General features: G+C 42.8%; 1 protein-coding gene across 2 annotated transcripts; it reads right to left on the reverse strand.

Annotated features, from left to right (window-relative positions):
- Positions 1 to 4,520: 4,520 nt before the first annotated feature.
- WASL (WASP like actin nucleation promoting factor) lies at positions 4,521 to 57,285 on the reverse strand. Of its 2 annotated transcripts, XM_084810845.1 has the most exons (12): positions 56,824 to 57,285; positions 26,249 to 26,383; positions 25,402 to 25,488; positions 24,902 to 24,998; positions 21,585 to 21,608; positions 18,977 to 19,145; positions 16,916 to 16,958; positions 15,961 to 16,114; positions 15,314 to 15,331; positions 12,898 to 13,418; positions 11,139 to 11,247; positions 4,521 to 7,445 (listed from the first exon to the last, which is right to left on the reverse strand). In XM_084810845.1, exons 1-12 carry the CDS (start codon positions 56,938 to 56,940, stop codon positions 7,384 to 7,386), a joined length of 1,536 nt encoding a protein of 511 aa, XP_084666971.1. In that variant the 5' UTR covers positions 56,941 to 57,285; the 3' UTR covers positions 4,521 to 7,383. The 2 variants fall into 2 exon arrangements, with proteins under 2 accessions (XP_084666971.1, XP_084666972.1); XM_084810846.1 differs by lacking the exon at positions 15,314 to 15,331.
- Between the last annotated feature and the right edge of the window lie 14,804 nt (positions 57,286 to 72,089).

The following is a 72,089-nucleotide window of genomic DNA, read 5'->3' on the forward strand; positions in this document are numbered from 1 at the left end:
AAATAGCAGCTGCTAAGACACGCTGGCTACATTTCAAGAACACACTGGCAGAATTTTCAGTTTGATCAGCGGTGTAATATAAATTATATTGGTGGGGGTGGGGGTGTGAAGAACAGAATCTTCTTTCAAATTTTCTTCTTGTTATTTTAATAATGACCAAAGTGCTAATTCCTAGAGACCTTTTTGAAAAGTCCTTTCACAGCTATAAGATGTCGGGGTTCTTTGGAAATATCTAGCAGTTCTTGAACTGTGGTCCACAAACCACGATAAAAAGGCCAGAGGAAAATGCTGAAAGCAGGATACCCCTGAATACAACTTACTGAAGGCATATGACAGGAGAGGCCTTATGTGTTTTCCAAAAGGATCTAGGTGGCCTCAGAAACAGGATACTAGACTACATTTACCCTTGGTCTGTTCCAGCTCTTATGCTCTTGTGCCTTTTCCAGAGCAGTGATTAATGGCAGTTAACAATAACTAACCAAACTAACATCTAAGGGCCAAACTGCAAATCATGTGGAAGATCTGTGAACCTCCCGTTTTTTCAAAACACATTTTTAAAAAGTAGGTGTGTGTGTGTACTTGGAACAGGGGGTGCAGTACTGGCAAGGGTTTTAACTATGCCATTTCAACAGTTAAAATCCTTCCTGTCAAAGCTGTGCATCTGCAGGGCAAAATAAAACAATATTCAGTTATCTATACGTTTTACCCTATGTAGTTTCAGCTGCGGGGTGTGTGTGGTAAGCTAGCCCTCACCATAACGTGGAAAGTCAGTCCTGCTGTATTTGAGCCCCCCCCCTTCTGTTGCATGAGGCCCTAGACTTTTGCCCCAGAGTCCTGCCCTAACAGGACCACTGGAAGCAGGAAAGCTAAGGGGTGGGGAGCCCAGAATGGTTGAAATGGAGCATGCTAGGCAATGGTCCCCAGAGGAGAATGGCCCCCTCTGCATACAGGGCAGGCAACTGCTGGTTGCCACTACAGATTGTCCACCTGAGTCATCTGGCAGGCAGTGGTGGTGGCTTGTAGGAACTGCCAAGAGGAAGAGAAGCCAGCGGTCCTCACTTATTGAAGGGATGGCTATTGTGCCCATAGTAGGCCCCACTAAACACAATGAGCGGGAGGGGACTCAAATGCAGCAGGGCTGTTTTACCATGTTTCGAAGTGAAGCAATACAAATTACTATCTAAATGGGAGCAGGGGAGGACATTAATACAATTAAGTCCATAGTCTAAAATTACCTCCTCGTACCATTTCTGTCTCCTGGCTGGGACCCCTTCCCTATCCTCAGCCTTCCACAAGCTGCTACACACTGAGTGGGGTGAAAAGTATAGAGGTTCACTGGATGGCATGTTTTCAGGAGCCCCCAACACTTAGGGTCAGCCTCCTATAACAGAGGAGTTTTGATGAAGCTTGAACAAGTTTGGTGCATATCCATTGAAAGCTGACCTAAGTGTAAAAGATTCACTCTTGCAGTTAGCTGGGCTTTACTGAATTGCAAATGGCACTGTGCAGTTATGGTCCTAGAAAACACTACTCTGGACTTATTAGAACACAATAGTATTTTAGTGCACAGCTCTAATGCAGTCAATGGGCCTCCTCGTTCAAATGAAGAACAAACATGTAACTGACAATAAGGAGAAACCAGCAGGAGCCAGCTTACATGTTGCTGTACTAAACCCATCCCATAAACAAAATGCTTCCTGAACTTGCAAAGTTCAAAAGCCCCAAGACTAACTAGTGAGAGCCTACAGCAAAGTGTATTTTTGGCCTTGCAGAAGATCCAGGGTATCAAACTCTTTGAACTGGTTCCACAGAAATGTGGAGCTCCGAAACTTAATGTCAATCTTTTGGCAATGGAAAACCCTAAACATCACTTGAGCTGGCAGTGAAGACAACATATTATGTACTTATCGGGCTCTTATTAGATAAGGGAAGAGAATGCACATTACAGTGACAATCAGAACTGGAGCTGGAAGTGCCAGCCTCATCAGGGACATCATGTTCCTTACAGGTTTAAAACTGAACTTCTGACAGAAGTTGCTAAAGCACAGGGCTTTGAGTTGTGATCTTTTAGAGAAGCCAGAGAATGGCAATTTCAAGACAAAAGTAGCAAAGAAGGTGAGTTGGTTGTTTTGTTCAGTAGAAGCTCAAAAGTGTTTCTTAAACGGAGAGCAAATGTGTGATTTAGAAGCTAGAATTTAATTCCAACCATTCAGTAAGCATTACTCATATACCATTCCATTTCCCCTGCTCCCATATTAGGGAATTCCAAGCTAGTTTCACTTAATTTGTGTGTGCGCGCACATGTGTTGTGCATGTGTGTTTTACCAGCCCTGTATTGTATAAAACTAAAACCAAGCCACCCAGCATAAAATAGAAGGAAAAACCACTTCACAAAGCTGGAAGAATATATTGTCCCAACTCTACAATTAAGTTTGATGCAAATACCAAATAAAATACATCCAAATTTTCCAATATGATGGCTACACTTTCCCAAATTAAGGTATACTAGTTTATTCACTACATAACAAGAGTAGCTAGTATAAAACCCATGTGAAACATGTCCTTGTTTTAGTTTCTACCTTATTAAGGGTGCAATTTTATACAGAAAAAGGTCATACAATTCCCAGCATTTTCCAGCCAGCCATGCTGGCTGGGGGATACTAGAAATTTTAAGACTTTGTCTAAACATGTGTAGGATTGCACCCTGAAGCATTTTTTACCCCTCTCAGCCGGAAAGGCTCCCAGAATGGCTTACAGATCAATCAGGAAATAAAGTCCCTGCCTACAGGCTTACAATCTGAAAAAGACATTACATAAAAGGAAAAGGGATGGGAAGGGAAGAGGAAAAATGGCAAACCCAGGCACCAAAAAGTTACTAACATGCTACCTTATTCTGAAAATCCTATTTCTGTTCAGACAACCTGCAGTAACAAAGCAGACAACAACCTTACTTTAAAAAACCCACCAAATGTTATTTTGTTACTTTAAGCACAGGCTTCCAAAGCTGATATCAAGCAGCAGATAGACTATTCGTCTAAGGTCAGTAGTTCCCCAAACTGTATGCCAGGGCACACAAATGTGCCACACTAAATACATGAAGTCTCCTGTGACTCGTGAGTCACGTACCCACTGCACTATTTTAGCTTTGACTGCTTCTGATCAGCCTTTGATGTAGAAAGGTAATTCTGGAGTATCTCTTTCAGGTGTGACTAGATCATTCACTCCATGGGATTTACTGACTCTGAGAGGCAACATAACTATTAAATGATCTGGGCAGAAATGCAGAGCACCTTCAAGGTCTGATATTTTTGTTAGGCTGAAGACAGACAGAAAAGAGAGGTCACATGGAACATCCCTCTACTGCATGGTGAGTCCTTTTGCCAACTTTGCAATGTAAAAGCCAGATGTTTAGATTAGCGAATCAAACTCTAGCTCAACAAGTCTTGTCCCTTCCCTTGATCCTTTGGAGAGCTGTCTACCTTTTTTACAGTATCACATGAACATTCGTGTTTTTATCTGTTCATTTGCTGCCTTATTCTAAAGACATTTTTGAGAAGTACAAAACTGCTCCCAAGATGTGGGGAGATTTCTTAATGAGTCCCCAACCACCTTCTGTTCCAAACTTTTAGAACTGTTTACATATGTCTCTGCTATTCAAACTTGGAAAAAGCTTGGTATAATTTATATGGCTTCTATTGATAGAAACACTCTGTTGTTAATAAGAAGAAGCAAGGCTATTACCAGTAGTGTGTTAGCAAGTTAAAATGCTGACAATGAAAAAAGAAAAATGTGAAGCCTGCTAATTTGCCCAGTAAATAATACTGGAATCATGATTGCAATCTTGTGGTGCTGTAAAAGTCATCACTGCTTTTCTGAGACCAAAGGTCTAGAAAATCTTTCAAGCCTCTTATAGGTTTAGTGGAAGAAATAAGACAGCCAGTACAATACATGTAAATCTGTAACTTGCAAGAACCATCAGGAATTCCTCTATGATTAGTTAATGACCTATGACGACAGCAGACACGCTTGACTCTTTAAAACCTATTATATTATGGATAGTGAGTCGGTTTATTGAAGTTTCTACAATTTGGCATTCAAAGTATTTGCAATGTTGCAAGGTTTTATGCAAGAGAGAGAGCAGGTAGTGTGCATGTGCACATGCACCCCTCCCCCCTCAAACATTTGGTTTTGTTCTGGAATGCTGCATAATCCTTTAACCATTGCTTGACCTTGCAATATTAACACAATATGCAATTTACTGGCTTGTAGGAACAGTTGTTTCCATGGGTGCCGAAGGCAGGGCATTCATTATATTTGCCCATGGGCCAGGTAGGGTGCTATATTGTCTACTAATACTTATTTAGAGAGACTTGAGGTAATGAAACATGAAAAGTATTTGCTGAGGCAAATGCTGATTTTTGTGGTCCTAGCCCTTGACTGCCGACGTCGTTTTCAAACAGCACAATCAACATTCAAACCTGAGCTCAAGTTAGTACATAAAAGTCACACCACACTGTAATACCGAGTCAAATTAATTTTATTATGCTCCGTGATGAATTGCCACCAGTGCAACATCCTATCCACTGTACATTTCAAAAAGGAAGGAAGGAAAGAAGGAAGGAAGGCCGGCCAAAATGAAAATTCACGTATCAAGAATTTCAATTTGATGAAATGGAAAACTGAACGACTGAGATGTTTTCAGAGTACAAGTGGCTAGCTGATATTGTCTAAGCATAGTGTTGAGATATAGTCCTCATGCTCATTTGCTAATTGCCAAGGCTACTTGGACACTCAGTTTAACAGGTGCATGAGGCTGCCTTGTTACAACAGTTAGCAGCAGTGATTCAATGACATGAAACACCACCTCCTGCCTACAGTGGAAGCAGGAGAATGCAAAACATGCAGCTGTGACTTTTTAGCCTTATTGTAACTGCAGTCATGCCTTAAATTAAAACCATACAATAGGCTATTGAAAGCAAAACATTTGAACTCTTGTGCAATTACGTGGATACATTTTCTATAGGAAAAAACAAACAAAAGCCTGTTGGGTAAGTGATTAATGGATTATGCAAGTATCCCCAAAATATTAAATCTTCCCAAACACTCTCAACTCCAGAAGTATGTGCTTAATTTATGCTTATAAAGAAACATCTTTGGAGGCCACCTGAGCAGTATCCACTTTAAAAATGCCCTTATGGTATCAGAACTACAGAGACAACACTAAAAACTGTTATGAAGGCCCTTAATACCCCCTCTCATGTGCACACATTCTTAATCCCACTATATAGCACTTAATCAGGCTTCCGCCACACTGCTCACGGTCCTCAAGCCATACCAGCAGCAATGCTAGTTGAAAGTCTTTCTAGCAGTAGGCCATGCTGTGAATATGATTGCAAAGGAGAAAGATACTTTGAAAATTTCCCATCCCATGTCATCTGCTTAAAAGGAAAAAAAAAAGAAAAAAGATCCACCTCTGAATAATTTAGCTTCTGCTTTACCACACTCTCTTTCATCAACACAACCTTTTAAATCCTGTTCTCCTTATGCAATTAAAATGCTTGACATACATTATAACTGCATTAGATATCCAAGCCATATCATGCAGGTCCCGCCTGTCAAGATCAGGCCAACACTGGATTTCAGTAAATACAATTTTATCCAATATACCATGAATAGAGTAAGAAAAAAAAAGAAAGGAAGCATGTGTTAATTGTACTCCAAATATGCCTCACTTGAAACATTTTGCATCAGTGCAACAAGTGATAGTTCTAATGTTTTCTAGCTTAATGTTTTCTTACTGCAAGTACAGTATTAGCACTGACAATGCCTATCTTAAATGCAATACTGCATGAAAAATAGACAGATACTCCAAATATTTAGTGTTAGTAAAGATGAAAATTAAGATGAGAACTCATTTTCCCATCATGTACTGGAATGCAATTCCAAGCATAGGACCTTCCATCTTTTAAGATCATATCCTTTGATATTATTTCTAAACATAAGAGAAATCAAATATTGCAATATGCAAGTTCAGTACATATAAAAAAGCAGTGGTTTACAAACTCTGTAGAAGTGAGCCTCTCCCAAAAGGTAAAAGGCAGTTCAATTAACTCTATCCATTCTCATTTCATGGTCTAGAGATTTAGAGTCCAGAGGAAACAGGGCAACACTGACCTATAAAGCTTGAAGAGCCATAGGGAAGCCTGTGATGAATATTGAACTGGACCTCAGCACCATCAACACTAACAGGCTAATGGGCAGAGAAGCCACCCAGTCTCAACTATCTGGCCAAAAGAAATACAAAGACTAGGATGAGGGAAGAGGAAATACCAGTGAGGAACTAAATGCTTTTGCCACTTCTCTCTCCCAGTAACTGCTCCCATCACCTTCGGGAAGTCTATCACAGTTAGAAGAAGCATATACTTAAGGCACCCATCCCTGATTAAATGCTTTTGATTTCTAAATGTAGGATCTGGTGCTTAATTGTGTAGATTTGTACCATAATCCATAGAGACTGCAGAGTTACACCACTTAAATTCATTTATTAGTATACCAATGCCCTACACATTTTAAAATTAATTGATCAGAACAAGCATTAACCACAGCCCTTCAGTAAAAAAATTATATAAAAATAAATAAATGACTGCAGCAGTGGCCATAAACGTATATTCCTCTTCATTGTGAAAGGTAGCTGGCAAAAATCAGTAAGGTAGTTTACATAAAATATGACCAACTGGGATGTTTCTAGATTCTGTATTCAGGCGTCAAAGCTCTCTGAACAGCAGGCAACACTGCTCTAGAATCAGGGGAAATTTTCCTAACCACTTAATTTTTGTAGTGGGTGTTTTACATATAGCTTAAATGCTAAATTTGATCTGCAGTGTCATGAAGTGAAATTACTCTTCGTTTTATCAGCCTCATCCATATAGCATAGTTTCCAAGATGAAGGGACTAAAACTAGGAACTGCATTGCTTAAAGAACGTAGTGTCATACTAGGTTTTAATAAGAAAATTTAGATACAGAAAAAGTAGGGTATGAAAATAGTGTTTTCCTTCTTGCATTATAACTAAATACATTTAAGGTGTTTGTCAATTTCGCATACTACATTAAAACTCCCTTATTGATGGAATGGAAAGTATTCACATGTACATTGAGCAACCTGATGTAAACTTGTACACATTAAGTAGGGAGTAGCTTTGTATAGGATTATGACAAACATTTACAGATTAAATGAGGTATTGCACAGATTAATAAAAAAGCAAAAGGCAACAAAAATATACAGCAAATAGGTAGAACATTTACATGATAATTTTACAGAATCCATAGACAGAAAGTAGTTTAGTATTTCACCTTAAAAATATATATATGATGTAATATATTGATCAGTCATCCCATTCATCATCATCTTCAAAGTCTTCTTCATCTTCTTCATCCTCATCTTCATCTAATGGTAGGAAATAAACAAGAAGAATGAACATAAGACAAATCTCAGCAAAAACTAGTTTTGGTATTATTTCTTTTAGTGGGTTTCTAGAAACTGGCATTTGCATAATAAAATATAAGCATATACAGAAAAGGGAGGAAAACATTAGGATCTAGGCTTTAGATGAAACATTCTCACAACTATTTCACAAGAAGCACAAACTCAGCCCCAGTCCAACTGATCCACATAACCTAAGTACAGGAACTTGTAAATCAGTAAATAAGTTCTTTTCTAAACTTGCCATCTAAATTTTCTCCTAAAATGAACAAACCTTTCTTATACAGAAGACATTCTACCCCCTTGATTTTACTCAGTTCACACATGAATATTAATTAAGTTGATTGGGTTTCATTATTTCCTCATGTGAGCTGAATGTACACCCTAGAATAGATTCACTTTCCTGTGATTGTGCATTGTGGGGGATGACCTGTAGTCTGATATTCTCCTCAAGTAATCCTTTCTGACCTGGGAAGCTCAGGGTTCTCCCAGAAGATGGTAATGAAAGCCACTGCATTACGCTAGGAGTACAAAAGCTATTCTAGTTATCTCTAGAATTTGGTCTTGCTGGCAGCAGTTACATAACAAGCTGATGTTTTCACGTAGCTATCCACAGCAAATCTTGATATTCCAGTTCTAGAACAGCTCTGTTTAGCTGTTGGTACGTTTCTGAGCACAATTCAAAGTGCTAGTGCTTACTGTTATGGCCTATACAGCACACACAAAAATTACAGAACAAAAACAGCACCCAACCCAACAGACCACCTTACGTGCTGAAGGCCTGCTTGAACAGAAATATCTTTGCCTGCTGGCAGAAAGACAACAGAGAAGAGCCAATCTAGCCTCCTTCAGCAGGGAGTTCCAAAACTTGGGAGCAGAAATTGAAACAGCCTTCTCTTGTGTCGCCACCAAACGTGCCTTTTGAAGGTGGTGGTACCAAGAGAAGGGCCTCCCCTGAAGAACTTAAAACCTGGGTGGGCTTGTATGGGAGAAGGCAGCCTTTCAGGTAGACCAGTTACAAGCAATATAGGGCTTTAAAGGTCATAACCAGGACACTGAATTGTGTCCCGAAACAGACTGGTAGCCAGTGAAGCTGTTGAAACAAGATAATCCCATGCTCCCTGTAACTGTCCCCGGTTAACAGTCTGGCTGCAGCATTCTGGACCAACTGAAGCAGCCCTAAGTACAGCACATTACAGTAATCCAAATGGGATGTGACTAAGGCATGCATGACTATGGCCAAGTCGACATCTCTAGGAATGGTTGCAGTTGGTGCACTAGCCTAAGCTGTGCGAATGCACTCCTTGCCACTGAGAAAACCTGGCATCCAGGATCAGGGCCAAGTCCAAGAGTACAGCCAGGCTGTGAGCCTGAGACTTCAGGGGGAGTGTAGCCCCATCCAGTGCAAGTTGAATCCCTATTCCCTGACCTGCCTTTTTGATTAACCAGGAGCATCTTTGTCTTGCCTGGATTAAGCTTCAAGTTGTTCGCCATCATCCAGTCCATTACCAACATGAGACACTGACTTAGAACTAGAACAGCTTCCTTGTATTTTAGTGGGAGAGACAGAGTTGGGTGTCATCAGCATACTGGTGGCACTGAAACTCAAAACTTGTCTCACAGGAGTTTCATGTATATGTTGAATAGCATGGGGAATAAGACAGAACCCTGAGGGACACCACAGGCCAACGGCCACAGCATCGAACAGAAATTCCTCAGCATCACCTTCTGAAACTGTCCCTCCAAGAAGGACCAGAGCCACCATATAACAGTGCCTCGCAGTCCCATCTCAGATAGACGTCTCAGAAAGATACTATGTTTGATGGTACTGAAAGCCCCAAAGGACCAGCAATACCAACAGGGACACACTCTCTTTGTCCAGTTCCTGTCATAGATCATTCACCAACGTGACCAAAGCAGCCCTTGTCCCATAACCAGGCCTGAGGCCACATTGAAATGCATCTAGATAATCTGCCTCATCTAGAAATGCCTGGAACCGAGAAGCCACCACACGCTTCAGCCCCTTGTCCAATAATGAGTATTGGAGACCAGCCAGAAATTATCGAGTGTCGGGGGATTCAGGGACGTTTTTTTAAAAAAGAAAAAGACAGAGGTTTTACCATGGTGTCATTTAAGCAATATGGAATCATGCCTTGCCATAAGGAGGCTTTCATCACTACCATTATCCACTTAGCCTGGCCACTTTGATAAGCCAGAAAGGACAAGGGTTCAATACACAACTAGTAGGCCTCACCTCTCCAAGGACCTATCCACATCCTTGGGCTGTACAAATTGAAAAGCATCCATTAAAAGCAGGCGCCAAAGTTACAAACAGTGGACCTGAGAACTGCTACGGCATCCAAGCTGGCCCAGATACGATCAATTTTATCTGCAAAGTGTCAGGCAAACTGGTCACAAGGGGCCAATTATGCACTCTGGTCATAATCTGAGGGCCTTTTCTAGGTGCCACCACTTTCAAAACTTAAGCAGATGGTAACTGATGACAGGCATTTCTCAGCAGTGATGTTCCATTTTTGGTGTGCTCTCCCCAAGGAGGCTCATCTGGTGGCTACTCTCTTTCAGCACTAAGCAAAGATCATTTTATTTTCCCAGACATTTTGAAAAATCACCTGAACTTTGAATCTGTTTTATTGTTCTCTGGATCTAATTATTATTATTCCTGCTGTTCTAAACTATGTTATACTTTGCTTTTGTTTTACCTGTTTGTATTGTTACCCACCAAGAGAGCACCTTTGAGTGGCATTAACTTAATGCAGTACCCAACATTAGCAAAGTATAATTAGTGGGTCTCTCCAGTGTATCACTTTTCATGTACAACTAATACAATCTTCACAGTGCCGCCCATCACTCTTGTTTGAAAATTCCTTTCATCTCTTTAGCATCTTACAAAGATGAATGCCTTCTGCTATTGCTGTTTACATCCCTTTCCAAAGTTTAAAGAAGTGGTCCAAATATACCCTTTTTCTTCATAACCGAGTGCCTACCCATTATAGAGTGCCTATATTTGTGCATACCCATGCTTTTCCATCTTTCAGCCAGATGTGATCACTAAAACAGTTTTTTTCTTGAGAGTGTTAAAACCCTCTCATGCGATATCAAGATGTTTGCAATGTCCCTACTATCATCTATACGATTCTTGCAAATAAGCAAGCTATTCACTTCAGAGGTACAACAGATGAGCTCTTCTTCCCAAATAAAGGATGCTTATGGAAATGGAAACAAGATTCTATAAATGACATCCCTTGTGTCTGTTGTTTAGAGCAGAGCTTTAGAGTTTTATGCATTAGTAAACTTTTGTTTAATGGAACTTTAGTAGTTGTTACAGGCCTACTTTCAATAAAATATTTCCTAAAAAATGATATGTGGGCATTTCCAGAGAAAGGATGTTCATCAATGTCATACTGCAGACATGAAATATAAAATGGGATTCTATATTAGCCTTTTCTCTTAGATATTATATTAGTACATAAAACACATCAAACATGGACATTAATTAAAAAAGTTGACTTAGATTCCTGCAGGGGGTTGGACTTGATGGTCTTATAGGCCCCTTCCAAACCTACTATTCTGTGATTCTATGAGTTCATTCACACTTAGTGAAGATTGACTGAACCAAATACAGATTTAATAGGCTACCTGAAGAATGAATGGCTTTGCTCCTTTTCTGCATAACTTCCATTAGTGCTCCCACAATACCCGAGGTGGGTGCAGCTGTAGGTGGTGCAGTCTCTTGGCCATCAGACACCTTGGGAGAAGAATTGAATACATAAAAGCGTACACAACAATACATCTGACAGACAACTTTTTGAGAAGCCTAAAAGATGAGCAGAAGATAACTGAAGAAAGCAGACTGGTAAAGTAAAACATCAAGTAGCAGAAACAATAATAAGATTATATGCTTCATATTCTTAGTCAGTCACTAAAAACACTACTTAGGAGGAAGAAAGCACCAAATGTTTAAAATCAATGGCAATTTAGAAGTGTAAGTTGTGTCCTAGAACTGTAATCCATGTTAATAATTGCTGAAATAGAATCTAGTACTTTTGTTATGCTTTTTGGTGAGGTCCTTGTACACTCAGATACCAGCGTCAATTTCTTATTTTAAACTGACCCTGTAAGGAAAGAAAGGATATATTATGGAGACAAAAAATAAATCAGCAGAGAATAGTCTGGAGGATGTGCAAGATGAAAGCAGCAAATAATGAAGGAAACAGGTAAGAGAAAATAAGAACATGCAATCATTACAATATAATGATGAGATTAAGTCGCTTCAAGAAGTTGTATGTAACTTAAGGAGAAACATTGCCAAACACACATAAAACTGAATTTACAGAGATAATATGGAATATGTGAGCAGGGCACTTACAGGAGAGGATCTGAGGTAGGGAGAGCACTTAACCCCTCCTGGCCCTGATGATTCTGTCCTGCAAATTCCCCCCCCCCCCCCCCAACATCTCTTTCAGCACTGGACTTATTTCTGGCATTGCACTCTGACAGATAATAAAGAACAGACTGAGGGGAGCAAGCATATGATAGAAAAAGCATCCCCTTCCCCGTGTTTCACTTGTACCTTCTAGTTTTATCTTCAGAAGGTTGCAGCAAAGCTGACCCAACAACATGATTTCCTTTGAAACACAGCTGCCTGTTTCTGTTCCGACATTTCAGTCATTCTTGCACAGAAGCAAGAGATACATATGTAAGAACATATTCAAGGTTAGGTGTGCACACACTGAGTGCAACGAATAATGGAGAAGGAAACAGTTGAACAAGAGTATGAGAATTCTACTATAGGACAGAAGCTAATAGGAAAAACATGAACCTCCCCAAAGTTTAAGATCTGACAATGCCCTGCTTCGAGGTCCATCTCACATGGAGGCTAGATTGGAATGGTAACAAATAAACTCTTGTTTCTTTTGAAAACCAGAGTTTCTCTTTAGCAATCTCATTCAGCCACCCCTCTCACTGCATTGCAGAGCTCATAAAGACTATTTCATTTCATTCTAGTTTTGGAAATTAGCCCTCCCATGTGTTTTACCATTTAAAAAAAAAAAAATACAGACTAAAAATTAATATTAAGACATTTGAGTTTTGAACACCACTTTGGGAATAGCAGCTGAAATTCAGTTTAGAAATCTTGAAAACCACCACGGAAAACTCCTTCCCCATACTGAAACATAAAGGGTGAATACACTTTTATCCAGTTTTAGCATTAAAAATCATATTCACTTCAAATCACATTCATGTCCTTTTCTCCTTCATGCTAATTCAGAACTTAAGGAAAATGTATTTCTGAAAACCTTTGTTAATAACAACATATATTTTGGCTCACCAATTGTTTTTTTGCTAGAGACTTAGAAATACGTAAGTAGAACTAAAATAAACCAATGATACTTACAGACTTCAACTGTATACCCTGTCGTATCTGATCAAGTAGTGCATCTCTTCCCGAGCAGGAGACTGGGCGACTGTTTTGTTCTACTTTTTTTAACTGGGCACCTTCTCTGATTTGATCTAAGAGAGCTGCTTTATTTCCTGAAGGAGCTGGAAGTTGATGGTCAACCTCTATTGGAAGACCAGGTGGGGGAGGAGGACCAGGAGGGGGAGGGGGAGGAGGAGGGGGTGGAGGCACAGAAGAACCACCTGATGGCGGAGGAGGAGGTGGAGGTGGGCCTGAAGGTGCAGAGGAAGAATGAACTGGAGGAGGAGGAGGATACATCCTGTTTGGTGGAGGAGGGGGTGCTGCAGCACCAGGTCTGGAAGGTGGAGGAGGAGGTGGTGCTGCTGTTGGTGCTCTTGAAGGAGGTGGAGGAGGAGCTCCTCTTCCCCTAGCAGGAGGAGGAGGTGGCCCTGAGCTATGTGGCGGTGGTGGAGGAGGGGGAGGGGGACCGCCCCGAGATGGTGGAGGTGGTGGAGGAGCTGAAACCAAACACAAACCAAACACATGGAACAATATTTAGTCACTTACAAGGCAGAGCTTTCCCACAAAAGCTTAAGAGTATCTAAATACACTCTAGTTATTTTACAAGAGCTTCATTCTGACTTTGCCTTTTCCCTGCAAAATCTCTCACTCAGTCTGGAGTTTGACTTCCCTCTGCCACACATTGTATAGAATATGCAAATCTAGCTATCACATCAAGAACAGATTATAATACTAATTCTGCAATGTCAGTTCTGCTATTTTACCAGTTCAACTTTAAGCCATTTTCTGAGATTTATATTGGTTTTCATTTGAGCTTACAGTATTTAATTAACTTATTAATTTATGAGTCACCTTTGGGCCTGAATAGGGCCCCAAGGCAACTTATTCATTCTGTTACCATCATCACTTAAACAAAGCATTTGTTGCACACAGAGTAACAAAATAGGTATTTATTCTCACATTCCTGCATGGGACAATGTCCTTATTTAAAAGTGATGTGCTATTTGTAAAGCTATTATCTAAACAGAAGTTTTACACTCTCAGGGTTGGATCCAGACTTAGTCATACTAGATACTTGAAAGCAATAGCACTTAAGTTAGTCAAAGGGTCTATGCTATGTTTGATTAAGTCTAGATCCTCAGCATTTAGGAGCATTTAATACAGTAGTAGCACATATCTAAAGGAGCCAACTTTACATATAGTAAGGCTTAATACTTTGCATTTAAGCCCACTGAAATGTGAAATTCAGTGTCTTGTATAAAACTCTTTCTGCTAATTTACTGGGTTACCCAACAGTTACCCAAAATGGTTTACATTTTCATATACTAGAAGAATGGGAGATCTTTTGTCCAAATATACTTCCCAAGAGTACTAATTTGTCATTATGAAACAAACCTTGTTGATTTAACGCACATCTTTAACTGCAACATGGAATCTTATACAGATGGCAGAGTACAGGTGTCTAATCTCCACACCATATAAAGACCAACTAAAACATCTGAATACAACTGTAGTTCCAAGTCAAATCCAGTGAATTAGCTCAATATGGACACTACCAAGGCACAGGTACATATGGGCAAGGCATGCATTAGTGAAGAACTATTAAGTAGTCAAAAGAACTTTGGTTTAACTCATCATGATCTTTTAAACATGGCAATACTGAAGTTAAAGTTGATATATACATTTATGTCATCAGTCTCCATTTAAGTTTCAAGTACCAGGTTGACTCATCCAGCCCTACTTGAGGAGGGGGGAAGGCACAGAGGAAAGATGCAATACAGATGGTAATACATATATGAAGTGAAGCCTAACATTATTTCTTGGTACTTTCCGTTACCATTTCAGAGACTACCTCACTAATGAAAGGCCTCAGCATGTCTCACATCAAGATTTGTTTTTTCCCCTGTACACACTCTCCAGTGGTGAGCATCACCTTTATGTCCAGAGTAATTGCTGAGCAGTTCATTCACAAAGCCTATTAACGAGCCAGTTATTAGCAAATGCATTCCATTTAGCAGACTAATAACACCAGTAGTAAGTATAGAGGCTCTTGCTATTAGAACACACTAAAATAAACCTCAAGAGGAAAAAGCCATTTTTTCAAGATAAGCCAATCAAAATCATAAGAGACATGCACACTTCAAACAGTGATATAGTCTTATTGTGTATGTCCTACTCTACAGAGTATAGGTAGAAGCACTGAGATGAGTAAGTTAGGTGACCTTAGGAAAGATTAACTGCAGGATTTGTTTTGCCAATAAAACTTACCAAACCATATACAATATAAATGCCAATATGTCAATTTGTAAATCTGATGTAAAGTTGCCCAAACGTTTATGTGTCACACACCACCGCAATGTGAAGAACTTTAAAGTTTAGAGTTCATACATACCACTCCAGCGTGGTGGACCTAGATCATAAATGTGACATACATTAACTTTCTCTGAAGCATCCTAGCCTTACTTACTTCCTATGCTAATTTTCCTGAAACTGTCAGTCTCTGCCCAATACTGCCTGCCCAATACAGGTTAAGGGATTGGGGCACAGCTAGTTCTGTGTGGTATTGGTATGTAAAGTATTGAATCATAATAACCATTATTTGCCCTCTAATTATACTTGGGCATTAGAGTTACTTGCCAAAAAACTACAGGAGCCAAGATCTACAGAAGTAACACATTCCTAGGGAAGACTTATACATACACAGCACCCAAGATTCAATTTCTTATTTTTGGCTCAGTAGCCCCCAGAGATAAGCTGTTTTTTTAAACAGCAGCATGTGTTGTGGGCTGTGGAGTTTGCTACTAGGTAAGTTTAAGTAAAGCATGTTATATTCTATTTCAAATTTAGTGGGACTTACTCCCAAATAAATGTGCCCAAGATTATAGTGGTTATGTATTTAACAAACATGCAAATGTAAATATTGTTTTTAGCTAGAGAAATGTTTCTCAACCTGCTGTAAAGTATTTTAAAATTTTCTAAATATTTAAGAGTCATTAAAGAGCATGATTAATGGACTGCATGGAGTAAAGGAGGACTCACCTTGTCTACGTAACTCATTTTTAACGGCTTCAACTCCTCCTGTTTTTTCAATAAAATCATATATAACCTTGGACGTTTCTTTGTCTTTCAGCTGAGCCTCTGAAATTCCACACATATCAAAAAGGTTTTTCAGCTCTGGATCCAAATTGTTAACCTACAGGAAATAGTTATTAGAGCTATTTGCAGCTACTTTTTTTTCCAGCTGACAATGACATACAGATGCTTGTATTAGAAAAGAGTTTCTCCATTAAAAAAAAAAAAGACCTCTGTGGCAACTTGCCATAGTTAGCCAAAAGTAGATGGTTTTTGGAGACATTTCTATTTTCAAACATTAAACATAAAAGCAATTTTGGCTTTGGTTTGTAACACAATTGCAAAACTGTCTTGACCAAAATGCACATTAAGGGTGCAATCCTATGGCCGCTAGATAGCGGCTGCAGTTTCTGAGAACTGACCTTGGAGCTTGCACCCCAAGGTCAGTTTCCGGACAACTGCATCTCCACCCCCTCCGCCTCGTAGGCAGCGTGGATCATCTCCGTGCTTCTAAGAGCAGCACAAAGCAGGGGGAAACGGGGCCCTCCTGGGGGTGCGGAGTTCGTACATGCCAGTACGACACTTCCTATGTATTGTCCAGCCTCTCCGCCCTGTGCTCCAATGTCCCGTGGATAGACAGCTGAAATTGGCCATCTAGCTGCGAATGTAGGGCAGCTAGAGCACGGAGGAAAGGATTCCCTCCGTGCTCCTCCTGTTGTGCATTGGATAAGCAGTCGCCTCTGAGTCTGGAGGCAGCCGTCTATCCGCATAGGATTGCTGCCGAAAACGAAAACTGCCCTTCTTCTAATTTTTGTTCCATGTGAACAAAGATCACCCACGCACATAAACAGTGAGGAGTCAAAGAATGTAAGTCTCACATGCTAAAATGCTTGAACAGTTAGTCACCATTGTGCTTACTTACATCAAAACCTGTGTTTGGATCCCAGCCAACATGTCCAATGTGTCTGGGGGGAGGAAAGCAAAACAAAAAACTACATTAGAAATATGGGGATAAAGCAGCTGAACTCTAATATGAAATCTTAAAAGTCAAGAATTGTCAACTTAGAATTATTCAACCGATACAAAGAGAATCTATGGAAAAGGATAGGAGGAGACAGAGTTAGATGATTCCAAAGATTACGCACATACTGTTTGGACTAGCCAATGTCAAGAGATCTATTGATAGCATTTTATCTTAAATGTTTCTTAACTGAGGTCAATGCTTTTTAACACTTTTCAAAAGCAGACTGTCTGAAAAGCATATTTTATTGGTTAAACCCATTTTTAATTTTCAGTAGTTTGATCATCATGGAGACAGTCTTTGTGAAATAAGAAGCTGCGGTTTTGACCAAACAGCACTTTTGTTGTATGCCGCACAAAGCTATTTATTTCATTTTTGCATTCTATAGTGCAGTTTCTATAAAGTTCCAAGCACAAGAAATTCTGACCATCGTTAGAAATCATGGTTGCCATTGGATGCTCTTATCACTTTACTGGGTGAACTAACAGTGGTTTTCAAACTGCCGATCTTCCCTTTCCCACCCTGATTGGTCTACCGAAGAACACATGTCATCTATCCTAAAAGCATGGCATGCTGCAAAAAGACTGTGTAGTACATTACTTGGTGTACATGCAAGGCACCCACCAGATCTCACTGACATCTCATGAAAGACAAGTGAGTGTCCTGGAATGTGCCTAATGCCCCTGTGCAACATACAGCAGCAGAATAAAATATGTAACAGTAGACAAGCTGCCTTTCATGGAAGCTGGTACACCATTATTAGTGATCATCTCATCAAGGTATCCAAATAAGCTTCTAAGGAATGTCAGAATTCCTAAGAACGCAGCTGAAACCTTCGTTTCTAAAATAATTACTTAGTATAATCAGTCTGCTTGCATATAATTGGAAAGAAATCCAAGAGTTTGTGCAGAAATAGTGGAATTATAAAGTAAAGAAATTCAGTTATTAGTACTATTGGTTATACTCCTGAATTTAACTTACTATGTATTTATTGGGCTATTTGAAGTATTCTGTGTGTATGGAGCATGATCTGGTATTTATTAATGGCAGCAAAAATATTAATAACCACTAAATGGGGCGACTAACCCTGCCATGCTTAAAAGAATGGCCAAAAGAATACTCAAATCTGGAATTTTCCAAAACACCCGAAACATAGACTTGATGTCAAAAGTTATCCATGCCCAGTAGCCTCCAGCATTAGCTGCTGCAATATATTGTATATGGCCTTTGAAGATTTTGCAGAAACTTCAATTAGTGCAAAATACACCTGCTAGCCTACTAACTAAAAGGGAATGTTTTGCTAGTTCCTGAACAACTAGTGGTTGCTGGTCCATTTCTGAGCACAATTCAGCCCTAAATGGCTTGGGACCCATGCACTGCCTTCTACCACATGAGTACCTAACATCGGAGGCCTCCTCAGAGTATCTTAGGTGGGCGGTGATTGGAGAGGTTCTCTCAGCTGTGAGGGACCATATATGGAACATCCTCCCTGGGGAGGTGTAGAATATGATATCTTTTTGGTACCAGGCCAAGACCTATTTTCCCAGGCTTTCCTACATGTCACTAAAGCTGGTTTTAATTGGTTTTGCTGGATTTCACTGCTCTAACTTGCTTCTGTTGCTTTCTGTGGATTTTAATATTGACTTTTATTGCACTGATTTTCATTTTTACTGTTTATCTGTGTAAGCCACCCTGGGAGTTCGCTTTTTTTAAGCGAAAGGGTCATAAATCTTAAAATAAACTGACCAAATATGGTCATTTCCAAAATAGCAAATAACTATGGGACTTGGACCTGTTTATTACCTATATTGGTGATTATTAGACTTCAAACAGGAAATTCTTCCTGCCCACATAAAATTATGGAAATGTGACTAACGTTCTACATAAATGTATGTACCTGTATTTGTGCATATTTGTTACAAAATTTAAAATAAAGAATAAATAAAAAGTAGGCACTCTTACTGGAAGTTGCTTGGAGTTCCAATGTCTGCCTTTGTCAATCTCTTCTTTTTTGCTTTTCCTTTTTTCTTTTCTTTGGTATATGAGATATTGTTGACTTGTGAACCATAAAATCTATTAGTGGTGATCTCTGGATTTTTGATGTCAACAGTTGCCATTGGCAGACTTGGACCTGTAAGAGTACAAATAGACTTTATACTTAACTTGCATTAATTTGGCCAGCTTTCTTATGTCCCTTGGACTTAAACCAAGTATGACAGAATCAGGGCAAAGTTATATTCAGTAAAAAAAATTGGCTGGGTATTGCATAATTCATACCAATACAAAGAAAGGTCAGAGGATTTCCATACACATCTTTTTTTGATTCTTCACAAGAACTTCAAAAGATGTACTTGTACCTCATCGCCATATTTCATTAAAGTGTAAAACTTGTAAAGAGATGTAATAATGTGTTTTTAACTCAATGAAATATACAACACTGAATGCCCCCTCCCATTTCATTTACCAAACCATTTAACAGATTTTCTATGGGCAGTTCCAGTTTAAGTGCCAAGGGGTGTGTGTGTGTGTGTGTGTGTGTGTATATGTATGAAGAAAAACTAATTATTTTTAAGACTGCAATCCTATATCCACATACTTGAAAGTAAGCCCCACTGAAGGATAAGACAACATAATTATTAGCATTAAGTGGAAAAAATAATAAAACTCAAAGGTTTTCAATTCTAAGTCATCAATACATACATGCATTTTTATCCATGTCTAATTTATGTTGCTCTCCTCTGGACCATTTATTGTGCAAACCTGGTCATTATTATATACTATGCTAACCTACCTCACAGAGTTACAGTTTAAGATAAAAAATGGGGGAAAATGTCAGGTTTATTACAATGAGCTCCTTAAAAAAGTGTGATAAACAGGTATTAATTTCAACCCATTTTTATATGCATACATGTACATAATAACATTTTGTTCCAATAGCCTTGTCTTATCAAGCATCCTCTTCAAAAATAGAAACACCAGTACAAGAACAATATGAACACCAAACCCTCAAATTAAATTTCTGGCTACTACAAAAAAGTGAGCCTTAGACTGCCTGCCTAAAGATGTTCTCAAGGGCCAAAGATCTGGGAGATGCCCATTTTTATATTATACTATTGGCCAACCACAACAAATATGAATATCAATGATGATTAATGAATTACAGTTAATAATGGGTATTGACAATTACTAACAAAAATTATTAATTAATAATTAACAAGCCATATTCATTTAGTTTGTGGCACTATAGTAATCAACCCACTAGAACATTTTTAATTGAAATACTTCATTGGTTTAGATTTTGTGTCCTGTTGAGCCTATAGCGAAGCTACTACAGTAATTTATTATTTATGTGCAATTTTACTAGGTATTTTTACAGTGCAATCCTAAACACATTAGTCTCACCATATTCCATGGAACATACTCCCAGGAAGGTATGTACAACAAGCATCAAAGCTTTGTTAACAAGCATCACACCTACAGCTACGTAATCTATATATGAAAAACAACTTTAAGCTGATGTAAAACCATGCTTACCACTCTCATTAGACTTTGGTTGTCCATGAGGAACACATGAGTCTAAGGAACTTCTATTTTCTTCTAACACTGCCATATTTATATCCAACAAACATTTCCCCATCATAACACAGGCACCTTCTCCATCAGCTGTAGACAGCTTGATTAGTGAAGATGAAAGAGGCCTGTAAAGTTCATCATTAGGAACTGCTGCCTACTGGAGGCAGTCTGCTGCAGACTAAATGAGATTCCAGCTCACGTGTTAAAATGAACGAGGGCCATGTGATTCCTGGCAAGTCTTTTTAAAACTAATTCTGATAAATCCCCATCTTCATCCCAACCATTAGATGGAGCGTCAGTAAACCACAGCTAACTGCTTCACACTGAAGAGACCTTTCCATTACCAACAAGAATAAAAACACAAATCCCAGGAAATTACAGGCTAAAGTATTTTACATAACTGTTAATGCCAATTGGTTTAATCTTACAATGTTTACTATGCATTAACCAAGCATTTCAACAAAAGAAACAGCTAAAGACATCTATTGTGTCTTTACGGTTAACATTAAACTGTTGAGGTGTGTCCAGATAAAAATGTAGAATGTGTGCAGATAAAGGCAGAATGCTATTTCTAACTTCCCAAAAGGACAGACATTTGATTTCAGCTTGTGAATTAGGGGCTGAAGCATCTCAGTGAATTCTTCAGATAACAACCTAATGTCAGTATGCCAGAGTTTAAAGCTGATTACCTAAGCCATTCCCACGTAATCAGCATATGCCAAGAACAGTAGCTACTACTACACCAACATTTGCTAGCTACTTTTTACTTTCAGTCCTTTATACCATTGCCTTTGTGGCCTTCCACTGTTCCATTTATATTACAGTTTTAAAGTATCATTGAGCGATCCTACAGCTAAACATCATAAGCAGCAATTTGCATTGCATATTTAGATACAGATGTCAGGTAGACAATTACATTTATGAGTGATGAGTTATGAATGATGAGTTGAGAGTGAAAGTTGTTTAAATAGGAAGTTACCTCAAGCAAAAATCTTACCATTTGGTAGATCTCTCCTTTTCTCTGTTAAGGGAAAAAACACAAAACACTATAATTCCATTCATGCATGAAGTTAAAACATATTTCTTTTTCTTCAGAGACATTATATGTGAATTTTAGTTTGCCTTGTTAATATTTCAAACTCTGCTTTAGAAGTTTCATGCATTTTAGTAACTGGTTTAAGCCTCCTCTAACGGCTTGTGGATGACCTCAGATCTTCCAAATAATCTCTCAGCAGGACTGCTATTTCTCCAGCTTGAAGACTAGCTTAGAAAATGTGGCTCCTAGTGTAAATCACTTCAAAGTGCAGTTCCAAAAGAGTAGGATGGTTTCTTCAAATTTCTCTCAAAATCTCAGTGATTGATGACACTTCGTTTATTCACTTTTTCCTGTCTTAGATATGCTTTTAGTATTTCAAGATGATAAAAATAAAGCTGATCTTATGCAACTCTGACAAAGTAAATAAAACACATCGAACTGGCAGTGACAAAAATCCTAACTGCCATGTTTTGGGAGAAAGAAGCCATTCCTACAATTAGTTTATCTTCTAAGATCTAGGAATTTCTAGAACATATTTTCTCTATGTTTAAGGAAGGAGGGGTGATGTCTGGGAGTAATAGAAAAGTTTGTATTATATTCTACAGACCTAAGAACAATGATACTAACATACTAACATTTTATAATAAAAAGGTGTTTAGAGTGTGCAGGTATTGGGTCTAAAAGAAAGATTGAAGTGTATAGTTCAAGTAGAAAAGACATGTGCAAATACATGGAAAGGTTCCTCCTGTGCAAGCACTGAGTCACTGCTGACTCCTAGAGGGACGCCGCTTTCGCGGCGTTTTCATGGCAGACTATAGCGGGGTGGTTTACCATTGCCTTCCCTAGTTGTGACTACCTTTCCCCCAGCAAGCTGGGTCCTCACTTTACCGACCTCGGAAGGATGGAAGGCTGAGTCGACCTGAGCCGGCTACCCGAGACCCGGCTTCCGCTAGGATCGAACTCAGGTTGTGGGGAGAGTTTTGGCTGCAATATTGCCACCTACCACTCTGCACCACACAAGGCTCTGAAAATACATGACACACGTCTAATATGCAGTGAGTAAGTACACTTTGTGATTTGTTTATTTGACACAAATGATGTATATATGGAACATTCTATGGGTGCACATTTTAAACAAAAAATGAAGACACTAAAGACTGCAATCCTATACATGACTACGCAGAAGTCCCATTGAGTTCAATGTGGTTTACTCCCAGGTAAGTGTGTATAGGATTGTAGTCTAAATCTGAAATCCTAATTTAAACAAACTGAACTTTAAGATAATGTTTTACTCTTGTCTGAAAACTCTCCTCTGTCGAAAATAAACTGGGTTAATTTAAAGTGAAGCAAAACATACCTATACAGAGGGGGGGCGGGGTTGTATGGAAAAGCATTATATCATGCAAGTCCCTGTAACTGCATTCCGAAGCAGTTACAGCTCAGATACAGGTTGACTTCCTTATCTGCCTTAGAACCATACAGCACATTGGAACACTGGATATGCTGTTCCAGCTGCTCAGATTTAACCCTAAGGGTCCTAGAATTGTCTGCCAGAAAACCTTGAACATTTTATTAGGAGCTGTATTACACACCACAGTGAAAATGAAATTATGCAGTCCTGACTGCCTTATGGGAACAGAAGAGTTACAGCAACAATTCTATAACAAGAGTTACGTGACATCCAGCAGTGTAATACAGACTTAGGACTCCATCTAGTGGCTTAAGAGAGAAACATTGTCTATCCAAGAAAAGAAGATCCAAGTTTGCCCTTCTATGTATAAAAACTGCCAGTAAAAAGTCAACGTTAACATATTATTCATTTAAAAATAACATATGGAAGGCATAGAGGAAGTAGGGAATGGATCTATCCATTCCCTATGGATATATGAATGGATGAATGGATCTAACCATTCATACAAGGATCTATCCTTGTGCTGATATTCAATCAAAAGGCTATTAGGTCACTGCTCTGGTCACATAATTCACAGCAAAAAAGAGTTTGAGAACAAGGGAGTAACACACAAAAGGATTTCTGTACATGTACCAAAGCAGTGGGTCTGAACACAGGTCTCTGAACAATGCCCACATATGTGCAGAAAACTAATTAACTTTCCAAGCCAGAGACAATCTGTGTGTGAGGGAGCCCAGACAGAGGAATGGCACTTGAGTCATATGCAGCCAAACGTTACAAAAGCTGGACAAATTCATGTATCCAGCTAGGTCAGAGATGAGGAACCTCCAGCCCACGGAGCCTCTTAAATTCCTCTAGGGGTGGGACACGGCCTACTCCCTCAAACCTTGGCGTTCCCAGAACCATGGCAGTACCTCCATCTTGTTTCTCAGTGGACCTGATTTGGCTCCAGTTTTGTTGGTGTTCACCACCTAAGCTCACTGTTATAAGGAACAATAGTATTTAGGAATTCTATCTTGTATGTCATTACCATCTACCACTAATTATTTGTACAAAAACCATTAGTTTTACTTGCATGGGACAGATCGGCCCAATTTGCACATATTTGTTGGTAATTACTGTGTATGCATGTACAATCAGTATTTGATATATTTCTTGAATCTAAGTACATTTTTTACTAAGTAGTTTACTAAAGTGTTTTATGTCATTCCATCTCTATTACATTAATAACTGAATTATCCCTAAGAAGCTGAATACTAAAGGGCTTCTCCTTCTGATGTGTATCTAAAGACTTTTTTTTCAGTATTAGGAAGTAAACCTTTTTTGTCTCCAGTTTTCAATACCTCAAGAGTGTGGATCACTCTGGATCGTTTCTGCTAAATCATAAGTGTGGAACCTTTGTTTTGGGGCCCAAGGGCTGAATTCCCTTGTGGCTTACGTTCCAGGCTCCTGAAAAACATAGGCTGGGCCAAAAAAAAAGTGGGTGGCGCAACCCCTGCCCCCCATGCACTCATGCATATCACATATCCATTCTCACACATAAAACACACATAGATACTTCAACTCCCCACACCCACGCAGCAACCAGCAACTAATGGCAGCATGGGGGAAATTTCTGTGGTATGTGTATCTGCAGCACATGGGGTGGAGAGGGTTAACCCTTCCCTCCACAGCTGTGATCCCTCCACCCACCCAATCACACCCTGTCCTGCAATAGGCTTGAACAAAGGCTGCCATTGGTTGAATAGAAGGCTTTTTCAAGCTGAATTCCTGCATGGTGAAAGGCTGCAAGCCCACAAGCCATAGTTTCCCCATCCATTCTCAATTATACTCAAAGCAGTGAAGTGTTGGAAAACTGTATATCTACCAGATTTTCGTTGCCGTCTTCCAAGTAAGTCTGTTAATGCCTTTTGGAATTTTTTAGCTTCTTCTTCATTAGCAAAATTAAGACCCACCTGACATGCCTGAAAAACAAAAAAGTATAACTTTTCAAAGAAGTTGAATAAATACCTACACATCTTCTCCAACCTCAACGAAGTCAGATGTACTTAAGTCCCACAGAAATCAAGGAGACTTCAGTCTTTGACCTCAATATGAATTAGGTGTGTAAGTTTTTAATTATATTGTACACATTAAGTTACAAGCCAACTGAAAACAAGACTGTAAAATAATGGAGTAAGCTGTCAAGTATGAATTTTCAGGAAATAATTTAAAATTGCATAGTTCTTTTATTATTTGGTTAGACAATAAAATATCCAAATATAAACAACCCCGTCAAAAAAATCACTTGATATTTTATGAAACATTTCAAGAGAAAACAAACTTTTTTAAAGGAGGTAAGTATTAAAATAACAGTGAAATACTTACGTCTCCAGCAAAGGTATGAAAATATGTTCTAGGACTATTATATACAAAGTTATTATACAGTTCTTGTTCCCACAATTGTTTTCCATCCTGAAAGGGAAGGGGAAAAAAGATACAGACAATGAGACTGTCAGGTGATTATAACCATATTCTGATGTGATTTCTGCAAGTTAGCAAAAACAGATTTTCTGCATCCTGTCAGATAACTATACCTCAAGTGATTCTTAGGAGAAAAGTCAATGCTATCTTCTTGGAAAGCAAAGTGGTAATACTATGCCACAGAGCCACAAACTTGCATAGTTTCTTGGTAACCTGCACTTTGCAATTATTTCTATATCACTGCTTTGAAAATGTACTACAACTGGAAAACTGCATGTGTTCCATATGCCCAAATATTAACAGAAAAATTCTTCAGGTGGCATGGACAGGCACAGAGCTTGTTAAAAGGAGTTTGGGCAAGATCCAGAGACAGGACATGTACATGTCAAAATAAGCTTGATTCATAATTGGACCTTTTATTCAGCAGTTCTTACTGCCAAAAGGATAAGTGACAAGGCAGCTTGTTTATTCAGTAAAAAGAACTTGTGCAACAAGATCAGGAAGCAAAGCTCTGGCTGTATACATGTATGTACACATCTATCTTTGGGTTCATGAGCATTTTTTTAAGCATGACACCATGCACCAGAGAGCAAAAACACACATTTATTCTGTTTCTACAGAGTTTAACAATTCCTTAATACACAAAGGAGCTGCTTGTAAGGATATGCAACTCATGCATATACACTTTGACAAATTAAGATATGATCAACACAAACGTATATTAGAGATGGCAAAAGGAAGAGATCCTCACCTTGATATCATATATTCTAATAAAATAAGACCTTTGTGGATTGTCCTTTACAAGGCAAGCTACACCACAGCATTTCTTTGACCACATGGCATTCCGATCTGCTGCATAAATCTGAACAACTGCAGAACACATTGTCTGAAAAGGAAAAGAAAAGCCTAACTGTTAAGACTTAGAACTCATCATCTTGCTACCACCTTCGGTAAAAGCAAATAAACTCATTCATAAAGTCAGGCACAGCTAGTCTCCTCCATTAGTTATAAGCAGGTTTGCTTTTGTTAACAATAGAATTCTAACCAGACATCACCTCAAACAAATATAAAGGCAGCAGTTGCTGCATTTATCGAGTTAAAACTGAGTGACGATTTTAGACAGATCTAGTGCCATCAATAATGGCATAGCGCCCTTGGTTAAAACATGCTATAAAATCCTGCCTCAGCTTGCTATTACTGGGGAGCAAGGCTTCATAGAGACCTAGCATGCACAGGATTTAATGCAGTAAGAATGAATAGTCAAGCTGATCAAGGATATTCAACAGAAGAAACCCTTGTTTAAATAAGTTACCTAGCTTCTCTACAGTCCATAGGTAAACAAAGCATTGGGCTAGTTCGCATGACATGGCAGCTCAGCAAAGGGTTAATTTACCTGTGAGGAGCTATGGTGCATGCTAGCCACCATTATGGATATGCAAGCCCCGACTGGGGGTTGCCATGGCTTGTGTTGTGCGAACCCAGGCAGCAATGATTGAGGGTTAAGCAACCCTCTCATAACCCTAAAACAGACCATAGGTTACATGAATACCTCTGCCGCCTCAAATAACCCCGGGTGCCTGGGTTTGCACGGCCCAACAAACTATGGCAACCCCTGGCTGGAGCTTGCATATTCATAATGGCAGATGGCAACATGCCATGGTGCCTCAAGGGTTAATTAGCCTATGGTGAGCTGTCATGTTGTCCAAATCAGGTCACTGTGTAGTTGACTTACAATAACTTGAGGACAATGGCTCAGACTCCCACTATGCAGCAATGCATTTTAACTGGCAGCTGTATGATCTGCAAACTTCACAGGCTTGGAGAAGGTGAAAAATATTTATTTTAAAAACATCTAATTTGTCATTAAGTGGCGACAGGGATAAGAGGAATACAAATCATACAGAAGTGGCTTTTCTTAAGTGCTTCAGGAAACCATTCTCCCACACTTCATGACATTGAACAAATGCACACTGCAGTACTTTTATCTGTACACTGTCTGAGGTACCAGTTAACTAATATAAAATAAATTTTATGAAATTCTCAGCGAAACAGCATATGTCTTTTTTTCAGAGGCTGCCCATGACAACAATATCTAAAATCTGAATCCACCATGACAAAGAACTAAAGGCCTATCTTGTTTTTGTGATGTTTTTCTTATTACCATAAATAACTTAGGAGCCAGCTTGGAAGGAGGAGACAGACGTAAGAGCAACAGTTGGAAGAAATGTCTTGCTAATAGCTGTGCAGGTCACCATGACAGAATGTCACCATAAAATATCTCAAAGGTGGGCCTTCTTGGTGGTGGGTGGCCACCCTCTGGAACCCTGTGCAGTTCAGGAGGCAGAAAATATGGTATGTTTTACACGCCTCTTGAAAACACACTTGCTCATCCAGGCATTCTCTGGCTTGTAATTAATTAATTTACTACCTCACCTAACAGTTCCTTGTATTGCTTTTATTGTTACTGAAGTTGAAGATGTTTTTAACAGTGTATTTTAAATGTGATTTATTTATATGTAAACTGCTTAGAGATTTTCTTATATCAAACAGTAAATAAGTATTAATAAATAATAAATAATTATTTATTTGTCGCAGACAAGCTGGAGAGGGTTCAGAGGAGGGCAACAAAGATGATCAGGGGACTGGAAACAAAGCCCTATGAAGAGAGACTGAAAGGACTGGGCATGTTTAGCCTTGAGAAGAGAAGACTGAGGGGAGATATGAGAGCGCTCTTCAAGTACTTGAAAGGTTGTCATAGAGAGGAAGGCCAGGAACTCTTCTCGATCATCCCAGAGTGCAGGACACGGAATAATGGGCTCAAGTTACAGGAAGCCAGATTCCAGCTGAACATCAGGAAAATCTTCCTGACTGTTAGAGCAATACGACAATAGAACCAATTACCTAGGGAGGTGGTGGGCTCTCCCACACTGGAGGCATTCAAGACGAGCCTGGACAGCCATCTGTCAGGGATGCTCTGACTTGGATTCCTGCATTGAGCAGGGGGTTGGACTTGATGGCCTTGTAGGCCCCTTCCAACCCTACTATTCTATGATTCTAATTAATAAACAACTTATATTCCAATTGCTTTTCTCCTCCTTCTCCTCTCACCACCGAAATTAACACTTTGACCCCAAAAATGCTTATAATAGCAGCACACATGGGTGGCGAAATCCAATTCCTGCTCCTGGAAGCAGGGACAAAGTTCTTAGGTGCCGGTGCTAGATTTTTGCAAACCTGCTTTTTATGTTTGCTTCTGTTCTACAAAATCAAACATTAACTGCTTCTGGAAGCAGGCAACTGTACACTGTAATTTATAGACTTCATTGCAACTCTTGTTCTGCAAGAATGGATAACATAAGCTATTTGTACTTATTTTAGGGTTCATGGAAGTCTGGATAGTACCAGCAGAAACTGCAATTTATTCAGAATCAAGAACTAGAGCTGCTAAGATGAATCCTTGACAGCATTTAAAAACATATATTGCAATTCTGACGATCAAATATGTTAGTTATTGCTAACATTTTAAACTAAATTTCCTTATATTGACACGATCTTCATGGTGATATGAAAGATAAATTTCTTAAGGGCCGGATTCTTGTATGGCATTCCAAATAGCCAGCAATTTCTTTTGAAATAAAGTTCTTGAGTTTATCTTCTAGAGGTGCTTTAAAAAAACAAAACAAAAGCAAAACCCCTATCAACTGGAGCACAGTACAAGCAAACATGCATATCAACACTCTATTCTTCAAATGAATTAGATTGTACACCAGAAAGAACTTTAAATTAGGAAACTGGTGGAACACCAATACAACAGCAGAAAGATGTGGCAGAATCACCTGACAGCTTTATGGCAGACTAAACAAGCATTTGATCGGCTTGGCGGACTCAGACTTAGTTCTCGCCAAGGTGGGTAAATTCTACTTCTACTTTTTAATTTGTATGCCATGTTTCCACAAAAGAGATTGTGTTCAGAGGGGCTTAAAGTATACTAAATATGTGGCTGGGGGGTACAACTCCAGAATATAAGTGAGGCTCTCATGATTGAGTACTCCTCCTGCAATAAATAAATAAAATCCTTGCATATGGAGAACTACTATGTTATAGAACATGGCTAGAACACTTTTTGCTGACACAGTAGTTTTCTATGTGCATTTATTATTTTGGAACATATTCAATTACAAGGGCCCATGCTTGTAGTCTGAAGTTGTTCATTGTAGGTACAGGTTTACAAGCTCAGTGAGGACCAGGCTTCAGTCTGAATTGGGAAGACTGACTCCATGGTTAAGGTCTGCTTTGAAAAAATACACTGAAGGCCCCCCAAAATACACTGAAGGCATCTGTGTGGGAACAAATGTCCACGTGCTCATATTCTATATGCAGATAACACTAACAGATCTTTGATACAGAAACATTTAAAGTTCTCAGAAAACTTGGAGAGAGCTCTCATGAGTTGAAGGCAGCTGTTATCTCCCAAGTGCAGAGTCCACCCCACAATGCCATGAAAAGTTCAAATGTGCAAATTGATAATGCAATCAAACTGTAGTACAAAGCAATTAGCAACAGCTATACCCATCCCAATACACTGTTTTGGCAAGGAGCAACAAGAGCAAACAAATAGTCCCATTTTAAATAAATGCTAAAATCAAAACTTTTGACCATTACTTTACAAGACTAGCATATAAATTACAGTCTATGGAAAGCAGCTTGAGCAACTCTCTCTCTTCTCCTTCTCCATCTGCTGGCAGAAGTCAACGTGTGTAATTTTTTGCAGCACAGAAGAGGTTACACAGTGAAGTGAAATAAGTATGCAACTTGGTATTTTAAGATAATTTTTAAATATTACAAATTAATTAACATTTAATCTGAAAGAGTTATTTTGTGACATCACCATGCATATGGAAATCATAACACAGGAAGTTATAATTCAGTTTTAATCTAATTAAGTCTGTACCGGGATTTAAAAGGGGTACAATAGTTTAACCCCTTCATGGAAACACTGCCTGGTTGTGGCAAAGGGGCTTGCGTAACTCAGTGAAGCCATAAGCTATGCCATGCAGGGCCACCCAAGACGGACAGGTCATGGCAGAGAGTTCTGACAAAATGTGGTCCACTGGAGAAGGAAATGGAAACCCACTCCAGTATTCCTGCCAAGAAAACCCCATGGAACATATCACAAGGCTAAAAGATATGACGCCAGAAGATGAGCCCCTCAGGTCGGAAGGTGTCCAATATACTACTGGGGAAGAGCAGAGGGAATTTCCAAGTAGCGCCAAAAAGAATGAAGTGGCTGGGCCAAAGCCGAAAGGACACTCAGCTGTGGATGGGTCTGGTGGTGAAAAGAAAATCCGATGCTGTAAAGAACAATATTGTTAGGAACCTGGAATGTAAGATCAATGAATCAAGGTAAGCTGGAGGTGGTCAAACATGAGATGGAAAGACTGAACATCGACATCTTGGGAATCAGCGAACTAAAATGGACAAGCATGGGTGAATTTAATTCAGGTGACCATTATCTCTACTACTGTGGGCAAGAATCCCTTAGAAGAAATGGAGTAGCACTCATAGTGAAGAAAAGGGTGGGAAAAGCAGTTCTGGGGTACAATCTCAAAAACGATAGAATGATCTCAGTACAAATCCAAGGCAAACCAATCAACATCACCGTAATTCAAGTCTATGCCCCAACCACTGAGGCTGAAGAAGCTGAGGTTGATCAGTTCTATGAAGACCTACAAGACCTTCTAGAACTAACACCAAAAAAAGATGTCCTTTTCATCATAGGGGATTGGAATGCCAAAGTAGGAAGTCAAGAAATCACTGGGATAACAGGCAAGCATGGCTTTGGTGTACAAAATGAAGCAAGACAAAGGCTAGTAGAGTTTTGCCAAGAGAACATGCTGATCATAGAAAACACTCTTTTCCAACAGCACAAGAGACGACTCTACACATGGACATCACCAGATGGTCAATATCGAAATCAGATTGATTATGTCCTTTGCAGCCAAAGACGGAGAAGCTCTATACAGTCAGTCAAAACAAGACCTGGAGCTGACTGTGGCTCAGATCATAAGATTCTTGTTGCAAAATTTCGGCTTAAATTGAAGAACGTAGGGAAAACCACTAAACCATTCAGGTGTGACCTAAATCATATCCCTTATGAATATACAGTGGAGGTGAGGAATAGATTTCAGGGATTAGACCTCATAGACAGAGTGCCTGAGGAACTATGGAGGTCCATAACGTTGTTCAGAAAGCAGCAACTCAATTCATCCCAAAGAAAAAGAAATGCAAGAAAGCAAAGTGGCTGTCTGATGAGGCTTTACAAGTAGCTGAGGAAAGAAGGGAAGCAAAAAGCAAGGGAGAAAGGGGAAGATATACCCAACTTGAATGCAGATTTCCAGAGAATAGCAAGGAGAGACAAGAAGGCCTTCTTAAATGAACAATGCAAAGAAATCGAGGAAAATAACAGAATGGGAAAGACTAGAGATCTCTTCAAGAAGATCGGAGATATCAAGGGAACGTTTTGTGCAAAGACGGGCATGATAAAGGACAAAGAAGGCAGGGACCTAACAGAAGCAGATGAGATTAAGAAGAGGTGGAAAGAATACACAGAAGAACTATACAGGAAAGATCTGAATGTCCCTGATAGCCATGATAGTGCGGTCACTGAACTTGAGCCGCACATCCTAGAGAGTGAAGTCAAGTGGGCCTTAGGAAGCATTACTAACAACAAAGCTGGCATAGATGACAGTCTTCCAGCTGAGCTATTTAAAATCCTAAAAGATGATGAAGTTAAAGTGCTGCACTGAATATACCAACAAATTTGGAACACTCAACAGTGGCCACAAGACTGGAAAAGGTCAGTTTACATTCCAATTCCAAAGAAGAGCAATGCCAAAGAGTGTTCGAACTAGGGATGGCGGAGAATTCCACCATGGATTCCAGTGAGGCCGGATTCTTCTGAATCCGGCCCGCCAGAATCCGTAGCGGAACGGCCTCCTGCCCCCCTGCGGAATCCCCCCGAGATGGTACTTACCTGGGGCGGATTCGGTGGCGGTGGCTCTGGCAGCAGCGGCTCCGGCTGGTCTCCTGGCCAGCCACGGCCAGACTGCTGCCACCGCCATTGCCGTCCTGGCTTGCAGCCGTGATGGGGTACGTAAGAGTTTATGTAGCCTATCATGGCTGGGTTAAAAACAAAAAACAAAAACACCCAACGTACGCAAATGGCGGCGGCTACGGCGGCCGCCATTTGCGTTCCCTATTTTTCACCAATTTATCTTACGTAAATATTTACGTAAATACTTACACCAGCAAGCGCCCACTACGCTATTTGCGTTCCCCTTCTTTTCGCCATTTTAACTTAAGTAAATGTTTACGTAAGATAAATCGGCGTAAAATAGGGAACTGTGGTGCTGGAGAAGACTCTTACGAGTCCCCTGGACTGCAAGGAGGTCAAATCAGTCCATCCTAAAGGAAATCAACCCTGAGTGCTCACTGGAAGGACAGATACTGAAACTGAAGTTCAAATATTTTGGCCACCTAATGCAAAGAGAAAAGTCACTGGAAAAGACCCTGATGCTGGGAAAGACTGAAGGCAAAAGGAGAAGGGGATGGCAGAGGATGAGATGGCTAGATAGCATTACTGATGCAATGAATATGAACTTGCGCACGCTCCGGGAGAGAGCAGAGGACAGGAAGGCCTGGAGTGCTATGGTCCATGGGGTCACGAAGACTCGGACATGACTTAACGACTGAACAACAACAACAAGAGAGAGGAAACAAGCACACACATACACACACACACACACAAAGGCGTTTCCCCACACATACAATTTCCTAACAGGTAAGCTGTACCCATGAAGTGGGTTGGGCTGTAAGACTTAAGAGTATGAAAAGAGGACACCAGTTCTTCACCCAAGGGCAAAAAAGGGTGGGTCAACTATGGCACCATTCATTAGTCTTCACTAGAGAATAATGGGAGGAAAGTTTTAAACAAGGGAAGCGCTATGCTCTGCACCATTTGTTTACACTGTACACTTTACACTATGACAAGGGAACACCCATATCACTTGCACGATCTGCATTCAAAACAAAAAGGGACCGACCGGAGCAGTTTCTTCTGCGGGAACTGGCATGATATATCTAAGCAGGCTGGGGCTGAGCTCAACTGGGTCAGATCTGGGAGTCCTATTTTGCGCTTCTCAGTAGACATAGGGGACACATAATTGCAAGCCTGTTGCATCTGGGCTTTTCCTGCGTCTGTGTAATGCCTGCAAAAGGCCCGAGTGGGGGGTGGGGGTGGGGAGGTGTCACTTCAGTAACAGAGGAGGGCCTGAGGGGAATATGGAGATTAGGAGGTAGTGCAAACAGCCAAATCTGTGTCACAGTTAGGGATGTAAGAAATGACTTACCTGTTTTGTTTCGTGACATCCGCAGTGGGGGACAGGCACTCCGTCCCTCCCTCCGAAATCCTTGCCGGCCGGCTCCGCTCTGCGGCGACTCTGCAGAGTCGCCAGCTGGGGCCACCCACAGCGACATCTGGCCTCTGCTGGGCTGCGCAGGGATGCAAATGGCAGCCGCCGTAGCCGCCGCCAGTTGCATCCCTTTTTTTCGCTGTGATAGGCTACGTAAATATTTACGTAGCCTATCACGGCAAAAAAAAGGGAACACAAATGGCGGCAGTTATGGTGGCCGCCATTTGCATTCCCTTTTTTTGCCGTGATAAGCTACATAAATATTTACGTAGCCTATCACGGCCTCCGCAGGGACGCAAATGGCGTCCCTGCATTAGCCATGATAGGCTACGTAAGTATTTACGTAGCCTATCATGGGAAAAATCGTGAAGCGAATTCGCAAAGCAGTGTGAATGGCACCAGGTAGGTGCTCCGTTTCACGTGCCTTTCGTTGGGTGGTGGGGTGGGGTGGCTTCGTTCCGCCATGGATTTCGGGGGGCCGAATGCACTGGCATTCGGCCTCACTGAGATCCGTGGCAGAATTCTCCGCTATCCCTAGTCACAGTGGGAATAACATTCTGGCCTCAGCTATATTATGTATTAATCCTGAACGGAAAATTGATAGCTGAAATATTAATGTTTCAAACATTTGAATGTGATTCATATTAGGTAGATAGCTCTACTAGAAACTATAGGTGCACTGTGATTACATGGAGCCAGTGCGGTGTAGTGGTTCATCTCAGAAGCAGATGAGATTAAGAAGAGGTGGAAAGAATACACACAAGAACTATACAGGAAAGATCTTAATGTCCCTGAAAGCCATGATAGTGCAGTCACTGAACTTGAGCCGGACATCCTTGAGAGTGAAGTCAAGTGGGCCTTAGGAAGCATTACTAACAACAAAGCTGGAGTAGATGACAGTATTCCAGCTGAGCTATTTAGGATCCTAAAAGATGATGCTGTTAAAGTGCTGCACTCAATATGCCAACAAATTTGGAACACTCAAGAATGGCCACAAGACTGGAAAAGGTCAGTTTACATTCCAATTCCAAAGAAGGGCAATGCCAAAGAGTGTTCAAACTACCGCACAATTGCGCTCATTTCACATGCCAGCAGGGTGATGCTCAAAATCCTACAAGCTAGGCTTCAGCAGTATGCAAACCGAGAACTACCGGAAGTACAAGCTGGGTTTCGAAGAGGCAGAGGAACTAGAGATCAAATCGCCAACTTTTGCTGGATCATGGAGAAAGCAAGAGAATTCCAGAAAAACGTCTATTTCTGCTTCATTGACTACGCTAAAGCCTTTGATTGTATGGATCATAACAAACTGTAGCAAATTCTGAAAGAGATGGGAGTACCAGACCACCCTACCTGTCTCCTGAGAAATCTGTACGAGGGTCAAGAAGCAATAGTAAGCACCGGACATGGAACAACCCATTGGTTGTTCCATGTCTATGGGAAAGGGGTACGACAAGGCTGCATATTGTCACCCTGTTTATTTAACTTACATGCAGAGTACATCATGAGAAACGCCGGGCTGGATGAATCACAGGTCGGAATTAAGATTGCCGGAAGAATTATCAACAACCTCAGATATGCAGACGATTCCACCCTAATGGCAGAAAGCGAAGAGGATCTAAAGAGCCTCTTGTTGAGGATGAAAGTGGAGAGTGCAAAAGCTGGTTTGAAACTCAACATTAACAAAAACGAAGATCCTGGCATCTGGCCCCATCACTTCCTGGCATATAGAAGGGGAAGAAATGGAAGCAGTGACAGATTTTCTTGTCTTGGGCTCCAAGATCACTGCAGACGGTGACTGTAGCCATGAAATTAAAAGACGCTTGCTCCTTGGGAGGCAAGCTATGGCAAACCTAGACAGCATAGTAAGAAGCAGAGACATCACCTTGCCAACAAAGGTCCATCTAATCAAAACTACGGTTTTCCCAGTAGCAACGTATGGCTGTGAGAGCTGGACCATAAGGAAGGCCGAGCGCCGAAGAATCGATGCTTTCGAACTGTGGTGCTGGAGAAGACTCTTATGAGTCCCCTGGACTGCAAGAAGGTCAAATCAGTCAATCTTAAAGGAAATCAACCCTGAGTGCTCATTGGAAGGACAGATACTGAAGCTGAAGCTCAAATATTTTGGCCACCTAATGCAAAGAGAAAAGTCACTGGAAAAGACCCTGATCCTGGGAAAGATTGAAGGCAAAAGGAGAAGGGGATGGCAGAGGATGAGATGGCTAGATAGCATCACCGATGCAATGAATATGGACTTGAGCACACTCCGGGGGAGAGCGCAGGACAGGAAGGCCTGGCGTGCTATGGTCCATGGGGTCACGAAGAGTCGTACACGACTGAACAACAAAAACAGTTTAATGATTCTTGAAATGTAGAAGGATGGGGTTTTTTAAATACAAAAACACTTAACTATAAAATGGAAATATTTTATTCCATCTTTTTATTTAAAGGTAAGTAAGAAATAATTGATCCCTTGAACAATCTGCTCATTCATTACCAGTTGAGTCACTGGTCAGGGAGCAAACATAGTTCTCTGGCTGGTTTGGTACACACTGCTGAGGATATACAATTCATATGCAGAGCTGAGGGGCTCACCAGCCTTACCTGATTTCTATATATGCAAGCCTTGAACTGAGTCAGGCAGGATAATGGAGGATTTACAAAGGTCGATAACTATAATTTAAAGAGTGCCAAACTGAAAAACACACACACACCAAACTAGTGGAGTTCACGTGCTCTCAGCCCTGGCAAATCAGCATTTATTATATATACGCTTGGATTATAAATGAACTGGAGCTGTTTTATTGAACAAATCCAATTTAAAAAAAATCCAGTTCACACATTTCCTCAGGCTCAGAAGGAATCATAACATATTCAGCAAAAATGGAGAAGGGGAAGAAAGAATGATGATGCACTTAATAAGACGAATACTTTGTGCTCTGGGCTAGATCTACTTAAGTTATACAAGCTAAACCTTGGATTCCTTGAACAAATTATTTTACAAGTACGCACAAAAAATTGTAAACCTAACCTGATGAACTAGCAAAACATACTGATTTAGATCTTAAGTGCAAGCACAACTCTTATGCAATACGGCTCTTCTACCTCCTCCTTCCTGCTGCAGCACCCTCTGCCCCCTGAGGAGCCACTCTTGATTTTCATGTGGTGCATGAGGCTGCAACTTGACATGGAAATACGCAGAAATCAGCCACACCTGCATGACACTCCTGCATGAGCAGGAGTGTCTTCTGTTTGCATTAGGACACTGGGATCTGAACCACTACGCCCAAAATGAATGAAACGTTTCGAGTTGAAAGTCATACTTTTCAGGAAAGTGTCATCACCACCTTTTAAAATGAGCTAACATAATAGTTGAGTACACAATTATTTGTGACATCTTCTGTTCCAAAAGGTTATGAAAGGGGCAAAGGCATGGCAACTTCTCTCAGCTTAATCTAATAATGGTTAATAATATTTAAATAACCCAGGATTCAACACAGCTTCTCATTCTTCTATAAATACGGTGGATAACCTACGTTCTTTTTCTATTATTTTCTTTGGTTACAGCTACCATTGTCAGGTACTGTAATGGGATATCCAATATCTCTAGATCAGTCCTCCTCAACGTGGTTCCCTCCAGATGTTTTGGACTACAACCCCTATCAGCTCAAGCCATCATGCCAGGGTGACAGGAGTTGTAGTCCAAAATATCAGGAGGGCATAATGTTGGAGGTCTGTTTTAGATAATACCAGAAGACAGAAGAAAAGTTGCTCTTCATCCCAAATTCATTTCAGCAATTGCCATGTTAATATAACTGCTTTAAAAATTAATGGAATGAAAGTTTTCTGAGAACTTTAAAGCTTTTTTTTTTACTCTTAAAACCAAGTCTTGCACAAACTCACAAACCTGTTTAGTTACCTGTGATCCAAAAATCAACATTCTATGTATCTTTAAAAGGTAAAGGTGTCCCCAACCAGTCGTGTCCGACTCTAGGGTGCGGTGCTCATCCCCGTTTCTAAGCCGAAGAGCCAGCGCTGTCCGAAGACGCTTCCGTGGTCATGTGGCCGGCATGACTGAACACTGAGGTGCACGGAACGCTGTTACCTTTCCCACCGAGGCGGTACCTATTTATCTACTTGCAATTTCTTGCTTTCGAACTGCTAGGTTGGCAGGAGCTGGGACTGAAGACGGGAGCTCACTCTGTCACGCAGCACTCGGGTCTCGAACTGCTGTCCTGCTGACCTTCCGGTCTGCAATTCAGCGTCTTAACCACTAAGCCACCGCGGCCCCTTATGTATCTTTATATAGATGCAATTATTCTCTTAAAGGAATCTAACTTTTCAACTTATACATTTAGTTCTTTGTGTTAAAATTAAACACGAGTTCCATGATTATGTGACCTATCATTGTATAGTCAAATAGAAACAAGGGTAGAGGGGAATGAACTAAGGCTATTTGACTGGGATGTTCAATAAAATACAAGACTGGGGAATCTATCAAAAGCACATTTTGATATGAAAGAAGCTAAATTTTGTTCTAAAATTTTATTTGTGCTAAATGGGTTTCCACCATTTCCGATAATATAATGTACCTGACAGATTATATGAACACATTTTGGAAGTCAGTCAAGCCATGAAATAGTAAATTTGACTCAAAATTCTGAATCTGTTTAGAGTATATTCTAAACATATTAGAGGGACCCAACAGACTTTGGAAGGCACAGATTTGAAGGATTTTTCTATCTAATTTAACCATTTAAACTTACTTTGGATTTGATAATATCAAATTAGCGTTGCACTTGGAGATGCATGCAGGAGTGCACAAATGGAATCCCCACCACCACCTTGGGAGATGCAGGTAGAACTGCAAAAACGGCAGCAGGAACATCTACTCCTGGGAGGGCGGTACCACCATCTAACCTCCTCCAGTGTGCCAATCTGTGCCAGCTAACCATAACCTGGAACGTGGTTTTAGTGGGCCTAAAATGTGTTTACCAGTGGAGGAAGCTGGGGCCACTATAGATGAAGTGCTGGGCGGAGGGTGTTATGGTGGTGGGAGGTGACGACATCAGGAGAAGGGAAGGTGACCGAGAGACCTGTGTGCTCTATCCCCTTCCAGTCTGCCTTCCAACCTCAGTAATTCTGGTGGCTTGCCTGTGGCCCCCTCTAGCCTGGAAGCACTGATGATGAATGCCAGGTTGGCTACTCAAAAAGGTAATATCGTTTCTGAGCTTATAGCTGAAGTTATAAGTTCTTGTGTTACCAAAACCTGGTTGGATGAATGGGGAGGTGTCAGTTTCTCCCAAATGTGTATGTCAGGATTTTTTGTGCAGCACCAAGCTTGACTAGAGGGGTGGGGAGGAGGGGTAGCCTTGGTCTATAGGGATACTATCCCCCTATCCAACAGTCAGCCAGTTTTGAGTGTCTGTACCTGGTGTTGGGCACCCAAGACAGGATAGGGATTCTGTTGGTGTATTGCCCACCCCAATGCCCAACAGTCTCCGTGCCTGAGCTGACTGCAGTGGTCTCGAGAGTGATGTTGAGGACCCCAAAGCTTATGGTCTTGGGGGACTTTAATATTCATGCTGAAGCAACTTTGTCAGGAGCGGATCAGGATTTCATGGCCACCATGTTAACCACGGCCCCTGTCTCAAATAATATCTTGCCCAACACATCTGGCAGGACACACTTTGGACCTGGTTTTTCAAGCTGGATTGGAAGAAAATGATCTGTGGCTGAGGGAGCCAGTAGCGACTCCTCTGGCATGGACAGATCATTATCTGATCAGTTTTGACCTTCAGGCCACCTGTAACCTCTGCAGGGGTGGGGAACCAAATCTGATGGTCCGCCCCCAGAGACTGATGAATCCAGATGGATTTTTGAGGTCTCTTGGGGATTTTCCTGCAGGCTTAGCCTGCGGTCCTGCTGAGGTCCTGGTCACTGCTTAGAATGAGATGACCCAGGCTATCGATATGATTGCTCCCAAACGTCCTTGACTTCATTGCAGAACCATGTCAGCTCCTTGGTATTCTGAGGAGCTGAGTTCAATGAAACGACTGTGTTATTAGAGCGCAAATGGTGGAAGGCTCAGAACGAATACGATCAAACACAGGTAAGAATCCACTTGCGTTCTTATTCGGTGGCAGCGCTGGCAGAGAAGAAATCCTACTTCTCCACCACCATTTTATCTGCTCAGTGTTGTCCAGCAGAGCTCTTTCATGTGGTTAAAGGTCTCTTGGGCATTGGCCTTGGAACACAAGAACTTGAACCCTCAAAGGCCCGCTGTGAACAATTTGCCAGACACTTTGCAGATAAAATCGCTCGTATTCGTGCTGACTTGGATGTCATTGTTTTGATAGAGTCTGAGATGGACAGGGCTGGTGCACCATCTAGTCACGTTATGGATACCTTTCAGCTTGTGCAACCTGAGGATGTGAACAAACTGCTTGGAGAACTGAGGCCTACTACCTGCCCTTTAGATCCTTGCCCATCGTGGCTTGTGAAATCTGCCAGAGCTGGGCTGGGTATCTGGATCTCTGAGGTGGTAAATGCTTCCTTCAGGGACGGCGAGGTTCCCCCAGCTTTGAAAGAAGCTGTGGTGAGGTCCTTGCTGAAGAAACCAAATTTAGATCCAATGGTTCCAGATAATTACCACTCTGTGTCAAACTTGCCATTTTGGGGCAAGGTGCTGGAGCATGTGGTAGCCTCATAACTCCAAACTGTTTTGGATGAAACTGATTACTTAGATCCATTCCAATCAGGTTTCAGGCCTGGTTATGGGATGGAAACAGCCTTGGTCACCCTGGTTGATGACTTGCACTGGGGAATGGATAGGGGGAGTGCAACCCTGTTGGTTCTTCTGGACCTCTTGGTAGCTTTCAATACCATTGACCATGGTATCCTACTGGATAGTTTATCTGGACTGGGCTTGGGAGGTACAGTTTTAAAGTGGTTCCAGTCCTTTATGGAGGAGTGGTCTCAGAAGGTGGTGCTGGGGGACTTTTATTCCACCCCATGGCTGTTAGCCTATGGGGTGCTGCAAGGTTCTATCTTGTCCCCCATGCTTTCTAACATCTACATGAAACTGCTGGAGGAAGTCATCAGGAGGTTTGGGCTGAATGTCATCAGTATGCAGATGATACTCAGCTCTACCTCTCGTTTCCATCTGCACATCCCAGGGAGGCTGCAGAACTCTTGAACCAGCGTCTGGAGGCTGTTTTGAGATAGATGAGGGCAAACAAGCTGAAACTTAATCCAGAGAAGATGGAGGTACTGCAAGGGAAACCAACTACTTCAGATGGAGGTTTACAATTGGTCTTAGATGGGGTTGCACTCCCCCTGAAAGACCAAGTGAGCAGTCTGGGAGTCCTCCTGGACTCTGAGCTAACTGGGGAAGCCCAGGTGGCTGCAGTGTCCAGGACTGCTTTTTTACCACCTTAGGCTGGTATGCCAACTGCAGCCCTATCTGGAGAGGATGGACCTTGCCTCAGCTATCCATACGCTAGTGATGTCCAGCTGGACTACTGTGATGCACTATACGTGGGGCTGCCTTTGAAGACAGTTCGGAAACTCCAGCTTGTGAAGAAGGTGGTCGCCCGAGTGTTGGTGGGGGCGAGGCGTTTTGATCACATAATGCCTATACTGCGCCAGCTGCACTGGTTACTGGTGTGTTTCTGAGCCCAATTAAAATAGCTGGTTTTGACCTTTAAATCCTTAAACAGTTTGGGACCAAGTTACTTGAAGGACTGCCTTCACCCATATCAGCCTGCCCGCACTTTAAGATCAGAAAGAGAGGCCCTTCTCATTTGCCCATCCATGAGAGCAGTCAGGGGGGTGATCACACAGGATAGGGCCTTCACTGCAGTGGCCCCACACCTTTGGAACAAGTTGCCATCGGAGGTCCGCCATGATCCCTCATTTCAGGTTTTTAAGAGGGCCTTGCAAAAAATAAAAATAAAAATTTTACCATGGCCTTCTCTTAACATGACTGCTATTGCTGCTGTCACTGCTGTTAACCTTGTTGCTGGTGTTATTGTTGGCTTTTATTGTTGTTTTTATGTTTTTATCATTTAATATTTTAACTGTTTTTATGTATTTTATTGCTTTAAGCCACCTTGGGAGGGCTTCTGCCCTGAAAGGCAGCCAGGACATGTTTTAAATACATAAATAAATACATATCAGTGTACAAAGTTTTGTACAAAGCCTGCCTGGCTTTGAACTGCCACCATTCTCCAGGTACTTAAATCACTATACAGTATTTCCTAGTACATTATTTCCTAGCAGCAAGACTAAATATATTAGTCAACTGTTGAGCAATTTTATTTACATTTTTGAGAGACTCTCTTCCAGGGTAGTCTATCTGAACCCAACAGTTCCAACAGGACAAGACAGTCTTCAATTTTGAGGGCATAAATAAATATGAACTTAGATGGACCATGGGTAGAGCACATTATCTACATTTAATTAATAGATTTCAAGTTTAATCCTCAATATCTTCAGTTAGATGATTTCAGGTAGCACAGCAGGAGAAGATCTCTGCCAATGCCACCAACGTGTTGGGTCAAATCTTTACCAAACAAAAAAACATGGCCTTACTGAATTCCATTATGAGTGACATTCTCCTTCATGTGAAGGCCTTTCCCCCTTCTCTCTATATATTTTAATTTAGGGTCTTGCATGTCCAAGTGGTAATAATTAGTAGATTTTATAGTTCAGCCTCTAACCTTGGTCAGGCAGAGGTTACAAAAAGCAACAAGCCAATTCCTGCAGACCACAGTACTTTTCTTCTTGAAGACTTCTAACTGAAGTTCATTGTTGATTGGGCACAAGTATCTCACATTCATTTAAAGTGACAAAAGCCACACACTAGGAATACAAGCTACTATCAAACTACAAAGAAAAAGGAAGTTAATTTGTGGTATTTCACTCAAACCCACAATACTACAGGATGTTCCTATCTTTCACAATCTTAACCACAGTTGTCAAGCACTGCAGATTGCTGCAGTCTATATATGATTTTCCAATCATAATAAATCAAGTAATTTCAGGATGATTTGGTTGAACAGGTAGGAATGAAGATTAGGATTAAGAATATTTTTTGCAGGAAACAGTACTGGCCCCAGTTAGTACCTTTTAACATATCATGTCCCAAGTTATCAGAAATCTTCAAAACATAGTCAGCATTTCCCCTTCTTTATATACTATAATAAAATGATGTGTCTATAATCTATGTTAAAATGAGAAGCCAGGTACCATTCTGTAAGACTGTTTAGGAAGCTACTTGAGACAAAAAGGCTTCCTTCAGAAAACAGAAGCCTTGCCTAAATGCAGCAAACCGAATGCTACATAAAACTTCACAAAAGACAGAATGAAGAGGGATGCAAAAAAGGAATTTGAGGACCACTAAAAACATTAATGCCAACAATATAAATATATTTAAATACACCTGTTGTTCTGTTCAAACTCAGTGTTTGTTTTATGCCAAACATAACGTTTCTTACTGGGGCCAAAAAGTTCTACCTTTGACTCATCTGTCCAGAGAACATTGTTCCAGACGTCTTGGGGATCATCTATATGATCTTTAGCAAACTTCAGAAAGGCAGCAATATTCTTTTTAAAGAGCAGTGGTTTCTTCCTTGCTATCCTCCCCTGAACACCATTCTTGTTCAGTCTTTTTCTGATTGTTGAGTCATGAATACTCACATTTGCCAAAGCGAGAGTGGCCTGCAGATCCTTGGATGCTACTCTGGGGTTCTTTTTGATTGCCTGGATGATGAGCTGATTTGTTCTTGGAGGGTTTTTGATAGGATGACTACTCATGGGTAGAACTGTGGTCTTAAACCTTCTCCATTTGTAGACTATCTGACTGACAGTGGATTGGTGGAGCCCCAAATCCTCAGAAATGGTTTTGTAACCCTTTCTAGACTGATAAGCAGCAATAACTGCTTTTCTGAGGTCCTCAGAGATGTCTTTTGATCGTAGTGTGACATGTTTTCATACAAACATAGGGTGAAGACCAAACTCACAAAGTTTCTGAGCCTTTTATAGGGTGGGGCCTCCCAAACTCACCCCTGAAAATCTACCTAATTAAACACCTGATTCTAATTATACCCTGTAACTGAACTGATGCAACCAGGGGTTAACTTACTTTTGCACATACCCTGACTCTTAAGTACTCATTGTTTGCCTAATTTATAAATCTTTATTTTGCAATACATGGAATTGGTTAATATAAATCCTGTAGGATATTTAGAAAAGGACTGGTTTTGATTCATGAAGGCTATCATGGTAAAACTATGGAATTTCTCTAATTATCATTAGGGTTCATAAACTTTTTCTCACCACTGTACAATTATACATTGTGAGGAGAAAGTGTGTCATCAAACCATGGGAGTATTTAACACAGTTAAAACTATGTGATTTACTACCACAAGATTTGGTGGTAGTCACCAACATAGATGGCTTTAAAAGGAGATTAGTCAAATTAATGGAGAATAAGGACGTAAAGGCTACTAGTCATAGAATCATAGAATCATAGAATAGTAGGGTTGGAAGGGGCCTACAAGGCCATCGAGTCCAACCCCCTGCTCAATGCAGGAATCCAAGTCAGAGCATCCCTGACAAATGGCTGTCCAGCCTCGTCTTGAAGGCCTCCAGTGTGGGAGAGCCCACCACCTCCCCAGGTAATTGGTTCCATTGCCGTATTGCTCTGACACTCAGGAAGTTTTTCCTGATGTTCAGTCGGAATCTGGCTTCCTGTAACTTGAGCCCATTATTCCGTGTCCTGCACTCTGGGATGATCAAGAAGAGATCCTGGCCTTCTTCTCTGTGACAACCTTTCAAGTACTTGAAGAGTGCTATCATATCTCCCCTCAGTCTTCTCTTCTCAAGGCTAAACATGCCCAGTTCTTTCAGTCTCTCTTCATAGGGCTTTGTTTCCAGTCCCCTGATCATCTTTGTTGCCCTCCTTTGAACCCTCTCCAGCTTGTCTGCATCCTTCTTAAAGTGTGGTGCCCAGAACTGGACACAGTACTCCAGATGAGGCCTAACCAGTGCTGAGTAGAGGGGAACTAGTACTTCCCGGGATTTGGAAGCGATGCTTCTATGAATGCAGCCCAAAATAGCATTTGCCTTTTTTGCAGCCACATCACATTGTTGGCTCATATTCAGCTTGTGATCGACGACAATTCCAAGATCCTTCTCGCTCGTAGTGTGGTTGAGCCACGTATCCCCCATCTTGTAACTGTGCATTTGGTTTCTTTTTCCTAGGTGCAGAACTTGGCATTTGTCCCTATTAAATGCCATTCTGTTGTTTTCTGCCCAGCACTCCAGTCTATCCAGATCACTTTGAATTTTGTTTCTGTCTTCCAAAGTATTAGCTATCCCGCCCAATTTGGTGTCATCTGCAAATTTGATCAGCATTCCCTGCACCTCCTCCTCCAAGTCATTAATAAAAATGTTGAAGAGCACTGGGCCCAGGACTGAGCCCTGCGGTACCCCACTCGTTACCTCTCCCCAGCTTGAGAAGGTCCCATTGATAAGCACTCTTTGAGTCCGATTCTGTAGCCAACTGTGGATCCACCGGATCGTTGTTTCATCTAGCCCACTTCGAGCTAGTTTGCTCATCAGGATATCATGGGGCACTTTGTCGAAAGCTTTGCTGAAGTCGAGGTATATGATGTCTACAGCATTCCCACGGTCTACAAGGGAGGTGACTTGATCAAAAAATGAGATCAGATTTGTCTGGCAGGACTTGTTTTTGACAAATCCATGTTGGCTTCGAGTAATCATGGCATTGTTGTCAAGGTGCTTCCAGATGGATTGCTTTATGATCTGCTCCAGAATTTTCCCAGGGATTGATGTCAGACTGACTGGTCTGTAGTTCCCAGGTTCCTCCTTTTTACCCTTTTTGAAGATAGGGACAACGTTAGCCCTCCTCCAGTCATCTGGCACTTCCCCAGTCCTCCATGATTTCTCAAAGAGAATAGACAGCGGTTCTGAGAGTTCTTCTGCCAGTTCCTTTATGACTCTAGGATGCAGTTCATCTGGCCCTGGAGATTTGAACTCATTCAAAGTAATGAGGTGTTCCTTGACCATATGCCTGTCGATCTCAAGCTGCAATCCTGCCCCTTCAGCCTGTACTTCGCCTTTGCCAGGGGGGTCATAGACCCTCTTTTGGGAGAAGACTGAGCCAAAGTAGGAATTGAGCACCTCTGCCTTTTCTTTGTCCTCTGTTATCATTTTGCCATCCTTATTTAATAGCTGAACAACCATTTCTTTCCTCTGCCTTTTACTATGCACGTAGCTGAAGAAAGCCTTTTTGTTGTTTTTAGCATCCCTCGCTAACCTCACCTCGTTCTCCGCTTTAGCCTTCCTGACGCCATCCCTGCAATTCTGTGCTACCTGCCTGTACTCTTCCTTTGTTACTTGGCCTTCTTTCCACTTCCTATATGTGTCCTTTTTTGTTTTCAGGTCATCCCTAAGCTTTTTGTGAAGCCACATTGGCTTCTTCTGTTGTCTTCCACCTTTTCTTCTTGTTGGAATTGTTTGTGATTGTGCCTTGAGAATTTCCTTTTTTAAAAGTTCCCACCCATCTTGGACTCCTTTTCTCGCTAGCATTGCTTGCCATGGGACCTTACTGATCATTGTTCTGAGTTTATTAAAATCAGCTTTCCTAAAATCCAGGGTACGCGTTTGAGTACACTCGGCTTTTGCTTCCCTTAGAACCAAGAACTCAAGTACAACATGGTCGCTTTCCCCCAGAGTTCCTGTAACTGCTACTTTATCCACTAAGTCATCTCTGTTGGTTAGGATCAAGTCAAGGATAGCCGATCCTCTAGTTCCTTCCTCTACTTTCTGTAGGAGGAAGTTATCCGCCACACAAGTCAGGAATTTCCTGGAGGGGCCATGTTTTGCAGAATTTGTCTCCCAACAAATATCGGGGAAATTGAAGTCCCCCATTACTACTATATCATGCTTCCTTAAAACATTGGCTATTTGCTTTTCAAAAGTTTCATCCTTGTCTTCTCCTTGATTGGGTGGCCGGTAGTAGACTCCGACCACCAGGTTCCTTTTATTCTTTGCTCCATTTATTTCAACCCAGATGCTCTCGATGGGGCTACCAAGCTCCTCCTCCTGTATTTCTGTGCAGAGATATGTATTTTTCACATATAGTGCAACCCCGCCTCCCTTTCTGTTCCTCCTGTTCTTTTTGAACAAGTTATATCCTTCAACTGCTGTATTCCAGTCATGAGAGTCATCCCACCAAGTCTCAGTTATACCTATCAAGTCATAATTTCCCTCCTGTATTAAGAGTTCAAGTTCGTTCTGTTTGTTTCCCATACTCTGGGCATTAGTATATATGATATATATACTAATGATATCATGATATCATGATATCATGATGTCATGATAGTTATAATCTACCTCAAGGATCAGAAGTAGCATGTTTTTGAATACCAGTTGCTGGGAAGCAGTGGGGCAGGGCTATTATAGGCACGTCCTGGTTGTAGACTTCCCATGGGCATCTGGAAACCACTCTGGGAAACAGGATGCTGGAATGGATGGGGCTCTTAGGCCTAAACAAGCCATGCAGGTTTCACATTCATATAGCACTATCCCAAGTATGTTTACTCATAAGTAAACATACCTTGTTCAGTGGGGATTATTCTGAGGAACATGTGCATAGGATTGATCCAGCATATCTACAGATACCCTTCTCCCCACCCTTTCTAGCAACAAAGCTGGAGGGCAGCATGGCATTGTCCCTGACCACACAGAGATGCACTGCAGAATCAGTGACCAACAACCCAGTTCCATGCATGTCTATGCGAAGGTAAGTCTCATTTGATTTGATGGGCTTATACATAAGCATGCATTGGATTGTAGTTACCCAAAACATTCAACATCATGTTACTTACTTCTGAGCAGAAATGCATAGAATGCACAGAACTGTATTGAAGGGGAGGGGAAAGGCCTTGGCATTCAGAAATTTTATTTTTTGAAAATATTTCTATACTGCCTTTAAGGACTATAGAGCTCACTCAAGGCAGTTTATGCAAACAAATAATAAAAACAAAATAGGTATAAATCACAAAACCATAAAACCAGCAATAAGACAATAACAGCAGCAACAGTTTCAAAAGTTCCTTTTTAAGAGCCTGAGCCAATATCAAATTAATCAGTAAAGGTGGATGTAAACAACCAGGTCTTTAAAATCCATTTAAAACCACACAGCAATGGGGCCAGACAGATTTCCCTGTGGGAGGTAGTCCCACAGTGATATGGCCACTGAAAAGGTTATGTCTCTTGTCCCCACCAGCCTGATCGCATGGTGGAGAGCTGGGCTTCAGAGGCCAATCTTAGTGGCTGGGCAGACTTGTACAGATGCAGGCGGTCCTTCAAATATCCTGGTCCCAAGCCATTTAGGGCTTTAAAGGTAATTATTAGCCCCTTAAATGGGGTGTGGAAGGGCACTGGCAACCATGTAAGATCCAGAATTGGTGTTACATGCTTAAATTGTGTGGCCCCTACAAGAAACTGGACAGCTGCATTCTGTATCAGCTGAAATTTACGAATAGTCTTCAGACACAACTCCATGTAATGCACTTTACCATAATGCAGTGTAGTTGTAACTAGTACGTGGATGACTATCGCAAGAACTACTTTCACCGTATCGGGACACAGCTGGTGAATCAGCCAAAGCTGATAAAAGGTACTCCTGGCCACCAGTGCAATCAGCACCACTGAGTCAAGGCTACCCCAAGCTGCGTGCTAGGTTCTTCATGGAGAGTGCAACTCCATTCAACATTGGCTGCACCCCTCTATCTAGACTGGCAGATTTTTCCACCAACACTCTGTTTTATCTGGATGACGCTTCAGCTGTTAGCCCTATCCAACACAGAACTGCCTCTAGACACCTGCTAAAGACTTCCACAGCCTCCTTGGAATTCATAGATGGAAATGTGAGATGGAAATGTCATCATACTGATGACACTTTAGCCCAAACCTCTGGATGACTTCTCCCAGTGGCTTCATGTAGATGTTGAAAAGCATAAGGGACAAGATGGAACCCTGAGGCATTCAGCAAATAAAAGGCCATAGGGTGGACCAGGGTTCCCGCAGCACCACCTTCTGGGTCCTTCCCTCTATAAAGCATCCGCTGTACCTCTATGCCCCCAGTCCCGTCCCACCAGGAAACCCGTAAAGAAACCAAGGTCAATTGTACTGAAAGCTGTGGAGAGGTCCAGGAGAACTAACAGGGTGGCATCCACTGTCCATTCCCTGGCATAAGTCATCTACCAGGGTGATCAAGGCCACTTCTGTTCTAAAGGCAGGTTAGAAACCAGACTGAAATGGATTCAAATAATGTATATAGCCTAAGACTATGTGCGGTTAAGAAGACACCACTGTTCCCAGTATCTTACTCAAGAATGACGCACATGATACTAGATAGTAATTATTCAGCACCAGAGAATCCAATTTGTTTGTTTGTTTTTAAAGACAGGTCTAACCACTGACTTTTAAAGGCAGTGGGCACATCACCCTCCCTCAGAGATGTGTTAGATGTTAAGCTGTATCTTGGCAAATTTTAATAGCCAGGAAGGACATGGATCCAAAGGGCAGGTGGTAGGCCTCACACCTCCAAGAGCTTGCCCACAGCCTCAGGTTGTACAAGCTGAAACATATCCATCGCATCATGATGAGAGTGTGTTTTAGTTCCATCCATCTTCAGCTCTGTCAGAACTATGACATCCAAGTCAGAGCAAATGAAAGCGATTTTGTCCACAAGATATAATACAACTTGGTCACAGCAAGCTCCCGAGGGTTCCCCCACCTGCTCTCTCCAACCCATAGGAAGACGGTTCCTCACCACTTCAAACAGTTCAGCAGGCTGACATTTTGCAGATGCAAAAGCAGTGAGGAAATCTGGGCTTGATATTAAGGCTACAGATTGTGGATCCCTAATGCTAAGTGAATTTAGGATTGCAGCCTAAGAGTTCTAGAGAATCCCGCCCCCACAATGAGGTTATTCATGATCTGTATCAAACTGCACTGGGATGCTACCACTGTAGTGCATATGTGGGAAGAGGGCACCCTTACGCCTACAGGCCTTAGTCCTCCCTTTGCGTATTAATTTAGTCTTATTACATTTATTTAGGTTTTTGCTATTTTACATTGACTTCTGGCCTCCCCTCCCTCCAATGTATGCTCAAGCATACCACCACATTAGCTGACTACATGCCTGTACCAAAATTGTCAACTGACAATATTGGATTAATCAGCATTCAGGCAATCCAAATGCAGGGTGTTTGTACTTACTTTTCTATCCCTTCTAAGATGTTTCATATAGGAGGTTTCTAAGAACTGTTACTGCAATATTAGCCCAAAGAACTTCTGAAACTACTTAGTGTATCACCCTGTACTGTCCACACTCACTGTTGTTCTTCAACCCCATTCTTCAAACTCCCAGGAAGAGGTACTTCCCAGCCTTGTTACTCACAATTCATTTTTGTCAGGGAGCAACGCTAGAGCCTCCTACAAAGCCCGCAGAGAGTTCCTGAACAAACATCAATTCCAACAAATTGTTAACAGTTCTAACATACAATCCTATCATGGGCCAACTTACAACACACCAGTGGGCTCAATTTAAGGTTTCCCCAGACCCCAAGGTACCTCAGTCTGTGGTCTGATTACATGCAGAGTTATTAACAAGGCTACGATCGATTTAAAGAAGCAGCTGAATGGACTAACTATAGGCTTCCTGAGAAATGAGACAATCTGTCCAACCTTCTCATCCCTGCCTTGCCTCACTCTTTTATTCACGGTATGGAAGAAAAAGGAGGCGGCAAATGGCAAGTATTCTGAAAGCAATGCCAACCCACACACCAGAAAATACTGAAAGAGCGTAAATAATAGACATCCCCTGCTAAGTTGCAAGCACTATGAATTTATATATAATGCTGGAATAGAGAGGTGGTTTTAACCCCCCCCACCCCCACTGGAATGGCATCTTTAAAACACAGAGATTACAAAGAGTTCATACTCACTTTTCTGAAAATACTTTCCTTAATTCTACAAGAGCATTCTATGAAGTCTAAATGAGACAGAAAAGTTGTTGCTATTTGTATAAAGGCCAGAGTGTTAACAACGAATAAAATGCACAGATCTCATATAAACACAGCCTCAAGCTGCTGCTTCTGGTAATAGAGACATAGCATATGCACTTTTGTAACTCAGCTGCTACTGTTAAATTGCTGATAGAATATTGAGATGATGTGAAAAGAACTCAAGCTACCTTTCCCAGTACTCAAGTCTGTGTGCAACTATTGTTCTAAGACCAAGTTCCACGTTTGAAAATAACGACTATTAACCAATCCCACCCACTCCCATCCCCAAAGAGCTCAATGTGTGTCCAATAAAAACTGAGTAGAACTGACAAAAATGCATCTGGGGCCTGCTCATCCAAGAATGAGGAACGTTTTGCTAGCTTTGAAACTGAGAGTCTGTCTTAAATGCCAGCTTCCAACACCAGGTCTAAGCAACAGATCTCATTAAAAGTAGAACTCAGACATCTTTGATTATATGAAATTTGCACAGCATAGCAGGGGGAGGAAGGGGGAGTAAAAGATCAGTATGAAAGTATGAGGAATTGGAGAATATATAAGGATCCAGATACAAGCAACACAAAACACAAGTGCTGCAGGCCATGAATCCCAGCTACAGCTAGAAACCAGGGTCCATTAATGCTACCTCACAAGGGCCAGTCATAGACAGAATAGTCAGGAAAAGACAAGTGAAGGGTATTATATTGGTATGTCTATACAGTGCCTGTTTCTTTGAAGATAACTTAAACAATCTAGCATATCACATGCATTTTCTGCAGACATGTTTTGCATTCACCTGCAGGATGAGGTAATCAGCATTATTTTCATTCAGAATCTAATGCCTTCTGACATCTTTCAACTGACATGATCATAATGAACTGTACATATTTAATAGGTTCAGTTATGAAACTAAAATGGTATATTATAGCAATGTACTGGGTCTAGTAATGGTGGTGGTATTGAATGCAATTCTTTTTAAAAGAATGGAACAATGTGGACCACCTAGGAGGATACTGGCCTTCACTTTGATAAAACCAAGGTAAGCATGCAGAGGCATAGTCTTAAAATATTCCTGGAACACATTTCCATGAGGGTAGCAGCATGAAAGGAGTCCCAAGTTAACAAGAATGAAAGAAAAATTGGAATGGTGACATCTGAATAAAACCGAAGCAGGTCCAGATGGGAAGAAGCAAGCATTAACAGATGCATCTATTGAGCTTAAGGATGGACTTGCCTTTCTGGAGTAAGAGGTTAATGCCTGTGCCTGTCCACACAGAATTTGTTATGGTTTAACAGAAGATTGAGTGACTCTCTGTGTGTGACATTCTTCATCTGGAACACAGGAAGCTGCCTTAAAGCACATCAGGCTATTTGTCCATCCAGACTGGAATAGTCTACGTTGACTGGCAGTCTTTCCCCCTCACCTGCTCTTGGTCCTTTTCACTTGAGATACCAGGGATTGAACCTGGGACCTTCTGAATGCCAAGCATATGATTTACTACTGAGTCTCTCTCCGTATGCTGCATACTACACTTATACCAGTTTGCATAGTAACTTTCAGCCTAGTGGTCAACATTGCAGAACAGATAGATTGACCGTTTTATGGCATAACAGCAGCTGGGCAATATTGCACCAAATTCTGATTTATATTTGGACACAATAAAAGCATAAATTAAGCAATTAAAGACCCACGTTTATAGTGGTGCTGTCAGGAAAGGAGAAGAAGATTTAGATGTCTTTCCATCAGAATAAGATTCCCATCCAAATATACAGTTATACATAAATCCAGTTTTTAAAAGGATTTCAGCAATCTCTTGAATACGATGCAGAGCTGGCAAAGTCCCAAATGCCATGTCACTGAGCTGCTTAGAATCTGCAATATATTTTCAGACCTTTGAAGGGCTGGCACCTAGAATTTGCAATATTTTCCCCAATCTAGCACGCATTATGAATACTACCTAATTTTCATGATCAATTGTGGTCCAGATTTTTTTGTTGTCCATTTTTTCTCTGCAGTTAACCACACAATCTATTTTGATTTTTTGTAGTTCTTCACCTAATTGACGAAGACTACATTAATTGATTAAATTTGCATAGGAATGAAACAATTCAAGGAAAAAAACATACGTTTTTTAAGGCAACACATGCACATTTGTAGAAGAGGCATGTCCTTGTGTGCATAGGAATCCACTTTGCACCAAGTCAGACTGTTGGTCCATCTAGCTCAGTACTGTCTACACCAGCCTTTCTCAACCTGCCACCCTCCAACTGCCATCATCCCCCAACCAGCAGTCTAACACATCTTCTGGAGGGCATCAGCTTGGGGGAGGCTAGCAGAGACAGTGACAGGCTTTGGCTCTCCAGGGTTTCAGACAGGAGTCCTTCCCAGTCCTACCTGGACTTGCTAGGGAATGAATATGGGGGGTTGTGCATGCAGAAGTGCGACCCTTCCCAAGAAAGAGGTAATACTTCTTTGAAGATGGTACCCACCACCCACGAGAAGTTACTTAAAACATGTGCTGCCAATTAAATTAGGTTATCTTTTTAAAACCAATAAGGGTGCAATCATATGCACGTTTAGACAGAAAAACTACAACTCCCAGCATTCTCCAGACAGCATGGCTATGTGGGGAATGTTGGGAGTTGTAGTTTTTTCTAAACATGCATAAAATTGTACCCTAAGTGAGCCAAACATCGCAGTCCTAGTTTCCTATGACAACCAAGTATTCTCTTTACCACTAGAATCTAATGCAGAGGCTACCATACTTTGGGGTAAGAAATCCCCAATTTGTTTCACAGACTTGAAGTCAGAAAAATGATGACTGTTCACTTTTAGTCATTAGTTCAGCTATCTAACCCTCAGTCTAAACTATTAACCCTGCAAAAGGTGAAGGCTGCCAACAGCACTATTAACATAAAGGGTGGGGCATTGCACCAACTAGCTAGAAAGCTGACATTCAGCCACCTGGCCCAGTTAAGGTAAATACTGCACAGCATCCAAGAGGAATTTACACATACACATGGATAACTTTGCACTCCCCTAGGGAAAGTTAGTATATTACCAGTGTCAGAGTCCCTAAAACAATATTTTAAAATCCTTTAACATTTAAAGTCTCTAAAGTTCAGTGCACGAAGTGTTGAGACAGAAACAGCTAAAAGATCTACCAAATATAACTCCTTCTGCCATTGAAAAATTAAAGGTTTAATCCTCGTTATTTTGGCATTACATTATGCATATATGTAGAGGCCAGTATGTGAAAGTTGTTAGGATCACAGTAGTGCAGTGGACAATTAAGTTGGGATTCGGGGGAGCCACAGGTTAAAATTCTTGTGCAGTCATGAAAGCATACTGTAGATTTGGGTAAAATCCTCTCAACCTAACCTATATCTAGAGCCTATGACTACAAAGTGTTATAGTAACAATATGAAGAAATTCTTGAAATCATGCGTGAAGTGACTAAATACTAGCATACCCTACCTATAGTCTTAATGGGCTAGATTGCAAAATCCAGATTCTGAATACTTTGTACTGTAAAGGAAATAACTGAAGAGTGAAGTTATTCCCACTAACATTTAAGAAAAGAAGTAACAGATCTACAGTGCATACTATTCTTTACTGAGACATGGTTGGGGATGGACAATAATCTGCAGTGTGCCTCATCTATCCGAGTAAGCCTAGGAGAGACAAAAGCAGGCCCTCCACACATTCCAGTGTATTACTGTAATCCTTATTGGAGCTTGCAATTTTCCGTAACATGGGTCACCTTCACTAGCTTTCAACAACCCACTGTTCTGATGACCTGACCAACTTCTTACTTCTAATACAGTTTTTCAAATATGCCTTTCATCTCATCAATACCTGGTTTTAGCGAGACTTCACACATGCTACTTCCTAACCAGTAAGATTAAAACTCAACTGAATCTGAACATCTCCGTGGTGGTTTACTTATAACTATGAATGGATCTGTGGTTTACATTTACATTTTGGAAGAGAAAAATGGCCCAGAAGAGTAAAAGGTTTCTGTGTAGATCGGTTCAGAAGTTAATTTGACTTAAGTGATAATTTTAGGATTGATTTCATCTGAACAAAAAAATCACAAAAAATTGATAACAGATTATCCCAAAGTGAAGTTTTATGGAATACCAATGCTGATGTTGGAATCCTTATGCTGTAAAAACAAATGCTGAACTGTTAAGTCTGTACATACTTGTATAATGTCTCAGGATACTACTAATAAGGACTAAAAATGAAATCTACTAAGATTTTCAGTCTTTTTACAGTCCTTTCTGCTTTCTCCACTGTAGTATGTCTGCATGGGGAATTCTGCATCTGCCATGTGAGCCTATTGTTTAAATGGAAACAAAACTGAGTCCAGTCCTATTTTGCCGGGCCCAGATCATACTACCTCATTTCCTGAATGTCCACAAAAAACTACAGGTGCAATTCAGGAAGATTTATTTAAGCCAACTAGAACTAGCTGAACTTTTCCACAAAGTGTTGCAACACTTGTCTATTGCTGACACACTCATATTACAAACAGCAGACCATTACTGGGATAGTTAGTCCCTTCTGAAATATACCTGTCAGACAGAAGCAAGGAGGAAGCGGAAGAGAGAATAACCTTTTCAAGAGCCCTAGCAACAGCTGAACTAAACACAGTGGTGTGAAACACACCACATGTTATGACTATACACCTGCAAAAGACTCATCCCTGGAGAGGGGCACCTGGCAGGAATATTGAGAGGGGAAGAAGTCATTGCATTGATTGCTTTTCCTGTTGAGATAGGATCACTTGGAACTGCAGCACACCTATGCCCAAACATTCCTCCTGCTCACAAGGCTGAGAAGAGGGAAGGCTGATAGAATGCTTGACCCCCGGTTCTCTGGTGTGAAAGTGAGGGAACATGTCTGTCTGTCTGTCTGTCTGTCTCTCTCACTTACACTCTCACACACACCCCATTCTTTAGCACTGCTTCAGCAAAGCCTGTTCTACCCTGGCTCATTTCCCAGTCCAACTCCAACAATGGGGAACCCACGGGGGTGGGGGTGAGAAAAAAGGAAGCAAACAGCTGTTACGTGGGAAAGGCTTGGCAAAGGACGTTTTTCACTCTCAGAACCAAGGTAGGCCAGCGAGGAATCCTCCACAGAGAAGGGGAACGGGATAATAGACTTGGCATTTATCCCCCCATTTCCAACCCATCGTGAAGCCTCCCACCAGCCGCCGCCTCCGTTTCCCCCAAAACAAATCCAAGTCACAGTCCTATCCTGAACCTATTTTGCTAAGCAGCGAGTCCCTGCGGAGGTCAACAGAACTTGCTTCCTGGAATCCGTACTGAGGACTGGAGTCGCCCGCACGCGCCCCCAGAAGTCACGCACACGCACCCCGAAAGCCTTCACTCGCACTACGCCGTGCTCCTCCTGTTCCTAGGCACTCATGGTTGGATCCCGATTGAGTCGTACTCCAGAGCGGACCCACTGATATCAGTGGGACCGCAGTTAGTCCCACTGATATCAATGGGTCTGTTCTGGAGTATGACTCAATCGGGATCCAACCCGCTTGGCGGTTCTGTGTTCGAGTACTCACATACCCAGCAGGAGAAAAATGCCACCTTTCTTCTGCGTCCCAGTTCCTCCGTGCCCACTAACTGGTCTGGTTTTCCCTTAGCCTCCTCACCCACCCACCCACCCACCCACCCAGAGCAGGCAGGCAGGCAGGCAGGCCCAGGCGCCCGGCGAAGCCTCCGTCGCTCACCACGCATTTCTTGCCGAGGAAGCCGAAGAGGCTCTCGTTCTCTTGCGGGGTGAGCAGCATGGAGCCCACGTTGGTGACCCGCCGCGGCGGCGGGGGCTGCTGCTGGCTGTTGCTCATCGCGGCGGCCGCCGGCGGGGCCCGGCCAGGACCTCCGCCTCCACCTCCTCGTCGTCGTGCTCCTCCGCCGGCCGCTCCTGCTGCCGGCTGCGGCTCGCCTCGCGGCGGGCTCGTCCCGGGGCCGGTCCCGCGTCCCCTCGGAGGGCGGCGGCGGCGGCGCAGCCTCCCCTCACCACTGCCGCAGCATCGGGGCGGCAACCGGCGGCAGGGCTGGCGTTGCGGGCTGGCCAAGTAGGCCGCTCCCGGCAGGCTCCGGCGAAGGAGGCGGAGAAGGGAGTTCTTCGCCCGCTTCCTCCTCGCCCTTTCTTCTCCTCCTCCTCCTCCGCCGCCTTCCCGACAAGCACTAAACTTCCAACTTCTCCCCGGCCCCGGCCGCACAATCCAACATGGCAGGGAGCGAGGCGAGGGCGAGACCAAGCGGCGCGGACGGAGAGGGGAGGACGGCGCGCGAGCCTCCGCAAGCCGGCCCAGCGAGCCCCTACGGCAGCCCCGCGGAGCGCTCAGCCAGAGGGCCCGTCCGCGCCGCCCCGTCGCGCAGCGCTCCCTTTCCTGCCCCCTCGCCTCCCCGCCGGCCCGGGGGGGCTGGAGAGCCCGTTCTGTGGGTGGGGAAGGAGGGGCGCGTGTGCGTGCTGCTCCTGGAGCTGCCGCGGATCCACGATCAAGCTGGAGCCGGCAGAAGCGAGCCAAGGAGCGGCGCGGCTCGCGGCCTTCCGCTCTTAAATACCGGCCAGCCCAGTAAAGCCTGATTCTTCGGGCTGTCGTCGGACGCGGATTGTTTGCCGGGAAGGGGATGCCTGCTAGGGAAGGCACTGTACAAGTCAGGCCTGCCAAAGCCACCAACAAAAAGCAGCTGAGAGCTGTACCAGCGGACTGCACTGTAAAATTACACACATACGCAGGATGCGCATAGTGTACGATAACATACAAAATGGTTACAGGGCTTTGTGGTGCAATCCCCCATCCCCTAGATCTGAAACATGGATCCCCATGCTTTTTGCATGGAGATACACCAAATCTACTGTCACATCGTATGTTGCATCCATGTTCATAGACCTGCAGATTCATGGCTTTGTGGGATACTAAAATCTAGATCCAAGGCAAAAATCCTCAAGATTTTTACGTGGATATATACCAAATGCATCACCAAAGCACAGCTCATGGCTCTACCAGTGGACTTAAATTGTAAAAATCACAGATGCAAAGCTTTGTGGCATCACAGTGGCATCAAGCCCCTTTGATTTCAGCTGGAGAAACTCACGATTTTTACAAGAAAACACCTCTTAACCATCAAGCCACAGCTATGTTGAATCACAGCATGCCCATAAACTGCAGCATTACAAAACCCCAAAACATCCAGATTCAGTACTTTGTGTTCTGTCAATGTAGCACAAATACAAAGACCTATAGCATGTAATAGGATTTTTACAGACACAGAATACCACCATCTAATCAAAGCTGAATATGTACAGACTGCATCATAAAAAAATATGAAGCCAGCATTTCATGGTGCAAAAACATAGATCCAAAGCACAGATCCCCATGAAGCAGGCCACACACACATGTGTTTTGTGATACTTCAGTGGTGTAGAAAAGAAGAAAGTGTTGAGGCCTGGAGCCTCATAATTTTATATGGAGACCCCCCACTGTATGTCACTTAATCATTGCTCACATCCATGCCCGTGTATTATTACATCATGACAAGATACAGCTTCCCATGACACAAAGACCTAGATCAGACGCTGGGATTCTGATTATTTTTACATGCAAATACCCCAAATTAGCCATCTAATTATAGTGCACATCCATGATGATGGAGCTAATTATATAAACTTGTTGGATCTTTGATACAGTGCAGCCCATAGAACTGAATGTGAGCTGTAATTTGACAGTGGCTTGGAGTCGCTATGTAATTAGGTTCTACTGCACTCTGCATATGCTTAGGTTCTTTCTTTCATTATTACTTCATATATGCCGTTAGCCCTGGTACTGCAAACTGATTCCAGGGACTAAGCCCTGGCACAAATTAAACACTGCCAGGGATTGTTGGTAGGAGAAACATTGGGGTTTGAGATGGAAATGTCAGGAGAAAGGGGGAGTACTTACCCCTTAATGGCCTTCAGGTATAGAGTTACTCACAGTATGGTAAAAAGATTCCCCCGTTACCAGCATTCCAACACCTGTTCATTCTCAGATTTTTACTAGATTTTTGAAGAACACTTAAAAACAGATCATGTGCACTATACTATAGACATTAATATATTCCCCGCCTTGCATCCTTTCCATTTCTTTCCCACAGAAGTTATTCCTGCTCTGCCACCCCACTCCACTCCAATACCAGGAGCATATTTCTACAGGCAGAAGTATTATAACATAGATCATAGAATCATAGGGTTGGAAGGGGCCTACAAGACTATCAAGTCCAACCCCCTGCTCAGTGCAGGAAGTCTGATTCCCAGGCGGTCTCCCATCCAAGTACTAACCAGGGCTGACCCTGCTTAGATTCCGAGATCAGACGAGATCGGGCACATTACAGCTGTGTTATACATTATGGAAAACATAGTGTTGTGAACCTGTGGTGTTGAGCATGAGAATGTTACTGTTGTCAAAACTGGGCTATCCTTTGTTAGGGAAACTACTGGCAATATGTTGCCATGGGAACCAAATAGTTTGCCAATTGTTCCTTGATTCACAATAATTTGGGGGAACGTTCTGAATTCAGGAAAACTGAACAGATAAAAGGGCAGACCTTCTCCGCCCAAACCCACAGCAAAAGATGAGGTGATCTATGTGTAAAGGTCAGCCTGTTGGAGTGAGACAATAGCCCTGTTCAGGTGGTCACCTAAATGTGGGTGGGTAGGGGAAGGGTGCTCATCCAACTCCCACTTCATGTCCCTGCATGCCTTTAGACTTCTGAAACCTCAGTGCAATGGGGAACCATGATTAAGCAGCTTAAAGTGCAATCCTATGCATGTTGAGACACAAAAAAAGGCCCCCAACTCCCAGTATGGCCCAGCCACCATGGCTGGCTAGGGTATGCTGGGAGTTGTGGGCCTTTTTTCTGTCTAAACATGCATAGTATTGTGCCCTTAGAAACCCAAAGATGCTTAGAAATCCTTTCAGACCTTTGAGCTCAGCGCATGAAGATCTAAACAGGAGACTGCATGCACCAGAACACTGGGGGCAGGGCTTTCATGCACGGCCCTGCCCCCTACATATGTTCAGAGGAATGTGAATGCCAATCCATGTTCAGAGGAATGTGAATGCTTGAACAGGGGTAATGAGACAGAGCTGAGTTCAGGATGTATTAGGATCTAAATTTGCTGTCTGTCTGCACAGATGTGGGACCACGGACTTTGGTTATCTGTTGGTGTTTTAAAGACCACCTTCCCCAACTGGGCACCTTCCAGATGTTCTGGAGGAGGAGCCTAATCTTATTGCATTTTTTGATTGGCTAACTTCCTTAGTAGATTGTGGAAATCCTGTAGACATAATATACCTTGACTTCAGCAAGGCATTTGACATGATATTCTGATCAATAAGCTAGTTAAATGTGGGTTGAATGGCACTACTGGGTGAATGCACAGCTGGCTGAGGAACCATACTCAAAGAGCGCATGTAAATGTTTCCTTAGCCTGGAGGAAGGTATCAGTTGGGTGCTGCAGAATTTGGTCCTGGGTCCTGTACTCTTCAATATTTTTATTAATGAATTGGAGGAAGAGGTGGAGGTACGCTTATCAAATTTGCAGATGACACAAAATTGGGTGGGATGGCTAATACCTTGGAAGACAGAAACAAAATTCAAAAAGGTCTTGATAGGTTAGAAGGTTAGGCAGAAAATAACAGAATGCAACTTAGAGACAAGTGCAAAGTTCTTCATTTAGGAAAAAGAAATCAAAAGCACAGGTATAAGATGAGGATTACCTGGCTTGGCAATAGTACCTGTGAAAAGGACCTTGGAGTTGTAGTGGATCAAAAGCTGAATATGAGTCAGCAGTGTCATGTGACTGCAAAAAAAGGCAAATGCAATTTTAGGTTGCATCTGTAGAAGTATAGTTTCAAAAGCACAAGAAGTAATAGTTTCACTCTACTCTGCACCTCGAATACTGTGTTCAGTTCTGGACACCACACTTTAAGAAGGATTCAGATAAATTGGAATGAGTTCAGAGAAGAGCAACAAAGATGATCAGGGGACTGAAACTAAGTCCTAGAGGAAAGATGGAAGAAACTGGGCATGTTTAGCCTTTAGAAGGGAAGACTGAGGGGAGATAGGATAGCACTTTTCAAGTACCTGAAGGGTTGTCACACAGAAGAGGAACAACCTGTTCTCATTCACGCAAGACTCTAGGACACAAAATAATGTGTTTAAGTTACAGAAAAGCAGATTTAGGCTGAACATCGGAAAAACTTCCTAATGGTCACAGCAGCCAGCGAATGGAATCAACTGCCTAGGGATGTGGTGGGCTCTCTGTTGCTGGAGGTATTCAAGCGGAAAGTGGACAGCCATCTCTCAGGGATACTTTAAACGGGATTCCTAAACTGAGCAGGGGGTTGGACATAATGGCCTAAATGGCCTCTTCCGATTCTATGATTCTATAAGTCCGGATCCAAAGCATTGGACTGAGAGGTAATTGTTATACATGCAGCTCAAGTTGTAGCTTGAACCTGTAATAAGAAAACAGCATACATACGACACTGGTAATATTAAAACTATGGTATTCTGTAATTTGTACTGTGATATGCTCAATGGAAGCATTGAGAACAACTCTTTTTATGTCTGTTATCTATTGTTCCAATAGAATGCTTAAAATATACATATCCTGAAATTTCTGGGAACTACCAAATGAGGCCAGTGAATCTTTCACAATAGGTCAAGAGAGAGGCAAACCATTTGAATCCAAGGCAAACCATTCATCATCACAGTAATTCAAGTCTATGCCCCAACCACTGAGGCTGAAGAAGCTGAGGTTGATCAGTTCTATGAAGACCTACAAGACCTTCTAGAACTAACACCAAAAAAAGATGTCCTTTTCATCATAGAGGATTGGAATGCCAAAGTAGGAAGTCAAGAAATGACCGGGATAACAGGCAAGCATGGCCTTGGTGTACAAAATGAAGCAGGACAAAAGCTAATAGAGTTTTGCCAAGAGAACATGCTGATCATAGAAAACACTCTTTTCCAACAGCACAAGAGACGACTCTACACATGGACATCACCAGATGGTCAATATCGAAATCAGATTGATTATATCCTTTGCAGCCAAAGATGGAGAAGCTCTATACAGTCAGTCCAAACAAGACCTGGAGCTGACTGTGGCTCAGATCATGAGCTTCTTGTTGCAAAATTTCGGCTTAAATTGAAGAACGTAGGGAAAACCACTAAACCATTCAGGTATGACCTAAATCATATCCCTTATGAATATACAGTGGAGGTGAGGAATAGATTTAAGGGATTAGACCTGATAGACAAGAGTGCCTGAGGAACTATGGACGGAAGTCCGTAACATTGTTCAGGAAGCAGCAACTCAATCCATCCCAAAAAAGAAGAAATGCAAGAAAGCCAAGTGGCTGTCTGATAGGCTTTACAAGTAGCTGAGGAAAGAAGGGAAGCGAAAAGCAAGGGAGAAAGGGGAAGATATATCCAACTGAATGCAGAGTTCCAGAGAATAGCAAGGAGAGACAAGAAGGCCTTCTTAAATGAACAATGCAAAGAAATCGAGGAAAATAATAGAATGGGAAAGACTAGAGATCTTTTCAAGAAAATCGGAGATATCAAGGCAACCTTTTGTGCAAAGATGGGCATGATAAAGGACAAAGAAGGCAGGGACCTAACAGAAGCAGATGAGATTCAGAAGAGGTGGAAAGAATACACAGAAGAACTATACAGGAAAGATCTGAATGTCCCTGATAGCCATGATAGAGCAGTCACTGAACTTGAGCCAGACATCCTAGAGAGTGAAGTCAAGTGGGCCTTAGGAAGCATTACTAACAACAAAGCTAGCGGAGATGACAGTATTCCAGCTGAGCTATTTAAAATCCTAAAAGATGATGCTGTTAAAGTGCTGCACTCAATATGCCAACAAATTTGGAACACTCAACAGTGGCCACAAGACTGGAAAAGGTCACTTTATATTCCAATTCCAAAGAAAGGCAATGCCAAAGAGTGTTCAAACTACCGTACAATTATGCTCATTTCACATGTCGGCAAGGTTATGCTCAAAATCCAACAAGCTAGGCTTCAGCAGTATTTGAACCAAGAACTACTGGAAGTACAAGCTGGGTTTCGAAGGTCAGTTTACATTTCAATTCCAAAGAAGGGCAATGCCAAAGAATGTTCGAACTAGGGATGGCGGAGGATTCCACCACGGATTCCAGTGAGGCCGGATTCTTCAGAATCCGTGGCGGAACGGCCTCCTGCCCCCCGCCCCCCTGCGGAATCCCCCCGGGACGGTACTTACCTGGGGCCGATTCGGTGGCGGTGGCTCCGGCGGCAGTGGCTCCGGTGGCGGCTGGTCTCTTGGCCGGTCACGGCCGGACTGCTGCCACCGCCATTACCGTCCTGGCTTGCAGCTGTGATAGGGTACATAAGAGTTTATGTAGCCTATCACGGCTGGGTTAAAAACAAAAAACAAAAACACCCAGCGTACGCAAATGGCGGCAGCTACGGCGGCCGCCATTTGCGTTCCCTATGTTTCGCTGATTTATCTTACATAAATATTTACATAAGATAAAACGGTTAAAAAAAGGGGAACGCAAATAGCACCCGCTACGCTATTTGCGTTCCCCTTTTTTTTGCCGTTTTATCTTACGTAAATACTTACGTAAATATTTACGCCAGCAAGTGCCCACTACGCTATTTGCGTTCCCCTTCTTTTCGCTGTTTTATCTTACATAAATATTTACGTAAGATAAATCGGCGAAAAATAGGGAACGCAAGTGGCGGCCGCCGTAACCGCCGCCATTTGCGTACACTAGGTGTTTTGTTTTTTTACCCAGCCGTGATAGGCTACGTAAACTCTTACATTCCCTATCATGGCTGCAAGCCACGATGGCAATGGCGGCGGCAGAAGCCCAGAAGCAGCCGGCCAGGAGACCAGCCGCCTCCACCACTGCCACCAGATCCAGCGCTGGAACCGCCGCCGGAACTGCCAGCCGTCGAGGATTCTGGGGGGGAGGACTGGATCGCCTCCCCCCCCCCCGTTGAGGATTCTGGGAGGAGGGACGGAGCGCCTCCCCCCCCCACACCGGGAAAGATTCCGCGAAAAGGTACGTCAGTTTCATACATCTCTAGTTCGAAGTACTGTACAATTGCGCTCATTTCACATGCCAGCAAGGTTATGCTCAAAATCCTACAAGCTAGACTTCAGCAGTATGTGAACTGAGAACTACCGGAAGTACAAGCTGCATTTCGAAGAGGCAGAGGAACTAGAGATCAAATCGCCAACATTCGCTGGATCATGGAGAAAGCAAGAAAATTCCAGAAAAACATCTATTTCTGCTTCATTGATTCCGCTAAAGCCTTTGATTGTGTGGATCACAACAAACTGTGGCAAATTCTGCAAGAGATGGGAGTACCAGACCACCTTACCTGTCTCCTGAGAAACCTGTACGAGGGTCAAGAAGCAACAGTAGGAACCAGACATGGAACAACCGATTGGTTCAAAATTGGGAAAGGAGTACGACAAGGCTGCATATTGTTGCCCTGCTTATATAACTTATATGCAGAGTACATCATGAGAAATGCCGGGTTGGATGAATCACAGGTCGGAATTAAGATTGCCGGGAGAATTATCAACAACCTCAGATACGCAGACAATACCACCCTAATGGCAGAAAGCGAAGAGGGTCTCAAGAGCCTCTTGTTGAGGGTAAAAGAGGAGAGTGCAAAAGCTGGTTTGAAACTGAACATTAAAAAAAGATCATGGCATCTGGCCCCATCACTTCCTGGCATATAGAAGGGGAAGAAATGGAAGCAGTGACAGATTTTATTTTCTTGGGCTCCAAGATCACCACAGACGGTAGCCATGAAATTAAAAGACGCTTGCTCCTGGGGAGGAAAGCTATGGCAAACCTAGACAGCATAGTAAGAAGCAGAGACATCCCCTTGCTGACAAAGGTCCATCTAATCAAAACTATGGTTTCCCCAGTAGCAACATATGGCTGTGAGAGGTGGACTATAAGGAAGGCTTAGCGCCAAAGAATTGATGCTTTCGAACTGTGGTGCTGGAGAAGACTCTTACGAGTCCCCTGGACTGCAAGGAGGTCAAATCAGTAGGGATGTCAGAGAATTTTACCACGAATCTTGGGGAGGTTGAATGCCAGCGCATTCGACCCCCGAAATCGGTGGCGAAACGGTCTGCCCCCCTGCCCCCCCCCGGGATGGGACTTACCTTGGGTGAATCTCCCTGGCGGCGGCGGCGGCTCCGGCGGCAGTTCGGCAGCGGTGCGGCCGGTCTTCCGACCGGCTGCCGCCGCCGCCATTTCCAAGTTTAAAAAAAAAAACAAAAACGTGATAGGCTACATAAATATTTACGTAGCCTATCACGGCTAGATTTTTAAAAAATACCGTGATAGGCTACGTAAATGTTTACGTAGCCTATCACGGCTGAGTTAAAAAAAAAAAACAAACCACGCGTACGCAAATGGCAGTGCTATTTGTGTTCCCCTTATTTTCGCCGTAGTCTAGTTTACATAGACTAGACGTGCCAAAATAAGGAACGCAAATGGTGGCGCCATGAGTACCTCCCCCCCACCGCGAATCAACTTTCGTTCAAGGTACGTAACTTTCGTACATCCCTACAAATCAGTCAATCCTAAAGGAAATCAACCCTGAGTGCTCATTGGAAGGACAGATACTGAAACTGAAGCTCAAATATTTTGGCCACCTAATGCGAAGAGAAAAGTCACTGGAAAAGACCCTGATGCTGGGAAAGATTGAAGGCAAAAGGAGAAGGGGACGGCAGAGGATGAGATGGCTAGATAGCATTACTGATGCAATGAATATGAACTTGCGCACGCTCCGGGAGAGAGCAGAGGACAGGAAGGCCTGGAGTGCTATGGTCCATGGGGTCACGAAGACTCGGACATGACTTAACGACTGAACAACAACAACAAGAGAGAGGAAACAAGCACACACATACACACACACACACACACACACACAAAGGCGTTTCCCCACACATACAATTTCCTAACAGGTAAGCTGTACCCATGAAGTGGGTTGGGCTGTAAGACTTAAGAGTATGAAAAGAGGACACCAGTTCTTCACCCAAGTGCAAAAAAGGGTGGGTCAACTATGGCACCATTCATTAGTCTTCACTAGAGAATAATGGGAGGAAAGTTTTAAACAAGGGAAGCGCTATGCTCTGCACCATTTGTTTACACTGTACACTTTACACTATGACAAGGGAACACCCATATCACTTGCACGATCTGCATTCAAAACAAAAAGGGACCGACCGGAGCAGTTTCTTCTGCGGGAACTGGCATGATATATCTAAGCAGGCTGGGGCTGAGCTCAACTGGGTCAGATCTGGGAGTCCTATTTTGCGCTTCTCAGTAGACATAGGGGACACATAATTGCAAGCCTGTTGCATCTGGGCTTTTCCTGCGTCTGTGTAATGCCTGCAAAAGGCCCGAGTGGGGGGTGGGGGTGGGGAGGTGTCACTTCAGTAACAGAGGAGGGCCTGAGGGGAATATGGAGATTAGGAGGTAGTGCAAACAGCCAAATCTATGTCACAGTTAGGGATGTAAGAAATGACTTACCTGTTTTGTTCCGTGACATCCGCAGTGGGGGACAGGCACTCCGTCCCTCCCTCCGAAATCCTTGCCGGCCGGCTCCGCTCTGCGGCGACTCTGCAGAGTCGCCAGCTGGGGCCACCCACAGCGACATCTGGCCGCTGCTGGGCTGCGCAGAGATGCAAATGGCAGCCGCCGTAGCCGCCGCCAGTTGCATCCCTTTTTTTCGCTGTGATAGGCTACGTAAATATTTACGTAGCCTATCACGGCAAAAAAAAGGGAACACAAATGGCGGCAGTTATGGTGGCCGCCATTTGCATTCCCTTTTTTTGCCGTGATAAGCTACATAAATATTTACGTAGCCTATCACGGCCTCCGCAGGGACGCAAATGGCGTCCCTGCATTAGCCATGATAGGCTACGTAAGTATTTACGTAGCCTATCATGGGAAAAATCGTGAAGCGAATTCGCAAAGCAGTGTGAATGGCACCAGGTAGGTGCTCTGTTTCGCGTGCCTTTCGTGGGGTGGTGGGACGGGGTGGCTTCATTCCGCCATGGATTTCGGGGGGCCGAATGCACTGGCATTCGGCCTCACTGAGATCCGTGGCAGAATTCTCCGCTATCCCTAGTCACAGTGGGAATAACATTCTGGCCTCAGCTATATTATGTATTAATCCTGAATGGAAAATTGATAGCTGAAATATTAATGTTTCAAACATTTGAATGTGATTCATATTAGGTAGATAGCTCTACTAGAAACTATAGGTGCATTGTGATTACATGGAGCCAGTGCGGTGTAGTGGTTAAGGTGTTGGACTGGGACTCAGGAGATCTGGGCTCTAGTCCCCCCTCAGCCATGAAGCTCACCGGATGACTTTGGGCCAGTTGCTGACTCTCAGCCTAACCTACCTCACAGGGTTGTTGTGAGGATAAAATGGAGAGGAGGAGGATCTTGTAAGATGCCTTGGGTTCCTTGCAAGAGGAAAAAAGGTGGGATAGAAATGTAATAAATAAAAAAAATATTTAGCAGGAGTGCAGAACCTCTTTCTGCCCAAGGGCCAAATTCCATTTTGAAGAAGCTCTTAGAGGCCATATTTCAGTGGTGTGTGGGATTAAAGGCAAAAGGGGTAGAGCCAAATATGCTAGCATATATTAGCTTCATGCTCTTATTGCTTAAGCTCCAGGAGAGGCATTTCAACCTTTTAGAATGGGGGGAAAACATCACAAAAGTTGGGAAACCACCAAATGATTGGCAGTTGCGGGAAAGGGAGTGGGACCAGAGGAAGGGGACATGGCTTTCTGGAGAATCCTGGAGGACTGGATTGGGACCTCTGGAGTGCCATATTGGGCCCCTGGCTCTGAGATTCTGCACCCATGGTGTATATAATAAGTCCTAATCTTAAACACACACTCTTCCCATTTTAGTCATCAGGGCCTAAAATGCATATAAACATGGTTCAGTGCAGAGATCTTGGGGATCTCTACACCTCAAGTTTATTGCGCATTCATGGTTGATCACTCACTGAATTGTGCTGGTCCATTACATGACGTCGTTGTTGTCCAGTCATTCTTCCACTATTTCCTCCCACCTATCCCGTGTTTTCCTCAAACGGAAAAAATTGGGTATTTTTCCAGATATGCGTAAATGGAAGGCCATGTCCTCCCCGTGTATTTCTCCCCTAGTGTGAATGAAGCATTGAGTGTGGTTGTTGGGGGTGTGGTCATGATGTCGAAGGTGGTGACGAAGGTCTGATGGGCATTCAGCCTTCCCGCTCCTGTGCCGTTTTGGCTCCTCGCCATTTTCAGCCTGCCTGTTCAAAACAGAGCAGCAGAATGGTAGCGAGGGGGGGGGCAGTGGAGCGGCAGAGCAGCAGGGACTGGCCAAAAGCATGAAAGACGGAGGTGGGGCCTGGGGAGATCGGTGGGGAGGCTGTCAGTGTGTCAGTCCCCATCCACCAGTAATGTGCAAGGGGAAGGAAAGGGGCAGGAGCTCAGGAGCAAGTATCGCTGAACTTGGAGCATGTGTAATGCCTCTTCACGGAAACATAACACTATGGGAATGGCCATCTACAGAGAAGGAAGTGGGTGTAAAGGGAATCAGTTGTGATCCTGCATTTAAAATGGAAGCAGAAAGCCCCGTTTTAAATGCAGGATTTTAGGCTGGTGTAGGCCCTTATCTCACAATCCAAAGGAAAGGCTTGCTCTGCCAGCACATTGGTTCTCCAGAATGGAGCATGCCAATAACTACATGTACTATATACAACATCACAAAATGTGATGCCAAGAAATGGCATTGTAAACCAACATATGTAAATAAAGCATGAGAAAGTGCATAGGAAGTATTGATGTAGACACCGTTAGCGGTCTAACCCTTTCTGATCCTCAAAAAGCACAGACACAAAGACACTTTGAGGATCAGAGGGTTAGATAGTTAGGACATGTATGTCTACATGGGCGCTTCCTATGCTGGTTCCCATGCTTTAGAAATGGATGTGTGGGAAACAATATATATAAAAAAGAAACATATGAACAGCTTTTCACCATGTGTCCTCTGCCTACTGAGCTGTGCCTGGTATTCCACATGCGTTCCATGCCGACTAACAAAAGAATGATGCAGGGTCAACGTGCATGCCATATGGGTTGTAAAAATTGGAGGCACTGGTTCCATACACAGACATTCCCTTAGGTGATAAAAGAGTTGCCTGATTGTGTTCTGGAATCACATATATTTTTAAAGGTGTTGGTTTCTGGCTGCTGTTGTTTGATCATATTGTAATTGTAGAAGTCTCTGCCTTGGAGGGACTATGAAAAAAAAATGGTGGTGAAGGCCATGCATCTCTCCAGGGGGCCATCTACACAGTACCGCTTTCAACCTTCACTCTGTCGTAACAGCGCAGCATTGCAGCTGCGAATTAGCTTCTACTGCGGTACACACATCATTTATTGTGGACTTCTCCAATGGGAAAATCCACTGTGCACTGCCACTGACACATAGCCGTCGAAGTGAACTAAACTGCAGCAGTCATGCAGCTCTCTTTTTTTTAACCATTATATTTAAATGCACAGCTCCACAGGCACGTGAGGTTGGGGGTGCAACACTTTGGGTTTTAGTAGCTGTTTTGTATTTTAGGGGTTCTTCTGTGTCTGTCCATTCCTCATTAGTAGGGATGTATGAAAGTCACTTACCTTTTGTGGATTATGTTGATGGTGGGGGGGGAGGCGCTCCGTCCCTCCCCCCGGAATCCTGGATGGGCGGGGAGGCGCTCCATTACTCCGCCCCCAGAATCCTGGCCGGCCGGCTGTGCTCCGCAGGGATTCTGCGGAGCTGCCAGCCGGCTCCGCCAGCAGCCGGACATCCAGCCGCTGGCTAGCAGGGATGCAAATGGTGGCGGCTGTAGCCGCCGCCGTTTGCGTCCCTGCAGTCAGCCGTGATAGGCTACGTAAATGTTTACGTAGCCTATCACAGCTGACTTAAAAACAACAACAACAACACGCGTACGCAAATGGTGGCGGCCACGGCCGCCGCCATTTGCGTTCCTTATTTTGGTACGTCTTAGTCTACGTCAAGATTTATGTAGACTAAGACGGCGAAAATAAGGGGAACGGAAATAGCATAGTGGACGCTATTTGCGTTCCCCTTATTTTCGCCGTCTTAGTCTACGTAAATCTTGACGTAGACTAAGACATACCAAAATAAGGAACGCAAATGGCAGCGGCCGTGGCCGCCGCCATTTGCATACGTGCGTTGTTGTTGTTGTTTTAAAGTCAGCCGTGATAGACTACGTAAACATTTACGTAGCCTATCACGGGTTTTTTTTAAACCTAGCCATGATAGGCTACATAAATCTTTACGTAGCCTATCACGTTTTTGTTTTTTTTTAAACTGGAAATGGCGGCGGCAGCGGCCGGTCAGAAGACCGGCTGCTGCAGCCGCCGCCGCCGCTGCCAGGAAGATCCGCCTCAGGTAAGTCTCGTCCCGGGGGGGGTGCGGGGGGGTGGCAGACCGTTCCACCACCGATTTCGGGGGGCCGAATGCGCTGGCATTCGGCCCCCCCGAGATCCATGGCGGAATTCTCTGACATCCCTACTCATTAGGTAAAATGTGGGTGGTCTGCTCCTTCATTACCATGCCAACTGTTTGGCAGTTCTCCAGCCTGAGACTCTCGCGATGGTTCACACATGCCAAGGCATGTGCCATTGAGAGGTATGTGCCTACCTATCATTCCAAAATGGTGGCTGAAGTTGCTCCTGGACCTTCTCCTCCTCTGACTCCCCACCCCCCGGGCTGTGCCCACTGACTCCAAAGCAGCCACTGCAAAGATACAAAGCTGCAAAGGTGTGGTTGAAGAAATGAGCACGCTTCTCTGTGCCTCTGTAACTGCACAGCCACGAAGGAGTGGGAAGGAGTGAAGGGGCATCACAGAGTGACACAAGCACTAGGCAGGCCTACCACACACCCACCACAAAATGCGAAGTCGGTTCAGGGAAGGGACAGCTTGCAACTGCGGGACACCCGCAGCAAACCAAAAACATTGCAGCAAAACACCTCTTTGGAAATCCGCATTTTCCCAGTGAAAACCATGGTTTGGCTGCGAAGTGGTGACTACATCATATGTCCCAAAGGATCTTGAATTGCAGCAGCCCCAGAGTAAAGGGCTCATGTAGATGGGGCTCAAGTGACATGTCTACTCCTCCAGCAACATGATGCTGTCCAGACTCCACCACGGCCAACACAATGTAAATAACGGGCAAAGCCTTCTCCAACAGAGCTTGAACCTGGTGACATGACAGTGGAACCATGGCAATTGATGGAGAGCCAGCAGGGGGCAATGCTTACCCACCCCCATGTGTTCAGGTGCTTCTGATTCTGTTATCACGGGGCAGGAAGAAAGATGCCCTCTTGCTCCAGCTTATGGAGAGGCCTGGTCAACTGTCTGTTGGTAACGTTATCATGTAGTCCAATCTGAGTGTGGCTTTGAACATTGCAGCAGTAGTAATAGGCCTTCCGGTTCTTCATCTATCACTTAACAAAATATAGATTGATTAATCGACCTAGATATACTTTACAGGCAACTAGGGATGGTCAAAACCCCCTCACCTGGGCTCCGCGGAGCTCTGCAGGGGGGGGGGCGATCCATCCCCCCCAGAATCCTCGCCAGCTGGCTCTGCTCCACGGCGAGTCCTTGGAGCCGCCGGTCAGCTCCAAAGTGCCAGCAATACGGCCGCCATGCCGTATTGCTGGTTGAAGGGAAGGAAGTGACTGTGGACACAAATGGCGTCCTGTACGCCATTTGCGGCCGCAGTTAATCTGCCCAGCCAGCGATACGGCAATGGCAGCCGTATTGCTGGTGTTCCGGAGCCAGCCGGCAGGGAGGATCTGGCCGGCAAGGATTTCTTCAGGAGGCGGAGGTAAGT

Source organism: Heloderma suspectum, chromosome 7, assembly GCF_057233095.1.
Source record: "Heloderma suspectum isolate Gila_16-S chromosome 7, 16-S_ref, whole genome shotgun sequence".
Classification (NCBI taxonomy): Eukaryota; Metazoa; Chordata; class Lepidosauria; order Squamata; family Helodermatidae; genus Heloderma; species Heloderma suspectum.

Excerpts from the sequence above, each read along its gene's own strand:
- WASL (XM_084810845.1), bottom strand. The coding sequence starts at position 56,940 with ATGAGCAACAGCCAGCAGCAGCCCCCGCCGCCGCGGCGGGTCACCAAC. Across the intron at positions 26,384-56,823 it reads TCCTCGGCAAGAAATGCGTG|ACAATGTGTTCTGCAGTTGT; the intron begins GTGAGCGACGGA and ends TTTCCTTTTCAG. Across the intron at positions 16,115-16,915 it reads ATCCAAACACAGGTTTTGAT|GTTAACAATTTGGATCCAGA; the intron begins GTAAGTAAGCAC and ends TATTTCCTGTAG.